Source organism: Vidua macroura, chromosome 1, assembly GCF_024509145.1.
Source record: "Vidua macroura isolate BioBank_ID:100142 chromosome 1, ASM2450914v1, whole genome shotgun sequence".
NCBI classification, from domain to species: Eukaryota; Metazoa; Chordata; class Aves; order Passeriformes; family Viduidae; genus Vidua; species Vidua macroura.
The window spans coordinates 97,963,536-98,024,483 of NC_071571.1; the positions used below are offsets into that span (position 1 = coordinate 97,963,536).

At 37.7% G+C, this 60,948-nt stretch overlaps 1 protein-coding gene across 12 annotated transcripts; it reads right to left on the reverse strand.

Annotated features, from left to right (window-relative positions):
• Window positions 1-32,880: 32,880 nt before the first annotated feature.
• Window positions 32,881-60,365, reverse strand: SOCS6 (suppressor of cytokine signaling 6). 12 transcript variants are annotated; one of them, XM_053982451.1, is made up of 6 exons: window positions 60,277-60,339; window positions 58,096-58,175; window positions 47,770-47,845; window positions 39,168-39,284; window positions 38,947-39,067; window positions 32,881-38,178 (listed from the first exon to the last, which is right to left on the reverse strand). In XM_053982451.1, the coding sequence occupies exon 6, from the start codon at window positions 38,051-38,053 to the stop codon at window positions 36,449-36,451; it is 1,605 nt and encodes a 534-aa protein (XP_053838426.1). In that variant the 5' UTR covers window positions 38,054-38,178; window positions 38,947-39,067; window positions 39,168-39,284; window positions 47,770-47,845; window positions 58,096-58,175; window positions 60,277-60,339; the 3' UTR covers window positions 32,881-36,448. The 12 variants fall into 12 exon arrangements, with proteins under 12 accessions (XP_053838426.1, XP_053838360.1, XP_053838404.1 ...); XM_053982385.1 differs by lacking the exon at window positions 38,947-39,067; XM_053982429.1 differs by lacking the exons at window positions 38,947-39,067; window positions 60,277-60,339 and adding an exon at window positions 59,551-59,611.
• Between the last annotated feature and the right edge of the window lie 583 nt (window positions 60,366-60,948).

Consider the following 60,948-nt stretch of genomic DNA (forward strand, 5'->3'; position numbering starts at 1 on the left):
GGTAGATAATGGTGATTCTTTGGAGCTTTTTTCAGAGAGAAGCTTTAAAACCTTCTCTGCCATTTGCTATCTATGTAAGCAAGGGTTTTAATGCTCTGTATTTTTACCTCTCTGCATCGTATCTGAGACCATGCTGAAGTAAATTCCTCAGACATAAAGGCAGCAAAATAAAATTCTTAGATTAGCATGGAATATTTTGCATGAAATAAATACAAGGGCTTTTTTTTCAGGAAGATAAAGAAATTTTAAATCCAGTTCAAAGTAAACTAATCTAAGCCAGTGTTTGTTTTGCTTTATTTCCTGATTGGCAACCAGATGGAGAGATGTGTTTTCACACAGGACAATCTGGTGACAGTAGCTCTCCATAGTCACATTGAAACAAAATCCTAATTAAAAATCCATTTCTATTCTAGGATGTCCACAATTATTCTTTACATAGCAGTGCATGAAGTAGTCCAGCTATGCAGTACAGCATGGGAAAATGAAGGTAGCTGTGATGGGGAGTAAGGCAGATCTTGTTTCCTTTTTCACAGTTGCCTGAGAATGATCAGCTGAGAAGTCTAGCTGTCACCTGGCTATGGCAAAGAGTCAAACACCAGATAACACCTAGATGTGAGATATATCCCTTCACCATACCACTAGTTAAATTTGCAGCAATTTCCATTTTCCTGATTTCAGGTGTTTTGGAAAAGGAATCCAGAAACAACTTCCTTCTTTTTGTTTTTTGGAGTTTTTTTGTTTGTTTGTTTGTTTGTTTTTATATTTTAACTTTAGGCTTGCATTTTATCTCTTCTGCCATGTTTTATAGCTTTTTTAATTCTTTTTCTGCCTGAGTATCAGATGCTTCTACATAGCTAGACAAAATTTAGAATCTTGTAGGTAATTTCAATTCAAAAGAGAAATTGATGTTAGATACAGAAAGCAACATTTAGATTTCCTCCTTCCACACCTCAGAAAATTACAATAGCCTGACATCTGAAATATGGCAGACATCACTGCAGTGTTTTCTTGCTGAGAGCTATGAGCTTCTTTTAGTCACTGTCAATCAAAAGTAATCAAGAATGATAACTGACATATTTTGGGATGCCCTTCTGTCTTAGTGTTTTCATATGCTGCTTTTCCCAACTTGGCCCACTCTTCTCTAGCAGCATCTGTCAAAGTCACCCTGTCAAGGGTTCTCTATTCCTGAATAAATTGATATTTCTCCTTCATTTTTTGGAAGATAAGAAGAGAGTACTCCATGGACTATTACAGCTAAGGTGAGTGAAGATTGGTACATAATTTCTCAAGCTCTGCACTGGTAAACAGTGGGAGAAATTGGGATTTCTCTGTCTCTCTGGGATAACAGTTCCCTTATTGATCACACAGTTTGGGTGCACTGCCCCAGCACATCTGATCCCATTTCCCATGAGAAATTGATACTTACTACCTAGGGAGGAGTTCAGGCAGAACCTGAAATACCAGGGACATTTCAAATGTTTGTGTTGGCTGCCTCATGCCAATACTACTCCAGGTATCCAGAGAAGGGTGAAAGCAGTCATTGCACCACCACGCCTACACAGAGCAACTGGACTGCACTGGTGGCCCAGTGAATTCTTCTGGAAAGGAAAGTACACTCAGCACTGGTAGAATAAACTATCCATCTAAACTATCCATAGACAAACTATGAAATAAATCCCCAGACAAAATACAGCCACCAAAACAGCACCCCATGATAGACTCACATAATAACCAAAAGTGCACCCATTGCACTGACAGTTCCTGCAGACTCCAAAGGGGACAGAGGCTGTGGAAAGCAACATTGCAGAGGCCCCTCATTCACTGCATAGCCAAACTGAGTGGAAGAGAAGTGGCCAGCCACTTTGCAGAAGCCAGAGCTACGCAGGTAGTATTAGAGTGGGATTTAGGGGAAAAGTGGCCTACAGGCCATAACTAAAACTATTCCTGGATGGCAACCACAAAACTGTGTGGGAATGAATAAAATAATGGAAAACAGCAAAGGGTGGAAGCATTAGGATAAACACATCAGGCCAGCCAAAGTGTGTCAATGGGTAGGTCATCAGAGACATTGAAGACAAATGTGAGTTCAACATGTCAGTGCACCCATTCCAAACAAAAAAACTGCAGGAGAAAAGAAGAACAGAGGTATATTGTGTCTGACTGAGGTAGAGTTAATTTTTTCCCTTAGCAGCCCTCACAGTGCTGTGCTTTACATTGGTAGCTGGCAGGGGGTTGATAACACCACAGTGCTTTGGCTACTGCTGAGCAGCGCTGTCCCTCTAACATTCTGTACTCCAATCAAAGGGCTGAGAGTGGGCAAGATCCTGGCAGGGCACACAGCCAAGCCAGCTGACCTAAATTAGCCAGAGGGACATTCCATGCCATGTGATGTCAGCTCAGATATAACAGCTAAGGGAGGGAGGAAGAATGGGGGTGCATTTATTATTCCTCAATGTTTGCCTTCCAGAACAACCACTACGCATGCTGAGGCCCCGCTTCCCTGGAAGTGTCCAAACATTGCCCACTGGTAAGAAGTAGAGATTCACTTTTTCTTTCACTTATGCCTGCACAAACTTTTGCTTGTTTCTTTCTTTCACTTTAATAAACCGCCTCATCTCAACACACTGGTTGCTTTCCATCTTATTTTCTCCCCTGTCCCACTGGGAAGGGGAGTGATAAGGCAGCTTAGAAGGCACCTGGCAGCCAGCCAAGTTGAAACCACTGCAATGGGGCCAGTCAGTGCTCCCAGTGGAACAGTGCAGTCAGTATGGACTTACTGCAGGGAAGCACTGGCTTCTTGGCCTTCTGGAGTTCTCTGAGTGTCTCAAGTAGATGTGGATAAAAGAAATCAAGAAGATTCCTTCTAAGTGATTTTTAAAAATACTTCTATTATTAAATAAAATAGTTGCCACAGAACTGGAGGGGGGAAAGATATTTCACAGCTTAATATGAATCAAAAGACAAGGCTTAATGAACGCTTTTCGGGATCAAGAGGAGTCAGCTGTCAAGTTCCCCAGGGAATTATGCTGGTTACAGCTTCATTCAGCTTCTTTATCAATTAGCTGAAGAAACAACTGCACTGTGAATCCTGCAAGCCTGAAGCCAATTCCACTCTTCAAGGTGACCCAAGGCCAAGTCATTGGCCCAGAATGCCAAAAAATTCTTGACAAACTTACCCTTTTCTCAGTGGGTAAAAAGGTGGCAGATGAGTTAACAGAAAAAGGTGCAGTAAGGAAAAACTACCCTAAATCTTGCATCACCGTGCTGCATTCATAAAAACTCACTTGTAATTTAGGAGAATTTTATTCATTTCTTGCAGTTCTCCGAAATCATTTTACAGCAATAACCTGAAAAAGCTAATAAATATTGGACATCAACAGAAAGGTGTTCAGAGCAGGACATCACTGTGTCCTTTTAAGAAATGTTGGCTATGGTTTCTGCAGCTGAGGAAGGAGATGGAGCTAGAGAAGGGCAGCTGGACAGTCAAGGGGGCAGAGAGCTGCCTTTTGAGAAGAGATGTGGGAGTCTGTGAGTCTTCAGTATGCAACTAAAGAGGTCTTAAGGAATCATGAAGGCAATAGAAGGTCTGAAGATAAAACTGTTATTCACAAAATCCTTCAATTAGAGAGCTAGGAAGTGCTTGTTGAAACACTAGTAGAAAGCTTACTGAAGACAAGTAAAATACTTCTTCACCCAATGGACATTATTAAACTTCTGGAAGACAGGAAGACATGGTAAGGAAATTATATTATCACACACACAAAAAAGAGATAGACTGATTCATGGACCACAATACCAGACGAAACTAAGATAGGTTAAGGATGTAGCATCTAACATTTCTAATAAAATGATTGTGAGTTCTGGGCGAGTAAAACAGGAGTGAATGCTAAACATGACAAACTGAGTCTGCCTTGTGCTGCCCAAAGTAGAAGAAATATGAGATATAGCCAATCTATTAGTGTCTTAAAGGTAGATTACGCAATATTAATCAACCAACAGATGAGATACGTGTCAAAAGTTGTAATACAAATTCCTCCTCCCCATGTCATTCCTTTTCTTCATTAACTCTTTAGTGACATCTGCCGCCTTTTTCACACTGGTTATACATGTTCTGAAATGCCTTCTTGACTACTTTAGGGCTGGTAGATTTTGATCTACTACTAATAAAAAAGGAAATAAAAACATCTTTAAAATATATTTTAAAAATTATAATAGCACTAAGTAAGGTTGTCAATCTGTCTTAACCCAGAAATAGATGTTAGTAGAAGGGGTTGGCAATTTCTCAACTCCAGATTATCAGGAAATGTTTAGCTGTGCCACACCATACTGAAGCTGACAAAATTTGAAGATTTCATTCCCAGAGGAGATGTCAGCAAAGAGGAAAGGAACAGGAGCTGTTCAGAATCCTAAATACAGAACCAGAGTACAGAACCTAAATACAGCATTTGCAAATTCAATCTCTTCTACACTAGTCTGAAACCTCTTATATATATCATTTCAACTCTGCCCATTGCTCTGGCAATGTTTAAAATAGTTTTCTTATAGTAAGTAGAGAAGGGAAACACATGGAATGAGGTGAGAAATGGAGAACTTTGAGACTATAATGAGACTACAGGGTACACCCTTGCTGACATTTGACTGCTCTTTTGAGATTTACCATGTCATATATGAGACTTCAGAGGACACCAAAACCTATGGGTAGTTTTTACACATATATGGCCCTAATTCTCTGTGGAAAGTCTACAAAACCATCACATACATGAAGATTGGATGTGTCAGGGAACACATCCAACACAGGTACTCTGGTGGCCACCAAAACCACTGCACACAACCGCAGGTCTTTTAGTGGAGAGAAACAGAGAAATGGTAGGTTGTATACACTCTTCCAAACCATAACATGACATACACTGTAGCAACAGAAACTTAAGTGCTGTAACCCTGTTTTCATTTCCCCTAACTAATAGAATTATCTTGCTTTTGACATCGTCACTTTATCAGAGTAAAGAAACAGAGATTCATACTCAATGGTTGTGATTTTGGACTGCCTAAATGATATTGCAGCTTTAAGCATGTACTGTCTGCTTTCAATATACAAATCTATTCTGATTAAAAGTAACTAAATTCAGCAGAGAAGCCTGAGTATCAGTGAAAAATGGTGGAATTCAGCCTCTTGTATCAAGCAAGTCTGCTTTTTTAAGTGCTTTTATGTGTTGTCTAACAAGATTTAATTATCAGTTGTGTTAGACATAATGTTTAATTATTCTAAAATTTAAATGAAGTAAAACATAAATGGATAGCAGCACAATCTCAACATACTTTTAAAAAAGATCACACTCAACACAGATTTTCAGTTTAAGCCCTTTTTTTGTATGTAACTCCCAGCTTCAATGCCAGGAAGAAAAAAATAATAAAAAGGGCTTCATGTCAGAGAATAAAAAACTGTTTTAAACTTCTCTTCTTTATATTTTAATTTTACTACAGCCATTCTTGATTCAAGAAATGGGGGGGGGGGGGGGGGGGGTTTGTTCCTCCTCTCGTCTTTTTCATACCAAAATTATTGTTTTTAATTTAGCAGACAGGGCCTGTAAATATTTTTTCCACAAATTGTAGATGTTATAACGCATTACTAGAATTTTGATCTTCTAATCCGTGTGAGCAAATCTGTCAAATTACTTCTGATAAGAAAATAATCAATTTCACCGCGAGAGGGTGCTGATGGCAAACCAACAGAATTGTTCTGCCTGATACCAGTGTCCTTACCTGATTTTCTGTGTGAAAACTTCAGGTTCAGAGTAGAATTTCATCCCAATACACAACAGGCTGGACATGTTTGGTCAAATTTGGTCAGCGAAATCCTGAATTAAAAAAAAAAAAAAAATTGAAATATTCTATACATTTACATTTAAGAGAACAAGGATGCTGTGTAAATAATGGCCCAGAAGTTTCTCAAGTGCTGGTATATTGTAATGCATTTAGCACTGTTTCTCATAAATACAAATTTACATTTATGTAGTCAAATTTAAAAAATAAAAAAAGGTCTTTTATGAGTTCTAGGCTCTTAGTGAGTAGGATGTACAGAGGAAGGAAAAAAATGCAGAAAGAGTTCGGGGTGGGGGGGGAATTAAAATAGAGCTTTATTTCTCCCAGCAATTTTAGTTTTGGAAGCTCTTTAATACTAAAATTAAGTGAAAGCCTAAACTGATGTAACTGAAGGACACAAAGTTAAGATACTGTTTTACTGTTAACATAAAAACTCATTCACAAGAATCAAATGGTAAAATGATTATCAAATGTCTAAATAATTCCTGTCTAATCACCAATGTCAAATTATAGATTGCACATTAGTGAGGAGTTCAGAAAAAATAAATATTTCAAAACACAATTTCTTGTGAAAGAGGCCAATATGGTTTTTTTTTCTGGTGGGTTTGTTTTGTTTTGTTTTGTTTTGTTTTTGTTTTGTTTGTTTTTTTTTAATGGTAATACTAAGATCTTTTTCTTGGCATTAAAAAAAATCATCTATGTCTTAATTATCTTAGAGTCACTTATCTTTGTTGCTACAATACTCTTTTCACTTGGAGTTTATAGTCTTTGGAGCCACTGACTTGACCCTGGAACTAGCAAGTCCTCATGATTTGGCCACTTTACATGGCTTCTTAAAAAGAGGAGATAAAAATAAACTTCTAACTGTAAACTAGTGCTTTCACCCAGCAAACATGGAAACTGTCCATTGAAACTGAATGGGCACCACATGGTACTGTGAATGCAGGGCTCACAGCTGAGCTGTGGAGTTGCTCTCTGGCCTGGTGCTGGAGCAGAGAAAGAAGCAAAAATGAGATTATTAATAGACAAAGCTGTTTCAAACCAATGCAAGAACCACCAGCTGGCCAAAATTTGGGTCATATACAAGCCCCTTCAGAGACAGGTAAAGACAGCACCATAGTGGTTTAGGATTTACCACTTTGTCATCAACCTGTTCCACTTGGCACACCTGCTGAAATGGGAGCAATGCTTTCCTGGGGAAAGGAGAGAGATAGGTAGGATTTACTAATAATTGGCATGAGGGTTGTATGAATATGTATGATCTGAATTCTCTGGGTGTGTGGAAGCAGACTGCTTTGACTGTTCTGGCCATTTTTATCATGATTTGATAGCAGCAGATGGAATTCACTAAGAAGCCTTTTTAAAATATTGAAGTCATTTCTCTTCCTTGCTGCAATAAAGTTTGGAAGTGACATTTATAGTCTATAGGTCAGATCCTGAGGGGTACAGTCACACACTTGCAAGAATATCTGGTCAATTCACTGTATGAAGAAAGAGTCCAGTTCCATAAGTCTTGTGGAACTAAAGTCCCTGTCGGGAGTTCCTTGACAGTTGCTTTTAAGAATAAAAGGCATTCAAGTTAGATTGGACTAGTCTTCTGTAGGTTCGTAACTTCCTGTGAAAAGAGAACTTAGGTCTCTAAAGCTTTATCTAAAATATTCTGCATTTCTAAAGCTACCATTACTGGTGTTTGTATCATATTCTTATGTGCATGTCAAATCCACATAGATTTGTATCAGACTGGTTTTCTCATTTAAAGTCAATCAAACTGATTGAAGCCCTGAGAGACCAGCAATGGCTGGAAAGTTGCTATTCACAACTCAGTCATCATTTCAGTCTGCTCAAAACAAAGTCACAAAATTTTGGTGTCACCAAGCTGGACAGGAACAAGTAATGAAATCTGATATTTCTCATATGCAGAAGGATGCAGGATATATGAACACTCTGTGCTTCAAAACTAAGCATAGTTTGCAATTAAGATGTATTTATGGGCAAAAACTCACCTATTTCTCATAATATTGATAACAGAAAAGTATAATGATACTTTCCTTATCTTTTCACAGCTGATGTTTGTGAGAACATAGGTCTTTCACATTTCTTCCTTTCCTCTTCCAATCTACCCTTCCCATTCTGCCCCCATTAGCCAGGACTTAAAAGAGACAAATTTTCTCCTTTACTGTTTAAAGTTTTTGGGACCTCTTACCCTGTCACAGTCCTTTCTATTGCCCAGTCCCACAACAGGATTTTCAGGCTTCCAATAGCTGCACATGTGCTGTAGTTCTGCTCCACCCTTAGGTTTTCTTAGGAAGGTGTAGGAGTGGGATAACCAAGGAGGGGACAAATACAATTCCGTCCTCCAAGCTGCTACTCCAGCAGCAATTGATAGAGGAGAAAAGGGAAGAAGGGGATGCTGCACAGAAGCAAAAGCATTTGGGGTTTGCAGTGCTGTGTTGAGTAGTAGTGGTAACATCAACATTAATAATGCTGGCACCTCCTCAATATAATCTGCATTCGGAACAGTGAAAATATATGAGCATCAACAGAATAATGTAGTTGTATACATCCACACATGAGGAGATCCAGAAATTTGAATCACCCTTTTTTCTCATTCCAATACATTTCCATGGATAAAATGTAAGCTCTGTGCACTTCTGTAGCACTCTTGAGAAGGTGAAGGGGAAAACTGTAAAACTGAAAGAGAATGAACTCTCCATATGTAGTAGGCCTGACTGTAACCACCATTTCTTTTGCTCCATGTCATAAACAAGTGGGATTCCAAAGAGATCCCTTTATCCCATTCCTGTTTGTCAATATATACATAAGCCTGCTAAAGAAGGATGCAATACACCATCTCTTTAGGCTGCTTGCCTTAGCAGTTACCTTACCAGTTTTTCCCACCTGTATCTCAGTTCAATCTCAAACAGTTAAGTTGCAATTTATTCAATATTCTGTTCATTCTTTGATTTTTTTTTAAGTTTGTGGGGTGAAATAAAAGCATAAGTGATATTATTCCTATAATTCAGTTGAAAGTAAAATAAATCAGAGCTTTTTTATCCCAGATGCAAACAGTTTATTATACGGGTCTATTAAATTAAATAGTAAATTACATAATTTTGTTTCCAGGATGCATATCCATATGTATTTATCTGATTATTTCTTCCAGGGCTGGATATATGCATAAGAGTGATATGCAAGTGACAGAGCAACAATGATAATTGTCCTTACCTGCTTAGTAACACATCCAGTTCTGGCCATGCTAAGCAAAATAATTACATGGACTTCATCCAGTTTGTTAAAACCTTTTATCTCTAAAGCAGGGTGAAAGCAGCAAGACCCATTAATTTTATCCTGCTTTTTAAACTAAAATCTGGCCAGAAATTATCTGCTGGATCTCCACCAAAAAACTCTGTCACAGGTGCAGCCAGATCACTGAAAATACTTACAAACCACAGGATCATCCTGATCCAGCCCACATGAGTTACTCATGGCTGCCTTAGAGAAAAATTAGAGAGAGATACCTCGAGAAAACTAAGTCAGTTAACCTGAAACAGAAACTTCTATTAAAAAGACCCCAAAACCACCAAACCCCCAAAAAACAGCCAACCAAACAGAAATGCACCCACCCCATTCCCCAAAAATAACTTCAACAATAAAACCAGCCCAAGACAATCTTGACTGGGACCTCAGTTGTGAGCAGTGTGGCATAAGTGGCTACATTTGGCCAGTCATACACATTCCTCCAGTCATGCCCGTGCACTACAGACCCCTCCAGATTCTGAAACCTAATTCATTCTCATAAAAACAAGGAGTCAATATGTCTGTGTAGCTCCAGTCTCAGAAGTACTTTTAGATCCTTCTGATTAGAACCAGGTTTGGTAGTCAGTCTTAATGACTGGGGAGCATAATCCTTGACTGTCTGCCAGAACAAAAAAAAAAGACATATCGTGAGAAGTTTGCAATTGAAATTATTAATGTGAACCTCATTAAATAATTAGGGAACATTTTGGATTTTCAAAACAAAAGATGAAAAAGAATTAAAGAGGGAAAGATCACATATGTGAAACCTAAGGACCCTAACAGAAATGAAGAGAAAACTAAACAATGGGAAAACCTTTACCAGTAATAGCTGCCAGACCTTGCAGAAAACACAGGATTCCACAAGAAGATCAGTACATTTTACCTAGAAGGTAGCCTCTTTCGCTTGAACTACTGTTCACACGTGATGGTCTTGTAAGGAGTGTTGTTTGATTTTTGAATCAAAGAACTCTTGCTTCGACTGTCTGACAGCTTCAGGATACTACGCCTAAATTATACCTATTCCAGTGCAACTTTCATCCTCCTCCAACTTGCTAAATGTACCCCAATTCAGGCATCTTATTAGACCATCACATCTGGAGATTTAAGAGAATAAAAACCACTTGCAATATGTGAACAGTTTTATTCCTTGAAGCTCTACCTTGCCAGAGGCAGCAAGGCACAGTTACATAAAGAGTGTTCTCAAGTGTGAAACAATGTCCTCAGCCACCAGTTCAGACTGCATCTCAGCAGCAGGGGCTCCCACAGCTTTAGTACCGTGGATAAACTGGTGAAAACAGACGACATGTTCACCCAGAAAGAGACATGTTGAAACTGAAAATTAAGAAAAATTGCAACTGAGGATAAAAAAGGCATAAATTGCTCCCTGATTAAATGCTCTTGAAATTAATGGAGAACTTTTCCCAGCAGTCAAGGACTGGAAGTACCATCTTAAATCCTTTTTTTTTTTTTGGTCCTTATTGTGCTAGCTTTTCACAGAGAGTAACAAGAAAATATAGAAGTATTTCCAATAATGAATTTAACCTGCTTTTTTCAATAGTTTCTATAAGCAGTTAATATCCTTGAACATACTCATTTAATTAAATGTATTTATTACTTTAATTTGCTCAACAGAAGCTGGCAAGAATTATTTCATTTAATCTCTAGGCTGTACACCCACACACACTTTCCTGCAAGAATTTTAGATTTCATGTCAGAAACCTGAGATCTTTTTACTTGCAGAGGGTCATGAATATTGTTTATCCCTTTTAACTGGCTCCAGTCATCAGTGTTGAGGGAAGCAGCTGGGACTGGGAATCTCTCAGGAATAGAAAAGCAGTACTAGGGAATGGTAGTAAATTTACATCTCTGAGTGATTTGAGGGTAATAAAGACCCTCCTAGGAAACAGAATCCATTTTAAGATGACATGCATATATAGCTGCATCCAGAACTTAATTTCTGAAATGGATTTTTTCATGTAACAATCATGAAAATTTTTTACTTCTACTGTTTAAAGGCTCTAGCACAGAACACTTTTTTGGTGTTTTCATCATTCCTTGCACAGATACTGTAGTGTCTATCATTCACTAAAACAAGAATTTTCTTTGTGTTCCTGAATGCTGTCTTTAATCGCTTAAAAAGTGAATCAATCAATGCTGTTACATTTCACAGTTACATTTTGAGAGTATTTTTAACATTAGTAGAACTTTCTACATTGCAAGTGGTTTTGTTAATTTATTAATGAATTAGCCGCTGCCCATGCCATGGCATTTTAACAGCCTGTTCTGCAAAGCTGTGATATTAGATTATTGGATGGTATTTCTAGCAGTTGTAGAAAACTCACATGCATTTTCAGTTAATTTTTGAATACATTTGCTAAAAGCCTTGATTTGCTTGTAATTTAGAAGACTGATTTGCAGCTGACAACACGACAGATCAGGTACCTGCAAAAGCCTAATAAATATCCTCATGTCTCCCAGAAGGAAGATCCATTATCAACGAACCTTAAAAAGGAACATTCGAAGGGCTCTTTTGGTGACCTAGGGTGCATCTCACCAGGCTGAAGTGTGGGAACAGACCTGCTCCTGGGAGGATGTGGGGAAACCTTGACAGAAGTAAAAATATAAGCAGCAATTTCTCTTCTGCCGTGGTTAGTAGCTATGGCCTATCAGATCAAAGTGAGTCCATAGGACTGCTGCTTCTTATGTGATGGACACAGGCAATGAAGGGGTTACCATGTCATATTTTTTCCCAATTGCTGTAAACGTGGCTGGCTAAGGATTCAGGAAATATTTGCTATAGTTCTATGCCAGCACCTGATTGTGAAAGTCTGATTAGATTGAATTACTGAATGTATTGTCTGGTTTGCATAATAGAACAAAGAAAGGACACACCCTTCTCCTAATCCTATACACAGTCCTGGTGCTGTATTTCCATACTGAACAGATTTGCAGGTTTTCTACATTCATTTACTACCCTTATTGGGTGAAAATATAGGTTGTACTTAGAAAGTGTGTCACCACACTGAATATGACTCTAGCTTTAGAGCTATTTTCTTCTAGCCAGTCCTAAGGTTATCTACCCCCAAGCTATCACGTTGTTACACATCAATGCACCATTTACCAACCACAGTGTAAAACACTGTTCTCCCTGCCTAGACAAACTCACAGCAGTCGTCCAAGAACACCTAACTAGACCTGAGCCTGGCTTTATTTTACTGTGAAAATATTAAATGTAGCTCAAGAAAAAAATTTAATTTTGCCAACTACAGAGAAGTCAAAACTAAACTGTGAAACATTCAAAAGACTTTACTTTCCCACTGGTTGCTTTCAGCCTCTCATTCTCTGTGGCATGAGCGCAGTTGGAACATGTTTTTGCAGAGGAGTGTTCTGTTTGGACTTAGATAGACGTGAATTAATTGTGCCAGTTCTTGCAGACACATCTCCCATGCACTGGGGAGTTGGGCATAAACCTATCAGCTATTTGATGAATATACCGAGCCTGGTAGTCCATCTTGTCATTTCTGCTGCAAAGTGCCCTGCTGCCTCAGTGGAGCTGCTACTTTTGTCCCTCTCATTTGTTTAATATTTCTTGCTTCCTGTCTTGTAAAGGCAGAGCTGTGTCTGCTGTGATAACACAGATCAAACATTTTTGAAACAATGAAGAAACCCAAATGTGCAAGGATTTATTTTCAATATATGTGATTCACAATCAGAGAACTAGGAAGTGGCAGGTACAAGTGTTAAACTGTAAAATTTGAAGTGTAGCCTGCTTTATATATCTTGAACGCAAATGACAAATGAAGCTGGGAAGCTGCAGCATCCTGGAGTGAGTACCACAAAGCCAGTCATTTATAGAAGACAGCCACAAAACCATGAATGGGTGGAGACAGGAAGAAAATCCACTGATGTGAAAAGAAGAATGATGTGCTTTGGGGCACTGAGGTCATTTCATCAGTTCAAGAGGACAGAATCAAACGAGCATGAGAAACCTTGCAGGAAAGTCGTCATAACTGTAAAAATAGGAACTCCTGTAATGAAAACTGATATAGTCCAAATGACATCAGGGCGGGAGGAAAGTAAATGGGATTGGTGTCATCTGCCATCAGTCAGCTCTACAGTATAATCAATAATTTGTTTTTCCAATTTTTTTTCCTAACAGACTGCAATTTAAAATAACCACAGAAGGTCTGACAGCCTCACAGAAAATAGAGCTGTACTCTGTGGTCATAATTGCTCAGTTACCATATAACTCTCATTTTCAAGGTTCAAACCAATAACTTATGGGATAAGCAGCTTCCTACATACTGTGGTAAACCTTGTAATGGTACAGTGGTGTTCATCAGACATCAGACTACACAAACCTAGAAAGATTCACAGAATCATTCAGTCTGGAAAGGACCTCTCAAAGTCATCTAGTTCAGCTTCTTGCTCTAAAAAAGTCTGCTTCAAGTAGGTCACTCATGTTCTTGTCTAGCTGAATCAATCTCTGAAATAATGGAAATCCCAAAGATGCTTTGGGCAACTTATTCCAGTGTCTGACTGTCCTCAAGATTAAAAATAAATATCTATTTCTTACATAGAATTATATCTGACAATCATCACATTTAGAAGAAAATTCTCACTTACCAACACATATCTCTCATCTCAAAATCATGTGTCTCCAAGAGGAGTCTCACTCCATGTTCTACACAGTCTCCCACTAGGCAGCTCTGGACAGCAATAACAATATTCTGTCTCAGTGTTTTCTTCTCAGAGCTTTCAGCTAGATTTGTTCAAGCCAAATCCTCTCAGCTTTACCTCATACACTTTGTGCTCCAGACCCTTGAGCATCTCACTGCTGAGTCCAAAATGGGATGCAGTACTTCAGAATTGATTTCACAAGCACCCTACAGAGGGGAAGAGACACGTCCCTTTGTTTGCTGGCTACAGTCATGCTAATACAGCCCAGGGTGCGACCAGCCTTCTTCAGTATAAAGAAACAGTGCTGGCTGATTGTCAGTTTGTTGTTCACCATGATTCCCAGGGCTTTTCCTCTGAAGCTGGATTCCAACTAGTCATCTGCAAACTGTATCTGTGCACAGGGTTACTCCATCTCACATGCAGGACTGTACCTGGCCATGTTTGACTTCTCGCAGTGCCTGCATTTTCCCAGACCACAAAGATCATTCCAAAGAGAGGCCTTGACACTATCATCTGCTGAGAGCACAGTGAATATCTTCTCTGCCTCATCATTCAGTTCATTAAGATCATATTACACAGAATCAGCCTCAGAATTGACCCCCAAAGGACACGACCAGTAAAACAGCTGTCAGATTTTGTCCCATTGATCCCTCTGAGACCAGAATGACATGCCCAAATGAAAAAAGGGGGAATAATGGCTCTTCCCCTGCCTGTGACTGGTTGAGAGCATATGATTGCATTGGCACAGGCTGTCCCAGGGCAGGAGCTGCTGGACTGTCCAATTCCCCAGCTGTGTGAGGGAATGAATCACCCAAAAATAACAAGACCCACGCTAATCATTCATGTAATGCCACACTATTCGTTCTACAAAACTAGACACAGCTGAAGCAGTGAAGCTTTCTGCAAGCTCTTATCATGTCCCTTGTAGTCAAAAGCGTGGCACCTTTGATCTGGATTCTGTTCCCAGTTTTGCAGTAGATTTCCTATAAAATATTAACCAGGGCTCTCTTGAGCCATTTACTTGGTTAAAATCTATGCAAAGATGCTATCACAACTTCATTGAGAAATCCAGAAAGTGACTTAATAATAGAAAATAGGAGTATTTTTTCAATGCATGTTCCACTTTTATTAAATGCTATTTATTCTTACTAGTGAACATTTGAGTCTAATGGTATTTGCAAATGGTTTGAGACATTTGGTGGAAAATGTAAAGTGGTACCATTGTTTCTTAATCAAGTACTTGACAATTATTTCATGGGGTATTTAGATCAAGGCATTGACAAATCTCCAAACCAACTTCCTCCACACCCCAGCTCTTCCCCTGATGATGCAGGGCTTGCAGTGCTCCCATCAGCTAGGCGGGTCCCCTCAGCAATAATATGAGTGAAGCCATCCAGCATTTCACTTTAAAAAAGGAAATGCATTTTCCTGAATATGTGCCAGTTTCTACTCCACCCCTAACTCTCTGCACTGCTCAGTTACACACAATTTAATGGCATGAAAGCTACAGAATTAGTGATCCATTACTACTCTATCACTGCATTTTCAGTGACAATGACTGACTTTATTGCATTATAAATAGAAGTATGAGAATAGGTGTAGCAGTGAACCATGTAGATAAATGAGCCCCTGAATCCTAGAAGATTCTAAAACTTTCTTTTGCACCTGAAAAATAAAGAACCAATTGTTGAAGAGAGGTAGGACATGTTCTAAATATCAAGTATTCAAAATAATGTGTGAAGAACTACAGAAAACATACTCTGTATATATGACTATTAAAAGAGAGATAGGTTATCTATGATAACAGTTTTGTACGCTCTACAACACTTGATTAGTAGATACAGCATTTAATATGAAAACCATTATATCCAAGGTAGACCTTGTAAAGGCATACAGCAACGAGTATTTATAAATATCCATGACAAAAAGCAGTAAATATGAGAGACATAGCTACATCAGTTATAATTCTTCTGTGTTAGTAACCTTCAAAACAGAACTCAATAATTCTGGAGGGGTCATCCAATAAAATTAGAAGAAGAGGTAGCAAAGGAAGTTACCTCTGTCTCTGGATTCTACTCTTAATTACCAAACAACTTAGCCAGAAGTTTTCTGAAAATACCAATTACTTACACAGCAAGAGTAATCATTATTCATCAATAATGAATATTATTGATGACTCCATTTCATTTCACATCAATCCAAAGCACCTGTTCATCCTTATTACTTCAGCATGATGGAAAACAATAATAGTTCCCTAAACATTTCATCAAATGTGCCATTCACCCTATTTTCAAAACAGCACCCAACTAAGTTTCAAAGACAGTGAAAAATTTCATTTGGAGAAGAATGACATAAAATATTTTTATGTTCTGAATTTCTTCCCCTCTGCTACACTGTTTTTCTACATACCAGATTCAAAATTCCTGAAAATATTACAAGAACTCTTGTACCATCTGTTTTTTGCCCCTCTGCTGAGGCAACATCCTTTCTGCAAATTTATGTCAGCAAAGATTATATTAAGACATATGCTGAAAAATATAACTGCTAATTTTTCAGAGAGGCTAATCTTTAAAAGACTTATTTATAAGAGAAAAAATTAAGTTATGAGGGGTAGGTTGAATTTGAGTCGAATTTGAAGTCTCCATACAAATATAAAAGGACTTGTATGGCAATATCCATCTGACTAGGTGTTAGGTATATCATTTTCTGAACTGTGTATTTCTTTCTATAAATAAGGTTTCTAAAGAATAATTGCAGGAGAGGAAAAAAAAACAGAGGATAAAAATATTTTTTAGTAAAACAACCTTTAGCTAAGTACATACAAAAAAGTTAACTGTGTTTTTGCCTTAGATATATTTTACATTAAAAAATAAACTCTAGGTTTCTATACCAATTGCTCATGAATTCAGAAAAATGGCTATTACTGAAAATTATTCTCTCTAGGCCTTCTCACCAGATGCATAAGTATTTTTTGTCTTAAGGCTCCATGATTCAATGTGAACTGTGTGTAACATGCTTCACAGAAGTAATTAATAGGTGATTTATTTTTTAATTCAAGATTTAGGCTCAGTAATCCATAACACAATGGGATCACAAAGAAGGCACTTGAAATTGAATTTCTGCTTGGAGGACACCAGAAAGTATCACCCTGTTCAGCACCATTTTTTGAATGAAAGATTATGAGGTTTCACTTGAATTTTACTGAGCACTTAGCTGTTAATTTTCATGCGTGGACATTTTGCTCATAAGTTTAAGACTCAAAAAGTGTAATAAGTATGGGAATAGAGCTTTCAAGTGGCTTAACTTCCTTAAACCATCTGGACAAGATCCTGCTTTCAATTATGAGGCCATATTTACAATGAAATTTCATTATTTTCTCTTTAATTCAGAAGATACAAGGCAACTTCTACCCATCTGCTTTCCTCGGATGTGTCCTCTCCTTTTTCCATGTGGGATTTGAGGACTCTGGACACTTACAGTATTTTTATTAGCATCCAGGAATGCCATCATATCACACGTTTGAGAAATCTTAGAATGCCTCTCAGATCCACCTTGCTGCAGTGGAAACCTGCCCATGTTTATATCTCTGGAAGCAGACATTCTCAGTGATTCAGGTTAAATTTAACACAAATCATCTCAGGACTGAAAGCAGTAACATTTTATGTACAAGGCAGTGGGATGCATGGGCTTTGCACAGATCCTCTATTTCTAGACTTCATTTACATAGATTTGTATTATCTATGTTTTTCTCTTGGGCACCAAAATCCTCCATTACCCAGAAAACTGAGTGTTAATTACAGTTGGTTCTCAAAGGAGATTTGGTTTTCAAACTCACAGGCATAGGAATGGCAGAGCACTGCCTTCATCTCCCAGAGCCTTCATCTCCTCCGACCTTTGTATCCCAGGGACGCAAACTGAGCAACAACATTTTCATCCAAAAGCAAATTATTAATTTGATCTCAATGCTGCAAATTCTGACACATTTAAATAATTTCACAGCTCTGATTATTTTTGAGGAAATTCATAGCTGTGGTGCATCATGCCCCTAGAAGCACAGACAAGGCCTGAGTGACCCCAAGATCTGGATACCTTTTGTTTGAGGCAACTCTGAAAGTAACTGAAAGAAATAAGTCATTTTGCAGAGTACTGAATATCACTGCAGTTACTAATAGAAAGATAAAGCATAAAAAATATGCTTTCTATTAAAAAGATACCAAGACTCCTGCCACATAGAGACGTTCTCTGTTCTCATGTCACCAATAACAGAAGACAGGTTTATGACAGCACTTGCTACTTGTTGAAGGGACAGGTAAGGAGGTAATGGGAAGAAAGAGCAAAAATGCAGCTATGGAAACAATATTCAAAAGAGATGGAACTGAAACACTCTTCTTTCTTGGAATTTAACTTCTTTGCTTAGGAAAAGAGTAGCAGCAGCAAACAAAGCTAAAGTAATTAATAGTAACTACTTTTCTTCTAGTTTTGCAGTTCTCTGACCTTTCCATACTCCCTGTGAATAAAGCCTATATAAGGCCCCTAAGAAACACCAACCACAGTCTCTGATGAGTGCAGTTATGAATTATAATGAATAATTATGAAGCAGTCTAGATTTGAAGATTTTATGTACACAATCACTTCAGTCTACCAACAAGGTCATTACTAAGAACCTATGTAATTTGATGTTTTTATTAAGGACTTCAGAGGAAGAGAGCAAACCACATAAATTCAGGGTTAGCTAAAGGCCCACTTGTGAAAACATCTGGAAAAAGTGATCCAAACAGTAAAAATTACATTTCTTAAGTGAGAATCAATTCTTCTGAGCAAATATAAGAGTTACCAAAACCTCCTATGCCCCTTTCCTGATTTGAACCTTAGCAAGTCAAACAGCTACTGTCCTAACTTCATACTCCTCCTTAAAAGACCATACCAAAGTTCCTACTTTCTTTCTGTTTGTTTCTCCTAGATTTTGATATTTGCATATCGTCACATTTTTCACTAAAATTTATGTGGAAAATATAAGAATACACAGAAGTTTATGCTATGTCTTTGACAAACCTTTTCCATATGATGCCAATAAATAGTCAGAAAAGTGCCATACTTCACCCATAGCAGGAACTGGAACCAATTACCCTTTGCAATTATTTAAGTGTGTCCCTTAAGCCTGTTACTCTGCTTTTGTGCACAGGGTATGAAGAACTGACACATGTCATTAAAAATTCAACAAATTCTTCTTTGCTGTCATTTCAACCAACTTCCTGCCTGATGATACTTCTCTTCCTTCCACAGCCCATGCCAGTGGAGTACCAAAACTATGCTTTTTCAGTTATGTTTGTGTACTTTCAAAAGGGAAAAAAAAATTCCCCAGAGAGCACTACTTGTGTTATTGCTGCATCAGCAGGTTCTTGCTTGCTTCCTGTGATCACTAGGCAAGAAGCAGTGGCCACAGGCAGAGTAGCTCCCAAAATCAACAAACAGCCAAGCTGATGGGTAGGCTCTGGTTTTAAACTGAGAGCAAAGAACTGAGCTGTGATTTAAATCAGAACTAGAAATAAAAAAATGTGGAAGATGAAAGGGGAATGGGAATAGACTCAAATATCTGGGGACTGCTATAATAGCTCTCATTCTACTGTGTATTGAAAAGTATCAGGTCAGCTGATAACAAGAAAATATATTCTAATCTCATTATTGCTGCTGAATATTGAAGTAGGAATAAACTAGGTAAAAGCCTGTCTCAACCTTCCCATTTTGTGTCATCTTAATATGTCAAAGACAGAAGAATTAAAGGCTTGTCCTTGAATAAATTACCTCTTCTACACATACCGAAATGCTGTATAGGTTACTGTCTCCCTCATTTTCTCTTCCAACCGTTCTTCATCACAATCACAAATCTACGGCTAATTGTCAAATGGCACCCTCCATGACTAATTAACTATCAGGGAAGCTAACATTACCAGGAATAAAGTGCTTCATGGGGTGTTTCCCTCTATTTCACATTCAAAGAGCCTGTTATAAATTGATGATACCACAGCTGACTTTTCTTTCAAATGCCAAAGCCTTTCCTATGTAATAGAATGTGAATTTAAAGTAGAAAGGCATTATCCTTTATGAACCATATCACTGCAACACCATAAATCACTTTTCTAAATGATTTCTCCATGTTACATGAATAAAATGCTGAACCTATCAATCCCTCTTGCTTTATGAGTCTTGGGACAGCACAAAGGCGTGAAAGCTGGAGTATATATTAATCCTTCTGAAAACTCACGACTCAGCTAATGTAAAGAAGTGAGCAGGCCTGACACTGCTCATTTGAAAGCTACAAAATGAATAACTCAAATGAGGAAGGTAGTGCTATCACATTCTTACAAGGAGACATAACAAATGGCAATCTACTGAGCATATATCAACAAAATCTGATCACGCTACTAAAAACATCTATCGTGGAGCTGTCAGCACGACAAAGACAGTGGGTTCAGAGGAGTCCACAAAATTCATCAGAGGGCTGCTACACCTCTCCTGTGAAGACAGGCTTAGAGAGCTGGGGTTACAGCTTACAGCACCTTCCCCAGTACCTTAAGGGGGAGTGTTAGAAAGACAAACCTTTCAGCAGGGCCTCTTGTGATAGCACACGGGGTAATGGTTTTAAATGGAAGGAATGTCAGTTTAGATTAGATACAATAAAGATTTCTTTTTTTACACTGAGGGTAGTGAAACAGTGTAGCAGGTTTCCAGGAGAGAATTCCTCATCCTTGGAAACAGTCACGGTCAGGTTGGAAAAGGCTCTGAGAAGCCTAATCTAGTTAAAGATGTTCCTGGTCATTGCAGGGGCATTGGACTAGATGGTCTTTAAAGGTGCCTTCCAACCCAAATTATCCTATTATCCTGTGATCTTCCTTTATATATTTAACTGGATACTCTTGTTTTGCCCTTTCTACAGGTAATTGTACACTGCTGTCAGGCTCTATAATATTTGAAAAAGCTTATTACATCAAGATTTTTAAATTGCTAACATTTTAACAGTATTACTAAAATTGAAGTGGTTATCTGATAAATTCCTTTTTATAGTGAAATGATGGTTATACAAATATTCCTCCCCCTGACAATTACCATCCACAGTGACCAGCTTCAAGGCTTTGGGTCACCTCTTTCATGCAGAGGTGAATGAAGGAGACAGACACTGCACAGCACCTTTGTCTTGCTGGAGAAACCTGCTCAACCTTCTTCTTGAGAACTCAGAGATACCCCTTGGATATTAGTTACACCAAATCCAAGTGTCAGTAGCAAAATCCAGACTCCTCAGCCAGCAGCTGTTAATGGTTAGCATACTTTAAAAATTTAAGTACATCCCTAACTTCCTCCAAAGAGCAGTCAAGGTTGAGGGAAAGGTTTTTCTTTTAAAATATATTATCTTTAGCATCCTAACCTGTGGAATCAGTACTTGGCCAACTGTTTGATGGCTTCACAAAGCAGGCCCACTAGTGTGTATCTTCTCCTAGGATTGAAAGAATCTTGTATCACTTTCATCAAAGAGCTAGAAGACAGAGCTGTAATTTTTGATTGTGTTTCTTTAATAAAATTAATATCTAGATATATAAATAAAGCAATGGCATGCTGTTGAACAGAGATTTCTCTTGGTACATTATGAAGGCTGTATAGATCACTCCACAGACACGTAAATTACTGACATCCATTGGAGGGCATTATGTATGAATAGTTTAGTTTCAAATTCAAAGCATGATTCCATGTATCTACTGATCAATAGTGATTTGATAATCTTTCCAAGTACCTGCCCATAGATACTGCCTCTTTGCAAACATATTCCAGCTGCTAAACTACATAAAACATAAAATAGACTGTACTGTGAAATTTGAAAAAATTCTCAGTGATATTCTAACACCTCTGAAGGCAACATGCTTTTGATTTCAATTGCTTTCCAAAAACATACAAAAGTTATGACTTGGTGAAGTAATGAATTCAGCTACAAATCTCTAAACTATTTCTCCTTTACTAACTGTACCATCAGAAACTTTGAAAGCTCTAATTAGGGACAAGGCTGTCTCATACTTTTATGGGGTTTGGCCACTTTTAATTTCTTCTGTTCAGCAATCCGGAAAAGCTAAAATTGTAAGACATAAATTTCATACTTTAAAATATACAAGTGAGCATGTGTATTGCTTTTCTTTTCACCTCCACAACATCACTAAAATAATTATCAATGTCCTTAGAGAAATCACAGTTGACAGAACCTAAGAGACACTAAGACAGCTGAGCAATATAAAGGGTAATTTAATATTTGAAGTTCTTAGCAAATTCAGGTCTCATAGAACAAGTCTATTGGAATTGGAATTTTGTTTAAAAAAAAAAACCCTCACTACACTGACACAAGTAGTTTCTCATACTGTCTGACAAATTAACACTTCTGTTAAGTTGGCACAAACATTTGGCTTGAATAATTTCCTACAAGTATATCCATTGCATCAGCTATTGTGGCTGAACAAATTTCTCTCTTGAATAGAACAGAGATGAGTTACTATTGACACCCACAGAAATGTAATTGCCCCCAAAATCCTGACTAACAACAGCCTCTGAACTCTGCAACTCTGCAGTTCCCCATCAATGTTTGTCAGCTTACACTGGCTTTAAAGCAATTTGTAATTTGTCATAAGAACATTTGTCATTATATGAATTGTTCCTGATTTTCTAGCCAGAAAGATCAATTGGAACTACTTGTCTATATTTTTTTGGTTCAAATTTGTTATAATTGTGTTTACAGAATGAAAAAAAATAAGAGTATGCCTCAGTCACCAGTCATTAATACATTTTTTTCTTAAGTCACAATAAGAAACACAGGCTCAGAAGATACTTATTCAGTAATTTAGTTTACAAGGAAAGCCAAAAGAAGTTTACTAGTTTCCAGAGTTCTAGGAGTCATCTTTTAAGCAATATGCATTTCATATCATTTAGTCAAAACTTTTTCAACTTTAGTAGTAAGCTACCCTCCTTCCTTCTCCAGATGCAGTTTCTTACCTGGAGTCTACTTAACACAAGAGAGATCCTTTGCAGCTTAGAAAAAGACCAAACCAAATTAAAAAAAAAAAAAACAAAAAAACAAAAAAAAAAAACCAAACAAACAAACAAACACACACACACTAAACTAAACCAAAACAAAAAAACTAAACAAAAACAAACAAACAAACAAAAAACAACAAAATAAAAAACACAAGGAAATCCCCACAAGGTACACGCAATGCAGAAATGTACTTTATTTTAAAGGTATCTTTTTATGCTTTCAAGCTATTTGTGCACACAGGCGATTACAGAATTCTTCACGCAAAGTAAACATTTGTCTGCATGTTATCATGTTGTTTATGATGGCATGAGAGCAATTCACAACTGTAGTCACAAGGTCTGAAATGCTCCTTTGACCTGTCTGAATTTCTCCAGCATCCCCTCCCACACAGACATGAATGTGCACAACTATACATGCACAAAAATGGATGGACAGATTGCACTTCATATCAAAAACTCAGTGGGATTATTCCTTTGAGTACATTGACTTACCTGGATAGTTTAGGTGATCTCTTCAGAGTCTCATCCAGCCCATTGCTTGCTTCACATCCTCCCCTCAAATAACCCATCTGAAAACATAGTGCTTTGTGTAAAATTTATTTTCCTTTTCCATCTGTGTTATCCAGTGGTTTTATGTTCTTATCTGGTTGTTCTGCCAAGCTTTCTGAGGCTCAGGCAAATTAAACAACTGGTGCAGGGTCACATATGTGTCAGCTCAGCCAAAATTAGCATTGAGTTTTAAAAACAGACATATAATTGCATACAAAATAGGAAGAAAAATGTGAAACCTTGTCACTTTGAGGGCTGTTGAGTTTGGTTTGTTTTTTTTTTTTTCAGATAAGCTTAGGCAAATTGTCATCCTATGAAGAAGAAGTTGTCTTCTCCCCTTTCTCCTGGTAGAACCTTGATTGTGCCATAGAACCATCTTCTTTCTCAGAAGCAGCAAAGTTCGTAACAGTTTTCCTCTTCTTGTACCACCTCAGAAGGACAAGTTGTAGAAATGAACAGTGCTGTATCCAATTTTTAAAAAATTAAAAAAAAAATTGTGGTTGTTGGTGCCTATATTAAACTCTCTGCTAGACAATAGAGACCCACTATTTGTTGTAACCTTTCTTGGAAGTTAAGTGAAAAACAGTACAGTAGTTCACTAACATTAACATCTTTTTCTGTCCTGATTTTTAAACCTTCCTGCTTTAGGCCTGTAAATAATTGCATTTAAGAGAACTGTGAGATGTATAATAAAAAGAAAAAAGATTTTATGAGGTAATAAAATATTTTCTGTATTAATATTATTGTGTGCCAAAGAAAAGAAGTAGTAGATTTGAAAAAGAAATTCAAGTAGGATCTGTGTGAGGCATGAACAGACTTCAGTTTGGCTCAAAAGTTGTTCAGATAGAGTTCCACAATAAAGCATGCATTGCTATTAAGAATAGATGAGGATATAATATTATACTATCTTACTACTAAGGATAGATGAGATTTTAATAATATATCGCCTCTCTATATTCTATATTTTACTTCCTGACATCTTCCCAAGAAGATGTCAGGAAGCAAAACATAGAATATAGAGAGGTATTATATTGTCATGCCAACTGACTCATGATTATTTAATGCATGTTTGTAAGTCTAAGATTTGAAACTTGTAAAAGGTCTTCTGAGGAGAAAAAAATTGTGCTCATCCATAATTTCTGTTGTAATTCCATAGTTCTGCAAAGTAATTTGTGTTTAAAATCAAACACTGACTATCACCTTCTAGCAAAACCTAAAACCTTCTCTCATAAGGTTTTCTGGTCCCAACAGATTCCTAGAGAAAGGCAAGAATTTCAGTTAATTGCCAGATTGTCACAATATCCACCCTCTCAAATTAGAATTTAAGATTAGAAAAAAAAAGTTAACAAAAATTACTTCTTTTACTATATAAAAGATTTTTTTTTACTTTATAAAACATGAATTATTTTCTTGCAGTACTATTGACTAGCTCAGTTCCTAATATGGAACATTTTCATTTTCCTTGACCTTGAAATTGAACAGGTGATGCATAGGCATTTATGGTTCTGTATGCATGAGGCTCCAGATTTTCTTATACGTCCCAGTGCTTCAGATTTTTCTAATACCCTTTTAGAATTTGGAAATCACTCATTATGTGGTTACTATTTTTAATTACTTCCCACTATTTAAAAAAAAAAAAAATCTTTGGTCAAAATCCTTGGTGATTTTCAGTTCTCTCCTCAAGAAAAAAAAAACAAAACAAAACAAAACAAAACAAAAAAAAAACCAAAAAAACCCCACACCCTACAGTATTTGATATGCCCATCAGCATTAGTACTTTGGGAATAAAATACATCTTCCCTTTGTTCTTTATCAAAATCTATTTATATATTTCCATTGGGAAATATCTGAGACTTATAAAGCAACGAGAAAAAGCACTAATCCATTCATTAGCTGAGCATTTGATCTTTTCCAAGACTATTCAGGACAAAAAAATTAGGCTTCACTATTTTTCTTTTACAGCAATATAATCTTTAATGAAAATAATCAAAACCACAAAGCTGTTTTCTGATAGGTCTTTGAAAACAAAATCTCTGAAACTTTCTGAAAGCATGCTGCAAAATGCCTTTGTGATGAAATATATACAGGTGCCAAATTATGAAGCTCAGACACTATACAGGAGTAGCATGACCAAACTCAGCCACACACACACACTGAAAAAAAAAAATACTAAAACCCTGTAATGTAGTGTTAAACTTTACTCAAGATGTCCCCTACCCCTCTAGTAGTATTTATTCTCTTTTTTAATAAAAATAGAAGGAGGAAAGATACTTTCCTCATTCACCTCCTCCTTGTTTTTGTTTTTTTTTTTTTTTATTTCCCCCTATCTATTTCATTACCTCAGCAGCTTAAAACAAACCAACCTCCAATGTAAGAAACAAAATACAACATAAAATAACTATGTCATTAGGTTTCAAATCAATTTTAAGGATAAGCAGGTAAGATTTTCTTCTGATACTAACAGATACACAGAGATTTCTACCATTTTCTGTGCAGTTAAATATGCTTATGCTTTGTCAAACACAGGACGAAGAACATTATTACAGATTTGCTCTTGATCATCTTATGTGCTGAAATATTTATACTACACAGATTCTCTGTTGGTTAAAAAAAAATGTCTCTCTCCGATATGATACTTTTCAAAGCTTGTGCTAGAATGAATCTGAAGCAGATTCTGAATTAATTTTAACACTGGCTTTGGATTAAAAAAAATACAGAAGAGCTTTATGAAAAATCTGTTAGATATGCCAGTAGGGGACAATCCTTTACCTTGCAAAGGCCAAATTATTTGCTATTCTGTTTAATGTTTCCTTAAAATAAAATAAAAGGTAACACTTTTCACAATGATCAAGAAAGTACTCATCCTTAAAATTCCCTCTAACCCCAAAACATAGAAACAAGAATTCTTAGATAATATTTCAAGATTTAAAATTTCTCACCCAATGTAAAAAACATAAGTTCAGGTGTAGAGTCAGACTACAGACCCTCACAGATCAGCATTATATTTGTCCAGTTAGAAGCCAGTTCTGGAAAAGATGACCAGCACAGGAAGTAAAAGTAAATAAAAGCAAATAATAAAGAGAAGAAATACTACTAGAGGGGCTGGAGACATCTTGGGTAAAGATTAACACTAAATTACAGGGATTTAGTCTTGCCTTGCATAAACAATCTGCCCTTCAGATGCCCTCCTAGCCATCCTGTGCCATTACTGCGTTTAGCAAAAAAACAAAAGTATTTCTAACATACGAACTTACTATGTACTTGCCCACAGACATTCTTAGCACCTAAAAAGGCCAATGAAAAGGAGCTTCATACCTCAAGACCAGATGTATGAAGCCCATACTCCTTTCTTTTGAACCTCTTCCTCCTACTTTTCCTTTTTCCCCTTTAGATCTTGTTTTGGGAAAGGCAATGAATCATTGGTCACAGTTCACACACAGCTCATTAGCCACCTGAAATAATTCCTTTATTGTTGGCCAGCAACCTGTACATTACATCCACAGTGGGCTGGTTGTGGTGACCCTGAGTATCTGCAGGTCATAACTCAGGGCAGGGAAATTGTGATTAGCAGCACCGGTGCTAGATGGAAGCTCACTTCTCTTATATATTATTCTTGTTATGACAACCCTTGAAAATGCTTGTCTTAGACTGCTAAAAGCCTTAAGCATTAATTGTTTTCTATAGAGACTTCTAAGGTAATAGGTAATCTGTTCTAACTAGGATGACTTCCTAGGTTGTTATCCTGAAGCACCAACCATTACCACGTTGCTGGAACCAGACAAAGATTTAAGCCAGCGGCCTCGCCTGGAGCCCCTTCCCAGGGCTGCACAGACCCTGGAGCGGCTGACAGCACGGACAACGCCAGGCAAATGGATGATGTTTGTGTTGTGCTTCTTCCTCTCTGCCATATGAAGGGACAGAGGTTATCTTTAAGTCACACTGCAAGTTTGAATAGGAATATCCCACACAGCGAGCACGGCAGAGACGCCGCAAGGGGGAAATTGGCACCAAAACAAGTGATAGAAGCTACAGGAGAGATTGAGCTGTGAGTGATCAGGCGGGGTAAATTGTGGGGAGGAGAACTGAGCCACAGTAATAAAGAGAACTGCTGTCGCTACACACTGGTATCCCCTAAGGTGCATCGATATGTGTGAATGTGAAGAAGTATCATCATTTTTAAAACATTAATTAATGTTAATCTTCAAGTAGATTTCCTTAAAACCTGTATTTTATGACGGAAAACAAAAATACATACACTACAACACTAAAATCTCAGTTTTAAAAGTAAACTATAAAAACTTTTCTTCAAATTTTTGTTCTAGGAGCTCAAAGCTATTATTTTTATAACTGTTTTGTTCCCTTGCATTTCACTGTACATCACATATTCTATACTATAAAAGATTGACAATTTTACAAGGACAATAACCTTCCAATGGCTGAACACATTACCTAAATTTTAAGAAAAGCTAATCTCTACGAGACTAAGCAGTTCCCTATCTCAACTTGTGCAAAATATATCTTCAATCTTTCTGAAACTGCAGAGCTGACAACACTGGAAAAAACTTTACCTCTACCACTACAGAAAACCCTCTTAGGTACCATCACAAGTTTAATTCTGATATAAATACATTTATGTAAAGTAACCAAGTAATTTGGGTATTACCTAGGAGGCATGATATCTAAAAGTCTCTGTTGAATAAAATTGAAACTCATACTTCGAGGAACAACTAATTCACTGAAAGTTACTTGAAACAAATTTTTGTGTGTGTGTTGTATGCTTTTCTCAGGGTCTTTAAAATTGTTTCTATTTTTAAAATATCTTTTAAGTGACACCATCATTTGTATATTTAACAACTACACCCTAAGACTTCTCTTGAGCACTGATCTATTTGTATGTAGTATATGCCACTGAACTAAATGAGCTATATATGAACAAATCTCAAGGGTTTATTATTTTGTTGTTCTTTCACAATCCTGTTTCATTCACAGTTGTGCACAGTGGTAATGTATAAAATAAATTGGGATTTTGGGGTGTCTTGCAGCAGGGATTGCTTCATTCTCTTGAGACAGATGTGTTTTTGCCATTGAACAAAGAGGTTAGCTGATCTTAGGAATGTTACCAGATCATCTCAGCAGTACAGTAGGGTAATATCAGTTAAAGTAATATTTAGTTCTTTCTTGTATGTATTACAGTTGGAAGTCCTTTTATTATATTAGAATAATATTTTAAATTCATACATTACCGGATGTTGAGACAATTAGTCTTTAATGATTACAACAGCAATTACTGTTTCTGAAACCACTCTTTCAGGCTAACATTCTGCTTCTTGGCTAGTCACAGAAAACTGTTCTAGGATTCAATTCAAAATTAATTAAACTTGAAAATTTGTTGAGGTCAATGTTAATTTGAAGATCTGACAGTGCCAATTTTTTTTTTTTTTTTTAACATGTAAGGATTTTTTTTCCCCTAAATACCACTGCTGGAGAAAAGGTAATAATCTAATTATGAGAGGCTATGGCTTTCAATCTAGCAATAAATTATCTTCATAAGAAACCTAGATATACAGTAAATTAGGTACCAAAAGATGACAGTGAGGTTATCTTCACTTTCAGTATTATATTAACCGACATGAGTGCACATTTCTTTGATGAACACATCCTAATAGTTAACTGGTATGAAGATGTTAACAATGTCAATATTGAAGTTTATGTAACAGCCTGTAATCAGAGAAAAAAATCTCCCTGAAAATACAGCAATAGTAACAATTTCCATCATTGTGTAATTTTTTAATTTGGATTTATCCACTGAAACTAAAAATATACGTGAAGAGGGAGAAAACATAAGGTGAAGTTAGAAAACTTTAAATTGATTGATTGTCAGAGATGAGTGACAAAAAGGAGCAAGTCTCCCGTGGACCTGCACTTTGCTATTCCCTACCTTCACTGTTGCCCAGAGAGACCGAAGTTTCTCAGAACATTACATTTCTGAACTTCATGCTCATAAGAACTATGGAGTATCTTTGAATTTGTTGCACAATGAAGTCTTGAAACTGAGACTTTTAGAGACTTCAGCATCATCAGTCTGACAGAAAACACTGCTTGACTAAAACAGTTCAGGTAACTTTTCCATTAGCTCAAAGGAGGACTTTTCAAAGAACTTTGCTTCAGAAAAGATCATGTTTGAGGAAGGCTCGAATACTCACAGACTTATTTTCTTCTCGGAGTGATACAGGGCAGATAGCCAAGGAAGAAAGGTGCTCTGGAAAAAAGTAAATTATGCTTTTCAGGGGAAACATTAGTGGGCACAGAAAACCATTTGACAAACAAAAATTCCAACCAGAAACTGAACAAGACAGCTGCTGTCTCCTGATGGAAGCAGAGAGCTGGGGCAGAAGAAGGAAGATATTTTATTGGGAAGCAGCACTGCCAAAAATCTCTTCAGCCCAGACAGCCCCTTGGTTCCTGTGGTGTGGTGAAACACAGAAGCACCCAGTAACAGTTTAAGAAATTCAAGCTGTTTTCCTTTCTTCCTTAGTTGAAAGGTGTATAACTGGAAAGCCATGTGAATTAAAGCATAGATACATTGATGATCACATGATAATAGATGCCCTATATATTTTTCAAAGGGCTGCAGCATCTCTCCTATGAGGAAAGAATAAGAGAATTGGGATTGGTCAGCCTGGAGAAGACAAAACTGACCTAATTTTGGCCTTCCAGTACCTGAAGAGAGCCTAAGAGAAATGCGGGAGACTTTTTACCAGGGTGTGTAGTGACAGGATGAAAAGGAATGACTTTAAACTGAAGGAAAGTAGGTTTAGATTAGCTATTAGGAAGAATTTTTTTTTCCTTTGAGGATGGCAAGGCACTGAAAGGTTGCTCAGAGAAGCTGTGGATGTCCCATCCCTAAGTGTTTAAGGCCAGGTTGGATGGGGCTCTAAGCAAACTGGTCTAGTAGAAGGTGTGGCAGGGGTGTTGAACTAGACAATCTTTTAAGTCTCTTCCAACTCCAAGCCATTCTATGAAGCTGAACTAAGAATCTGCCCTGAGGCAGAACAACTCTTATTTCCAAGTCATTCCTCAAAGCCTAAGAAATAGCCATTGGTCTCCACTCCCTACAATATCCTATTCCTACTTCACATGACATTGACAGGAACCAATAGTTATTACATTATCAGAAAAAAAAAAAAAATCAAAGTGTATACTAATGGTGCAAAAATTGCCAAAATTGGCTGAACCTTAGCCTTTGAAAAGGAAAGACAAAAAAAAAAAAAAACAAAAAAAAACCAAAAAAACAAAAAAAAAAAACAAAAAAAAAAAAAAAAAAACAAAAAAAAAAAAAAAAAAAAAAAAAAAACAAAAAAAACCAAAAACAAAACAAAAAGATGGACTGCAAGCAAATTGCATGGGGCAAAATAACAGAATATTGGAATATTGTTTCCTAAATATCAAGAACTTCCACTAGACCTTACAGCTTTGTAAGTTTTGAGGTCTTAATTGCAGAAGGTGACTTAATTCAGGCCCCAGCTGCCAAGCTGTGCTTTGCTCCCAGGGTTGCATTATCAGACATACAGCAAGATTTTGGCATCAGGCAGTATCTCATTCCTTCTCTTCTACCACAACCATGAAGATTGAATCTGGGGTAGAAATAGTACTGTAGGCATAAAATCAGATCCAGCTCTGATCCAGAGCCAGCTCTGTCTAGATCATGTGAATTTTACAGGTGGCTGAAAAATACTTCTTACTCACCTTTCACTACTTACCATGGAAATGTTTGAGGGTAAATTTATTTTTCATAGAATTTCTGGAGTGAATAGAACAAACATAAAGAAGACTATCATGCAGACCTAGTAACAAAAACCCCTACAAGATTCCCCAGGGGAACAATCCCCAAGGGGAGCAACCACACAATGTACTAAGCATAAAGCAGTACCAGCCCCAGCAGTACGAAATAAAAGAATGTGCTTTTCTCTTAAACAGCAAAAGCTATGAATCCTTCCTGGTTACTGTTTGAGGATTTATATTACAGAATAAACAGAAAAGTACGTATCACTGGACAATACGAGCACTAATTACTTGCTACCAAGGCTGGACTTTGTTTGCTTAAAAAAAAAAACCCAAACCAAACAAACACACCACCACCACCACACCTGGTTATCAACTAAGACCTAAGGAGCTGCTGGCACTCACTTGAATTTGAGGAGCGAATCCAAGTCCAAACTGCATGAAAACATGTGAACAATTGTGCATATCTTCTGCAACACAGACACTGTTTATCTTTGATCTTCTGCTTTATTTGCGTGACTTCCCAGCATCACGTGAATATATGATGAACAACATAATACTTATATTTTTATGAACAATATAATACTTACATTTTTATTTTGGAGCTACATATGAAATATCTGGTTGCTTGAAAGGCAAGAGGCAATAATATTACCTTTGAGGTACATCTGGATGAAATGGAGACTTTTGTTACGAATTCTGTAAATTTTTAATGGAAAAAACCCAACTAAAATGAAGTCTTAAAAAAAGTTAACTTAACAAATTTCCTAGTTATATCCTGGAAATTTGTTTTTTGTTTTGTAAACTAAAAACTAAAATAATTGGTATACAGAAATATTTTGAAAGTCAACTAGCAAGGGTTAAAAAATACAGAATAGTTAAAGTAGTAACCATTAAAATTTAAAAGTTAGTCAGATACCCAAATTTTACTGTCTCTCTCAGGATTTTGTGTTCTGTTCTAGAATGTCATTAATGTATAGAAGACTCCATAAACCTTTTTGTGAATGAAATTTTTATTTACACACTGTATCCAGAAGCAGATACATAAATCCTTATACAATTATTTTTCAAAAATGTGCAAGAAATTACTATAATTTTGTTTACAAACCAAAACACATTAAAATCAATGGACTTTGGATAATTCACTCTGTGGCGTGCTTAGTACAAATAGTGCACACCAGGTCTGAAACAGAGAAAAGTGTAAACCACAGCAATCTGGATTGCAAGTATTAACTTCATGGCACTCCATCATCACTATAAAAATTCTTTAACCCAACAGGTATTCATAAAAAATTCGTTTAGAATTTTTCATTATCTGTGTAGAATGTAGATCACTTTCCAGATACAACAATGCCATATTTTTCACATTATGAACTACCATCTAGGCCATTTTTTATTTATAAAGAATGACTGTAATTTTTCTTCTTTGCAGTCATAGAAAGAGTTAAAGAAATTAAATTGGCAATCATTAATTCGTCTATAGCTTAGCTCAGAATTTGAAATTTTAATAACAGAGAAATACTTCTCATCATAGCCCATATATTGCTGGTATGCTGTTTTAAATTTATAATTCCAGTATTCACACAGATGAAATGCATCAAAACAAAAACTGCAGATTTTACTTAGCCCAGTAGTCAATATTCACAGAAAGAAATTGGCTGTAACAAAATGCAAAGTCAGCTCATCTGAAAACAAAAAGTTTAATTAATAATTGCATTTCTGATCCTTCTGACAGAATTACATTTTGATAAAAGATGGCATTCACTATGTCAACAGCAGGATAAGTGCTATATCCTTCAAACAGATCAAAGAATATATATCACTTTCAGTTGTTTCTAGCACTGGCTTACAAAACAAAACTTAAAAAAAACCAGAGGAAATTGTGCAAATTTATTATTTCCAAATACAAGGTGTTGTTTTATTCTTCAAATTGGTAAAGCAAAGTTATCAGCAATGTCCATCATTTTAGACACTAAAAGGAGTTTTATTTTAAAGGTTCATTTTCAAAACTACTTTTCCTCAATTGCATAAAAAGCATACCTTTTGAACCCTTAAACTGTTGTGCTGAATAAACAGCCATATTTCTACTCTATAAGGGCCATAGTCTGTTAGCTTTTGTTCCTAGTGTATTTACTTCCAAAGGTCCCCAAAATATCCTCCATCATCTTTCTTTTATTTGTCAAGGACACTTTGTTCCTCTAATTTTTACAAAGCAAAAGTCAACACAAATTTCGTGGTTATTCTGAGTGCTTCTAAATTGACTTATAACTAAATGCTAATGTGTTTCTTTTATATTAATCTTTATAATAAGAAATTTTAAGTATCTTTAATATTTTCAAAGTATTTTTTCTAAGTTCATTCTCCTGGCTGGCCAGACACCTCAGTATGAAAAAGTACTGTGAGGTTCTGATTAAAGAAACCTGTAAAAATAAGTATCTGTGTCCACTTACTACCGATTTAAACTATTTGGAGCTTAGTAGAAATATCACCACCAGTTTCTATTCGGAAGCAAAGTGCTCTATGGTTCTTACATCCTAGACCTCAACCACTTTTACGTGTTCCTTTTGTGTTAGCTTTATGGCAGGGGAAATGACAAAGTTAATTTGACCTGATTAAGTTCACAAATGAACAACACAGCAAGGAAGGCAATTCAAAAACTGGATAGCTGCTTTAAAACAGTTTGTTTGTTGTTTTTTTTTTTTTTTTTTTTAAAGCATCATTTATGAGTGAACAACTGAAATTTATAAAGGTATGGGCAAGAATTTTAGCATGTGTGTTCTTGCACGTTTTTCAATTCCACAATGAGACCAGGATATTATAGCTTCAAATATTTAGGTTTCAATGCAATGACTGCTAAATTAATGCATGTGGCATAGTATAAACATATGTTTAATGTATTCAATAGTGGTATTAAATGGCAATGAAAATATTTTATATACTATAATCTTTCAAAGATTCTGTAGAATGCATAGGCCCTCTAGTATGGGGAAAGAATTTTTAAAGTGAAGAAAATGCCAGAGGTTTTCTTCCAAAAGTATGCATCTGAAATCCATAAAAATGGTTTTCTTTTTCCTCTCCACAGACAGAATCAGAACACTGTACCATACAATAGGTTATTGTGCCTTTTTGAATAAAGTTAGTGATCCTGATTCAGGGGAGGGGGAATGGGACATGACTGGGTAGGGGGAGAAGTCAGTAGAGAAAAAAAAAGAAAACAGAATCCTCCCTTTCATACATATATCTCCATGGCAGAGCCAACAAATCACATGTATAGACTGCTCTAGATTATTTTTCTTTTTTAAGTTTAAAACTTTATCAGACTAAAGAGGAAATCCTTATTCTCCCTCCCTTAAAAACAAAGGCAGTCTTTATCTACCTTTGATTTTCTTTTTTTATTTTTTAGTTAAACATTATGGTCAAAAAATAAATTAAAAAAATATAAATTTTGTCTATCAATTCAGGCAACCCAAGATGTAGTGCTACTGCACCACCTTGCAGCAATACTGTATTCACTTCTAAAGACTCATTTTAGGGGACAGAAATACTAGATTATATAAGAAGAAAATTACCAAAACAAGAAAGATGTATCAAAGATGGATTGTTTTCCTAAGGTGATCTTTACTCATTAGCCACTTCTACCAGAGATGGGGAATATGACATTTTGAAACACAAAACAGGGGGGCAGAGGCATGCAAAGCAAGGCCTCTCAGCAAGACAGAGGTAGGCCTCCCTCCCAAGCCAGCTATAAACCCTTTAGCAAGTAACTCATAAAAGTGATAAAAGCATGGGATAAAAGAAAACCAAACTAAAATAAAACAGGAAAATGCCATGGATTAACCTTGCATGATGAAAATATTACAGTGTAGAACCTGTACTCCCCACTGAAAGTCTTTTTTTCCCTACAGAAGGTTAGAATAACTGTAAGCTTTCCAAATGCCAGAATCTTTGACAGATATCATAAATACTTACTTAATTGATTCAGTGTTTCATATGTCAAAACATATTCTGCGGTCACTGTATATCCAAACATATCTTCTCAATAATTTTAAAGGCTAGGAGAATAGCATTTTAGAGATGCATTTAAACATCTTCCATATAAAATGTTATCAGTCCTGTTCCTTCCTCCTCAAAGGATATAGAAAAAGGGGGACAATGATCCAAAAGACATTAGTGTATTACTGTACTTTCTGAAGTGAAAGAAAAAGGTAGAAAAATGGAAATGATAAAATTTCAAGTAGCTTGAACATAAATATAGTAGAAATCATCCTATTAGAAGTTCTATCCCATCCCCAAAATGGCTTATAAATTTATGTTCCCATGATAACAATTCCTAGAGTCTTCCCACAATCCAGGAAACTTCCTTCCCTTACTCTGCAAGAGTAGGCAGGAGGGAAAAGGAAAGAGCGGACCTGGTAGATGTTAATTTATTAACTGATGGCATGATTATAAAAGGTAATATTTTACAAGACCCCAATACCACAATTTTCTTTTAGGTACTACACATTGACTTTCATAGACTGCTTTTTAAAGGCCATTTTTAGAGGACAAAACACTGAGACAAGAAGAAGGTTGAACCAACCTTCTCAAACACAAGAGTGTATAGACAGTACAAGGCTTAGGAGGAAGGCTTTTGTTTTCCCAAAGATATGCCACATAACCATGTTCTTATCACACAGTTCTGTCTATACATTGGGGCATATCTCTACAGAAATGTCTAATTACGACACTAGGAAACAGTTTTTAACTTAGATGTAAAATCAGCAATTTAGAATACCAATATGTTATTTATCCATGATCATTTTTTTCCAGAGGTTGTTTTAAAGGAAAAAAAAATCCATTCAACAAGTTTAATTTGACTTTTACTTATCGTTGAATACACATGAAATGTGCTTTCAATTCATAAAAATCACAGTGGATAGCAGCAAAGGACTTGGGGGAAATTAAGGAGAATTTGATCATTCACATTGTGATTAATCTGCACATTGATGAAAGATAGCTATTTCACACTTCTAAAAATAAACTTGAGATCATTCTTTCCAACAAAACAAAACAAGAAAAAAAAGCCTCCCAAAATACACAAAACCCCCCAAAACAAACATAAATCCAAATGCATTACTTTTCTTTTACAGACAAAAATGAAACATTTTTATGGCAGCAAAAGATTTTGATAATAATGAAAGTCTGTAAACTGTAATTCAATCTCTTTTTGTTGTTGTTGTTCCCAAAGTGCAAGATGCAAGATTCCCGTAAGCTTTCAGTAGTGCTTTTCCTGTAAATAATCCTTCATTTTGTTTGGCAAAGGCAGTTTTTGAATCAGGTCTATTCTGGTGTACTGACGTATTACAAAACGACACAGGTACTGTAAAGAGCGCACCTGCATAAACCGGGACACTGGATTTGTCAGTCTCACTGGGTAAGTTGCAGATCCTGGCAGCCGGGATCTCGAATAGCAGAAAGCTCCATTTTCAGAGTCCCTGATTGAATGTTCAATTAAATCAACTATAGATGTATGTCCCTCCACATCTGGCTGTTCATAAAAACTAAACCTACCATTTGAGTGTTCAATTCTAGTGTGAAGAGTTTTTCCATGGGAACGAAAACTCAAACTTAAAAGATAACGATCATCAGAACTATCTCGAACGAGAAACGAGCCATCAGGCACATTAGCTAATTTTCCCTCTGCCTCCCAGCGTGTAATGGGGCCCCAGTACCATCCTTGTTTTGCAAGTTTTTTCAGTTCTTCTGTGAGGCTTGTCACAACCATAGGACCACTGTTCTGTACAGAGTCATAAACTCTTCCAACTCCTGGGGCAGTGTTAGGATCAAAATTCAAATGGCAGCGCATACTTTCAGCCACATGGGCATCTGTGCCATTTAATCCATTGAAGTTCCTTTGGATTTGATTATTCTGCATTGGAGGTAGCAAAGGTGAGAGTGGAGGGACATCGCTATGATTAACTCTTGGGCTTTGCAACATGACTCCTGTGGTACCAATCAACAAACCATTCACCGTCTGGTCCACAAAGATATCCGGTGCAACGACTACGTCCTGATCCACTTGGCTCTCATCTTCGTGGAAAGCATTTCCCCCCACTTGAGAAGAAACAGTTGAAACTTCCATGGGTGAGGAACTATCCAGACAGTAACTACGTGATCCTTCCAAAGGATACATTCCCTCATCTAAAGGCACAGTATACTGAATGTAGTCCTGAGGCATTAATCCAATAACTACAGGCACATGTTCATCAATATGAAGATGCAAGTCCCCATTCTGAGATTCCGTATTTTTTAATGCATTGGTTTGTTCCTGGAACACATTTTCTGACTGCAAGTCATGGAAGTCCTTTCGAACACCATTCAGTGCTGGGCTTGGATTAGAGGAATGGACCAAGGCCTTGACTTTCACTTCCATTTTGATGCAAGTCTCTTCTGAATTTGTAGGTCGAAGTGGCCACGGAGTTGGGCTGTAATGGTGATTACGGAGGGAAGTGGATCTCAGAGGTCTTTGAGCTCGCACATCTTTGAAGGTTATTGGAGCAGATGAGGAAGAAAATGTGTCATCATCTGCAGAGCTTACAGATGGTGTGCTGCCTTTGCCTTTCTGTTTTTGTTTTGCTGAAAGCCTCCTTTTTAACGTACCCATTAAACTTTCACTTTTTGATCTATTTTTGCCTCCTTTTTCATCTTCACTATTGACTTCACAGCTAGCCAAATCTTTACCATAGCAGCTGCCAAACAAGGAGTCATCTTTTCCAAATTCACTTAATGAAGGCTGCTGAACCACTACAAAGTCACTTTCATCTTTACTTTTATTTAAGTTAAAGGACTTGCGAATTGTTTTGAGACTAATTTTCTTCATTATGACAAGTTACCAAATCTGGCTGATCAGCAGTGCTTGTGATGATATAGCCCTAACACACGAAGAGCAGTTTCTGCTTCATTTATGTGTTCTATCCAGCCTCATTTAACTTCAAGAGCCATTTCCTGCAAAGAAATAAAAAACAATTACATTCACAAAAGAATTATTTCAAAAATTATCTATAAGGGTTTCCCCATCTCCAAGCAAAACGGAAATTTCAGTACTTTAACAATGAGTATCACATAAAAGTAAAAATAGGGAGCTGACTTCGAAACAATCAGGCTCAAAAAATGAAACTCCTACATTGGCCTTGGAGATTTCCACAACTTCATTCTGCTTTCAGCATGGTAATTTTTGAAACATCCACACACCTTTTAATACACTCACAGGCATATATATTTAATGCATTTATATATAATTTTCAAACACGTAAATACTCCTCTCTTTCCAAAGGCTCCTAAAAAATCCCCACACAAGTAACTACAGAAGATAAAACTACAGAAAACATTCTCATCAACAAAATTCCTACATGCAGGTTAAACTGTGATTGTTCCTAAAAACATGGTCTTATGTTTATATATACTTTCTCTACACAAGAAAGTTGAATAATATTTAGAAGGTAACATATTTATAGAAAAACTAAGTGTAGTGAAAATACAGATTTTCCTTAACAGCAAAGTAACATATATTTACAGCAAGTCCTCTCCTGAACTCCTGTGAAAGAAAGGATTTCCAATCTATTTTAGCCACAGAAAACCAAGTCACAGGCTCTTACTGCCTAAAATTATTAGAACTTTTCTTTCTCCAGTATTTCTGCCAAGACCTAGTGGACACAGCTGCTCAAGTTCCAGACAACTGCTCCCACCTGGCATCTTGCAGAATCAGGTACTCACAAATTTGATCTTTCAGATTGGTTTTTTTCTTGATTGAGGTTCGACTGTGTTTTGGGGGGGCTTTGGATGGGCATGGTTTGTTTCATTTTACTTTTAGCTAGACCTTCCAAAATAAACAGCTCTGCAAAGAGAAGGACAACGCATGGGAAAGAGAAGAGAGGGAAGTTGCTACTTGCACAGAAGTAGGTGCTACAATTAGTAGTAAATGTTATTCCACGTACCTCCAAATACGTGTGATGTTAGCAGCACAACCTGTAGCAGCAAGCCTGGCTCCAGGCTAAGCATGGCAAGCTGAAGGAGTCTAAGAATCTTTCAAGAAATCTTCCAACCTTGGTGGACTGAGGGGAAAGTAAAATAACCCTTATATACGCACTTCCCACTTCTCTCCCAGAGTATCACAATATAAGCAAACCAAGAAAAACAGTGCAACAGACTGAATAAAGTTTTATCAACTAAACAATACTGTTTTCTTAAATAAGCGTTCAAAAACTGTATAAAAGCATAGAAGGACAATGATTACTATAACCAAAAAGCAGTCCACTCCCTCTTGCTATTGCCCAGCCTAACTTCTGTGGTCCTCAAGTACACAAAAGCTAAGGATCATATCTAAAGCAAGCTAAAAGGCAATGTGAAATATCTACAGATTCTTAACTTCATAACACGTTGAAAAATTTTAAGTAAAACCCTGCTGCTGGAGGGATGGACACTGCTCCATAAAAAGCAGAAGTAGTAAAGACTGACTTACTTGGATTGTACCCTAGTCCTATCTGTATCAACCGACTTCAAAGACTGGTTCTGTGTCCTTGTCATAACCTCTGATATTTCCCAAGTCCATCTTTAGAGCACTTTCAGATTTTTCTATTTCATTTTCTTAATTACTAAACTAAATAACACTTTCCTTTCTTTCATGGGGATAAACTAAAAGGTTTTTCCAGTCTCTAAACTGATTCACTTTCTACCAGGAAAGAACAAACATGACCAAAACACTTCCTAGACAAAAGCCTAAGAATCAATTACTTGCTATAAATGAATATTAAGACTTAAAAAACCAGAACTAGCATTTTATGATATGTTCACTAGTTTTTTTCCACTTTTAACATGATACCTGTTGTATCAGGAGTCATGAAATCCTAAAACACCATCCTCCAGTTACACAATGTGAACACAATCCTCAGTATGAATTTTCAAAGGTTAAAACACTATGTTTACTTTCCTACAAGTGCAGATAAAGGGAGACACATATCAATTAAAAGGAGACTCAAAATGTCATTGACTTTCTAATCCTAAACCATTTGGATTTTACCACCTTTCCAATTTGCAGAACTTTTTGTCATATGTAACTAAATTAACCTAAAAAATAAGTGAAAATTACAACTTCAGGATTGCATGCTTCTCCTAAACAATGTCAGCGTATTGATTCATTTGATAAAATTAACTCTGCTTTTGTGTATGGAGTACCACAAGCCTGGGAACTATCACATTAGCTCCACCTGCGAAATCCACAGTGTTCTCCAACTGCTTCTGACATCCACAAGCTGATATTATTTCCACTTTTCCAGAAATGTTCCCCCCCTCCTTATGGAAAGTACTGTCTGCAGCACTCTCATCACTCTTATGTCCAGTACCAGGACTCAAGGAAACAGCATGAAGCTGAATCAGGGGATATTTAGGTTGGATACCAGGAAAAGGTTTTTCACATTGAGCTGGGTACTAGAACAGGCTCTCCAAAGAAGTGGTCAGAGCACAAAGCCTGACAGAGTTCAAGAAGTGTCTGGACAATGCTCTTAAGCACATGATGTGATTCTTGGGGTGTCCTGCACAGAGCCAGGAGCTGGACTCAATTACCTTGATGGTTCCCTTCCAAGTCAGTATATTCTGGATTCTATAAAATGGTTAGTTTATTAATTGTATTCTCGCAAAAATTCACATCAAGATATAAGAAAGGTTTAAAAATCAACTGTAAAGCGCATAAACAACATGCATCTATCCAGAAGCCCAGTTCATTCATGCATGAGAAGACGATAAAAATCTAGCAACAGTCCAGGTCGAAGCTCTTCAAAGTAAACCAAACACACTAATATCATGAGAGCAAGTCTCTGAACAAGTCATCCATATGAGACCCACCCTATAATACCTCCTATACATATTTTATCCAGGACAGGAGAAAACAAATACACCCTGAATTCAAATACCCAAATTGATCCCAATACTCCTCTTTCTTTGCACATACTTAAAGAGTACCAGCTAATTCTGCATTGCATATCAATATGTTTAGAAATGCTGTATAAACAGCTCTCAATATATGATACACTTGTATGCTTGCAAGTATAGAATTCATTGCAGTCTTCATCTAACAGAGCTGGAGCAGAAGAGGCCAGGCATACACCCATTCCTGGAATACATTAAAATGAATTATGCAACTTCTTCACAACCCTCAGCACAGCAACAGCTTCGCTAGTATTTTGCACGAATTACGGTGTGACTGAAGTCTCCCATTGATATGCTCTTCCAGTGCCATCTGCTGTACAGTGAACTAGACAGCCTAGTAAGAGACAACTCTAGAAATTCTTCTGGCAAATATTTGCAACTATAAACAGATTTGAATTCTACCAATGTATTCCCAAAGCCTGGTGACTATATGTGCAGAAACACAGTCAGTCTGGAACACACAGACTGAAAATGAGATTAATCAAATCCAGAAAGATAATGAGATCTTAATGTACAGAATAATGTGAATGAATGAAATTCAAACTACGAACTTTCATCACAAATTCTGCATCTCAGAACCTTTAATATTATGCAAGTTAACAAAATACAGGCCAGGTCTCTGGATGAAAACTACCAGATTACTACCCAGCAAAAACCATATCCTCTTTTGCACATAAAAATATGTGCAATGAAATGCAAAAAATATGTGTAATGAAAACTGAATTTGCACACATCACTTGGAGGAAGAGTAACATTCATCAATCACATACAAATGTGAAATTACTAGTGAAGATAATTAGAGCTAAAAGTTCACTTTACCGGCTGCTTCTTGAAAACCTGAAAAGCAGGCCATGCAATGGTAATTATTATTACCATTATTAATTATTATGGTGGCCAGCACTGATGGATGAAAAATTATGTAAGTTTTAAATATATATCAGTTTCTGCAAAGTCAGTTTGAATATTCCAACATTTCAGAGTAGTTTCAGTTTGATGGCACAAAATTATTTCAGTAGATTGGAATCACATAACTACCTCGAAGCAGTGTTTGCAAAAGTACACCAACAAAAAAGATTGATTACACTGTCTTTATTAATGTCTGATCTTTTTCACACTTTTATGCTAGGCATACTCATTTGCCAAGACAAATACTATAAACAATGCTGCTGAAATGCACTACAGTAGAAACAAACCAGGAATAACTTTAAGGAGTTAGGATAGAAAACACCATGCTGGAAACATACAGCAAAATACAACTCATGTTTGAACAAAGAATTGTCCTTAAAAATTTAAATGAAAAAATCATCACAAAAATTACTTCAAATTATTAGTAAATGCTACTTCAGATAACTTTTTTTAAATAAATGTTAATCTGCTTATTTATTTCCATAAAGTGAAACAGTTGAGCATCAAACTCAATTTTTTTTAAACCCACATCATCCTGCATCATTCCTGAAAAGTCTGTCTTTCACTTAGAAATATATAATCTTCATTCTTATACTGGATCATCATAAGACTTACATCATTTACAATTTCAATTTATCATATTTTTAACAAAATTATTTATATTAGGAAAATAACTAAAAATATCTCAAAAGTGAAGAGTTTCTGCATTCCTGGGCATGACAAGCATTAGGTTCTCATTACTGTCAGATAATGAAGCTTATTCTAATCTGCAGAAGTAGAAGGTCCCATTCCCCTGCTTTCCCCAAATTCTCACTGAAATATATTCATGCATTCTTTGGAAGACCATGTCAAAAACAGCATCTTAAGGTAATGCAGATTTCAAGACCTGCATTTTGGAAATTCTTAAGTGTCTACATTTTCTCCGAAGTTACTAAATCTATTAATATGAATTATTAAGAAGTTGCTCTCCATACCCATTCCCATCAACTTTACTTCAATACTGAAGTCAGTATCACTGGAAGTTTTTCTTCAAACCAGTATACAAAATACTGACTCGAGGTATTTCCTGCTATGTACTTAGGGTCCCAGGCTATATGAGCACAAAAACTACATACAAAATACTCATTAAGTAAAGAGAGATTCAGTATCTACTTCAAACACCATCTGTTTCTAAAAGTACACACACATTACAAGGCAACTTTTGGCTTTTTCTCTATACATGCCACAAGCACACTGAAGATGGTGAGGTTTTTCCCTTCACTGATCTTCAAGTAAATTCCTACATTATACTCCTTTTCAGTAAGAAGAGCCTTTAAATGAAGTAATCTAAATTCCATTGCATACTCTTATACCTTGAAAACAACAAAAAAAGGTAAATTGTTTTAGTAGTGGCTTCCTTGCTAATGGATGAACACTCCCCTAATATGATCACAAATTTTATAAAAGTCCTTCTGACTTGCATACCTGCTTTTCTAGTGAGCTTAAGGCTCAGATGTACAACTTCACATAAAATTGGAACAAGGAAAAAACAGATGAAAAGCTCATCTGACAGTATAGTACACTTACAACATATCAAGAGTACTTAAAGCCTCCTGTTTTTAAGCTAACTAATCAAAGACCTGAACCATGAGTTATTCACCAGAAAATTTAGATTTCTACCCTCAATGATTGGAGCAGCTGAGGAAAGTATGGTGAAACTCTCTACAGGACAATACAATTGAACAGGTTTTATACGGATTACAATTTAAAACAAACTAACCAACCAACAGTAAGTCATGTCATTTAGTCATATCATCTCTCCTATTTTTTTCCCCCCTTTTTATGAAACTTAAAACAGTCCATGGGCACTACTGTTCCAACACAGAATACAGTAACCCTAGTCACTACCAACCTTTAGCAGAGAATAACCAAGGTACACCTTTGGTAATACGTAGAAAAGTAGGGTAAATTAATAATTTAGTTTTTTAATTAAAAACTTGACACAGTAGAATTTTTCTTTAGCACTTCTGATTATGGGAATTAAAAGTATGCAAAACCAGGAACACAGCCACTGGAAAGGTCCAAATACCTTGAATGCTTTTCCCTAGCCTGCTGTTGAAAAAGAATGCCCTTTAACATTTAGATTTCCTTTTTTTTTAGTTTTTTTCTTTTTTTTGGGTTTTTTTTTTTTGTTTTGTTTTGTTTTGGGGTTTTTTTTTGTTTTTTTTGTTTTTTCTTTGAACACTATTTAATCCATGAGTGCTTGCAGTAAGTCCTATTCTTTCCCATATTTGGTTGCAGAATGGAATATTTCTATCTGATTGGTGATTTTCCTCTGGGGAATAACTTAAGGGTGTTAAATGGCATCTCTATTATGGTTCGTATGTGTATATACAGACTTGTAACTATAATAATTTCATCACTACAATAGCCAAACCCAGTTACTAATATTAACAGTCCTCAGCCAAGGTTACATCTGTTACCCAAGGATGGCCGGCTGGGATCCCTATCTGCTCCTGAGCTACCATGGGCACACTAATGTGAGGGTGTTAAACTGAAGTTGGCACCAGTTGGTATTGGCTCAAGAACACACACAACATGATACCAGAGCTGCTGTTGGAGGATGAAACTCCAGGGAAGCTGGGCGGATGACAGCCAGTAACCATTTGAGCCATTCCTGCTAGATCTCTAACAAACTGAGAATCAACACCCGAACAGGGAAATGCAGACTGTACTTTTCATACATTTACTAAAAGACACACACAGGTACCACCTTTCATCACCTTCTTTTAAGCAAACATACGACAATAAAGCATACTGCTAACAAATTGTTTCAAGCATGTGGAAAAATTACCAGAAAAATGAAACTACAATTTGGCTCTAAGACCCTGATCAACAGCAAGGGAAAAAGGAGCAAACAAAAATAACCCAGCAGTTCTATGTATGCCAAGGCACTGAAAAAGAGAAAAGAACATTTTTGATGAATCAAATGGGAGAAGTCACTAAAGAAACCTGATGTGTTCATGTGTTTCAATGCAGGAAATCCCATCCATTGACTGCAAATAAACCTTTGCTTTTAGTTTTCACATAGCTGTGCAGAAGCAGATGAAAAGTGAGAATAATGCTCAGTCAGGCTCTGTTTTCATTTCTTACTATTTTACAAGAGTGCAGCAGCCAGCCTTGCAGCAGACTGTCAGCAAAAATTAAGTAGGTTCATAAGCAAAGGTTAGACTTCCTGGGAGAAAATGCATGAGAATTCCTTTCTAACTAAGGGTCCATCCCTCACTCCATCCTGACAGAAGATTACACCAAGATGTTTCCCCTCCATTGTAAGGTATGGGGTAGCCTCAGCTTGATAATGAGGATTTATGCTTATTCAAGATATTTATGCAATCCTCTTAAACCATATCACAGTTATGTTAGGAGTCTAAAAAGCTGTAAAACTACAATGCTCTACAAACCAGCATTTAATTTTACAATACAGACCAACATCACATTCTGTAAAAGGAATCAATTTTGAAACATTTTTGCTCTAAGATGGCAAGGAACAGATTCTGTGCCTACATATTTGAGAACAACATAAGTGTTTGAAATTAATATCATGAAAATGAAAGGAAGAACAGAAAAAACACAGTAAAAACAAAATAAAACTGCACTTCTGCACTTATTTTCATTGAGAAGTATGCATAAATGTCTAAATGCTGGAATGTGTGTTGAAAAGAATATAATATATGTAATTGTATGGATGCAGGTACTAAAACCCTGTAGTTTGGTTTCTGAATCCTCAGTTATGCATTTCCAAACATAATTTTAGAAATGCTATCCATCTATTCAAAGCATATGCCAGAAAGACAGAAATAATAAAGCAGACCAATCTCTCAAAGTGGTTTTTTTTTGTGGTCAGCAACAATCTGACCACTCTTCATGTTAGTGACAAAATAATATAATTGTGAGAAACACTTTTCCAGCCCTTCCCAAAAAAGGAAAGAAAACACTCAGCAGACATGCAACAGCTGAATAGTACCACTTCACGTTGACTTATATTGATTTTTGTTTCACTTTCAAAGTTCAGGCTGGTGTTTCTACAGCAAGCAAAGAAACACTGTGTACAGCTTCCAAAGCATGAACCAAGACAGCTGAAAAGGGCCTGTTGCAAAAAAAAAAAAAAAAAAAAAAATTGACAAGGAGACATTAAACAGGTACCATGAATGATCTTTTCCTACTGTGCTATCAGAACAGACACTCAACTTCTCAGGCCAAAAATCTGTCACCAGTGAACCTCACTGTACAAGGGGCACATACCAAATGGGCAATACAGAAATACACCACTCAGTTAACACTTAATGTTACATTACATGTTTGTTTCCTTCTTCCAGGGGAAAAAAAATCACTAGGAAAAAAAAAAAAAGGAAGATGTGAGGAGAAAGAAGAAAATACAGGAAAAGTAATAGAAAGAGAAACCTCATACCTATATGGTATCATTACAGAGATGATCATTCTGGGAGATATTGAAAAACACCTGGAGGACAACTCAGTCATTGGTCACAGCCAGAACATTGTGTCGAGAGGAAAGTCCTGCTTGTCAAACCTGATTTCCCTTTATGACAAGGTAACCCACCTAGGCGATCAAAGGAAGCAAACTGAAGTTGTCTTTTTGGATTTCAGTACTTTTTTGTACTGTCTGTCACAGGATCCATCTGAACAAAACGTCCAGCGCACAGCTGGATAAACACAGATTGGGATTGGTGAGCAACTGGCTCACAGGTCAGGCACAAAGGGATATAGTGAATAGGGTGACATCAGACGGGCGACCTCTCACTAGTGGGGCTCTGCAGGGCTCCATCCTCAGCCCCATGCTTCTTTCAACATCTTTATAAATGACTTGGACACAGAACTGGAAGAGATACTCAGCAAGTGTGCAGATGACACAAAACTGGGAGGAGCACAGAGGTCCTGCAGAGAGACCTTGACAAGTTAGAGGGCTGGGCAATCACGAACCATACAAGTTTAATAAGGGCAAGCGCCCGATTCTGCACCCGGGATGGGGCAACTCTGCATATACAGACTGGGGAATGAGATGCTAGAAAGCAGTGCCACAGTCCTGAGTCAGCAGTGCCCTGGCAGCCAGGAGGGCCAAGCGTGTCCTGGGGGACATCAGGCACAGCATCACCAACCAGGCAAGGGAGGGAATTGTCCTGCTCTGCTCTGCACTGGGAGCAGCCTCACTCCACCTCCCTTCCAACTGAGAATATTCTGTGATTCACATTTCTGTTGAAAATTATAAGGGTTTGTACAGCATCACTACATATGTAACTATACTACAAATTTTTAAATATTGCCATTCTCCCTAAATTACGAGTTGCTGATTTGTTATAGTCATCTTTTTTTGCTTCTGCCTGTCCCAGTCACCTGATATGAAAAAAAAAGACAGAGGAAGCAGTTTTAAATTACTATAGCACCAAGGAACCATGACTGATAATTCTGATTTTTTTAAGGTGCAATGTAGGATACTCTCTTCTTCAGGAGCAAAAATGAGAAAACAACATATCAGGAAAGCTATGAAGTCACACGCACAAGGGAAAAAATAAACCCAAAACAAACAAACCCCAAAACAAAGTTAAACCTAACTTTTAAACACCTCACTTGCCACACAATCTAGCCAACAGGTGGCTTCATAGCCCATGTTTGTAAAACAAGTATCTTCACCAGTAAGTGAAGATTTCCACTTACATTTGTCATTTATGCTTATCTGATAGACAACCAGGACCGTATGCAATTGGCCTTTATTCCTACAAATAACATCCACCTGGTAAAGATATTTAAAAAAAAAAAAAAAGTATGTCAAAACCATAGTAATTAAATTCTTCAAGCAATAATTCAAATTTAGTTATCTAATGTATTCCAGCAGGAACAAAAGAAACGTTGTTAAACTCTAAAAGATAAATATATTTTACAGCGATCTGTCTACCAAATACACGAACTGAAACAAGGGCACCTGAAACAAGTTTTCAAGATAGCAACTGGCTTTATCATTCACTACAGAGAAAAAGAGGATTCCATTTTTCTGTCATATACAGTACAGTCATGTTCTGCAGCTGGAGAACATGTAATTGCAGGAAGACTCATTTTCCGATTTTTCAGCTCTTCTAGAAGGTCTGAACAACCAGCAATATGCTGCAGCCTTACACTGTCTTGTACCATTCTGCCTTGGATTTCATGACTGAGGCTGACTCCAAATTAACCTCCCCAGTACAGTTTTTCATTGAGACTGAATGACCCTTTGAACTTGTATGACCAGGTAGAATCTCCAATGTTTTTACTTCTATCACTCCCACCTGCTTCCATCAGGTCATTTTTTTATAAGAATAAAAGCCTTCTTTCCTTAGAAGATAACACTATCCTCTCAATTCAAGCTAAGATGCAGCAATTCTTTATGAGACAGTTAACCCCCTACATAAATGGAAGGATTAAATGAACTCATTTATAGTCTGAAGGGAAAATACACAGTGCCTTGATTAAAGAGAAATAAAAGTGGAAAGATCTTCCACAACATCTGTAGAGTTCACAAATGCAGAGAAATCTCCAAGCATGCTGAGGAGGAAGCAGTTAATAAGCACAATCCCCAGAATCACAGGGAAAAAAAGGACTGACCTCTGTTTTGGGACTTCCCTCACTAAATTATCAGAGAAATACAATGTATTTGCTACACAGATGGCACAAAGGTCCCACCATTCCCCTCCAGACCACATAAAAATCTTTACTGTCAATACTACATACTCCTTGCCTTGTATCAAGGCATTTGGTTGCCATACAACTCAGATTTAATAAGTTTTCAACCTGCAGACTCCTACCTCTATGGCTTTCCTTTTTTATGCACATTAGATCAGTTCACATCTTTAAGCTTTAACAATGGGAAATTCTAACAGAATACAAATACCAACAACTGATATTATTCATGCATGTATTGTGAAAGAAAAGTATTTTTGTGAAATTATTATAGATTTAATTCATTTTTTTAAACTAAAGACAGCAATGTTTTTCCAAAGAAATAACCAACTGTGTTACTACAATGCATACATAATATATACATAATTTGAAAGTGTATGCATCCTTTCAGTAAAATTCATTGAAAAGAGAAATAGATATTCAGTGAACTATGAAAGACCTAGGATGAAAAGGCATTGCCTACATTTAAACAATAATTATATTTAGTCAATCAAGGTCATTCTAATCCCTGCAATAACAACAAATACATAAAATACTGCAATAGAGTGTCTCACATAGAGTAAGAGGCTTCTATTCAAGAAACCAAGTTCCCTAATCACTTCTCAAAAGTTCAAGAAAAAAGAAGTTCAAGAGTTAAACTGACATTCAGAGACTACTGTTGGTTTTAGCATTACTTCCCATTAAAAGAAAACTCAACCATGCAAGGCTTCTGTGTGTGTATGCCCCGCAGCCCCTCAAGGGCTGCCCAACCAAGTTTTATCAAATAAGCAGATAGGCAGTGTCCCAGCTGAGAGAGCAGCCATAGCAAAAATTCATATATTCTTACATATACAGAAATCCAAGGGCATTTCTAAATACAATAAAAGCTTTCTTTGGAACACAAAAGTATTTTGAAAACCAAGGAAAAAAGTGACTTGAAAGAACTCCATTTCTCAGAGAGATGATGTTCACAAAAACTGTTTCATTGTAACATAAAAATGTTTACCTCTGACCTTAAAGATACCATCCACGTTCACTAGAAGTAAAAGTGTTTTGTTACTGTGACCTGTTTTTCAATTCTGATCAACTATTAAAAAGCAAAAGGAGATGCTTTTTATATCACTACATTAAGAAAACAGTAGTACAAAATATTAAACTTTTAAAAAATGATCTCTAACTTCCACTGACAATTTTACTTTCTTGAAAATTTAAAACATCACTAAAATAATCAGTCATCTTCTCTCAGCAAGTAAAATCCTCTGTGTTTTTCCCCTTGAAAAGCATAGTAAGAAAAGTCATTTTATATCCTTTATCTGAACCATTTATATAAGAAACAGAGTAAACAATTTCATTAAGGTTCTAAGTACAAGAACCCAGAAGTTGAGAAAAGCCAGAAGAGTTTCCTAACTCAAAGCCAGAAGAGTTTCTTTTTCTTCTTTCACATGTGGGACAAAAATGTTTACATTAATGCTGCCCTCTGACATCCTTTAAAATGTATAGTCCTATCATTTACTTACAGGACACCCAATAAACTCAAAATTCCAGACAGAATTATTGGCTTCATTGAGGACGTTTTTGCTGTATCTATGTCCAATATTTAAATGTTAGTGCACAGGCTCTATTCAACATTTCATGAGTCAGAACATAGAGAGCTTAATTTCAACTTTTTTTTAAATGGATTCATAAACTGAACAATATACACCATCAGGCAAAACTGAGGTAATTTAATTCTGAAACCTAAATTTTGAATTCACATAATGTGGATTTATGGGGGAAAGGGGTAAGAGCTGTTGGGGTTTTGAGAAAACACCTACCCTACCTAAAGCTGAACTTTCCCTCACCTGTCTAAGATGGCAGCAAACAAGTGCAGCGCCAGGAGTTGACTGCAACAGCAAATTGTCCTGTGCTCCAAGAGAGCACTTAAAGCTTGTGGTCCCTTTCAGGAGTTTGCTGACAATGGAGGAGTAAGTCAAACACACAAGCTTGGGTTTCATCATTTATTTGAGATAAACCAAATCTTTCAGTAAACTTTCTATCGCTGTCCTCTAGTCATGATTTAACTTCCTGACTTCCTTTAAAACTTTACAATTCAGCAGATATTTTACAAAGTCCTTTCAGTCCAGTTTTATTTATCAAAGCAGTAAGCAAAAGAATAGCCCATGTTACAGTTCCAAGATGTATCAGGTAGCAGGATGAGGAGCAGAGGATCCATCAGTGGTATGTAGCTAAAGATGTTAAAAAGATGCAGAAAAAAATAAAAGCAAACCACCAAAGTTACGGAGAATGGTAACAAAAAAAAAAAAAACAAAAAAACAAAAAAAAAAACACAAAAAACAAAAAAAACACAAACAAACACCAAACAAACAAAAAAAAATACAAATGGCCTTCTTCCCTAAAAAAAAAAAAAAAGAAAAGAAAAGAAAAAGCACAGCAAAACCCAAACACCTTTCAAGGTTAGTTCTAAACCATTAATTAAAGTGACTGAAGTACAACCCACAAAGAAAGCGAACTGAGACTAACAAATAGGCCAAGGCCCAGAGTATAAGTTTTGCATGATACAAGCTCTGACTTGGCTAAACTGGTGTCACTAGCATGGCACAAAGCATTCTCACAACCCCCACTCCATTCTGCTTGTAACAACAGATCTGACTGAGGTTGATGGCCTGCTTTCCAAAAATACAATTGAAAGCAAAGTACATTTTGGCAAACTGCAAAGGTCAGAACTGCAACTACTCTTACCTAAAATAAAGAAATCTGGCTTTTGTCCAAGTTAGGATTATTTTCTTTCAGTATCTAAGCAAAAGCAGTCCCTCTAAAAATCTACAGGAGCTCCAAGTACTTAGGGCATACTACAACAATCAGGTTCCTTAAAACTTTCACAGACATGCGGACCTCTGTTGTTCTTGAAAATCCTTCACATACGGGCAACAGCTTAACCGAGGAAGTATCAGAATTTCAGAGATTTTTTTTTCTCTTAACTAAAAGCTCCTCAGTAGCCTTTAGTCTTATTTTTTGTATATAAAATACAAGTACTTAGTGTTGAAAGAACAGTATCAGTGGCTACCCTGTGGTTAACACCTTTATCTACATGTTTAATACTGTCTATCATCACACAGAATCACGCCACATAAAATTCAGTGGCAACCACTTCTTTTTATGGACATCATGAGAAGTGGAAGCATGATCATAGAATCCCTTCGGATCACATAAGGAGCTTGCACAAATGGAAATCAAACTACAAAGTCCAATTACCTGGGCAGTGGTCCTAGACACCATGAAAGGAGATTCTCACTTAATATATCCTACTGTGCAGTAACAGTTTCAGATGCAGGATGAACCGGGAGACACAGTCAGATGAACTTTTCTCTCCAGATCAGTTGCTTACTCCACCAGGATGAGAAAAAGCACACTACCTAGATCATTTTCAGCTCTGTTAATCTTCTTCAGAACGGCTTTAGAAGAAGGAATAGAAATCTTTTCACACTACAGGGCAGCCAAAAGGCTGGTGTTCAGGGTAGTCCTCATACAGAAAGGACAGGAGTGGAAAATTACTGTGGCTATCTTACATTCTGAATGAGGGCTCTACCTAGCAAGCTGTTATATCCTGTATTTTTACATCACTGGGAAATACAGCCTGTACTGCTTGCAGTCTGTGAAACCTATACATGCAAATGACAAGGAAATTTTTAACTACATACCTTTGTATTTAATTTCATATTTCACTGCAGATACATTTTGCCCTTCATATAGATGACAGGCCCAATATCCACCTATCATCTATGGTCCTAAATAAATAAGTGACAACAATCCACTCACACACACTTGGGAATCCATTTTAAAGGCAAAGGAGCATTTAGTACATCAAGCATAATGAACCTACTCTTACATAGTTGCACCTCAATTCTATTCTATAACACACATACTATTTAATGAGATACAGTTCGACTGAGATTGTCAAACAGTATCAGCTACAGAACGATCAGTCTTTCACTGCCAGGAAAAGAGATCCAAGCAGCGAAACAGAAAGTAAGGTTTATTTTACAGACAAGCCAGCACAACACATCAAACCAGAAGGCAGGGGGTGAAGGGGCAGGAACAGAACTTCCTTCTCCTTGTTTAAAGACTGGGGGAACTTGAGTCAGGTGGTGCCCAAAGGGCAATCATCCTGACTACCTCTAATTAAGCAGTCTCTACTGGAACACACTCCAGTAACAGAATCTGTATCAGTCGTGCACCATGTGCCCGCTGATCCCCCATGCGTTTGGCCCGGCTGCCCCTCCAAGGCCTTAGGCCTGCAGAGAGTAATCCAAGCTCTGCATTTCAGAAAATGAGAATGCAAAACACAGCTTATTTAAAATATTTCCCTTCCCAATTTCCCTGGCAGGAGGCCCAATAAGAACAGAGTAAATGAATTATCTTCTTTATGGTTTAGAGTCTGTCCACACATGGGAAATAGGAGACATGGCTGTGCTTAAAGTACTGTCAAATACACCAGGAAAACACACCTGACAAGAGAGTATAATCTACAGCTAATCTCACAAAATTACTTTAACACTTTGTTTCCCCTACAAAAGAAGGTGAAACATTAAATACATTTCTAAATTCACCCTTTTAAGTCCAAGGGTGCTTTTAAGAAGGCACATACTGTAACAGTGCACAACTTGCACACTGACCAGAATAGGAACAGAGTTTTGACTGCACAGGCAAAGCTGTTTAGCCATCTTTTTCATAAAGTCCTGACTTGTCAGAGTAAAACCTTTTTACAGGACTAGACCAGTTCTGACAAAACTTATTCTATATGCAAAATTTCTCAATTTGGGTCAAAACGAGAGAGACTTAATTATTCATGATTAAGATCAGGAAATTCTTTTTTTCTCCTACACCTACACTCTCATCACCTGCAGACAGAAATGGCTCACTACCCCAACCAACAAATCTGATGGCAAATATATGAATGGTGGTTTTTAGACAGACACTGTTTTGCCCTGATGCACACTGGAAGATGGTTGGTTTGGGATTGTCATGTTTGTTTTTTTTTTTTTAATAATATAGCCAGTAGCAGAAAATAATTTTACACTTAGCCCTAAACTATCTGATTCTGCTAATATTCTGTCCTAACCCAACAAAGATTGATTAACTGTGAACAGACATTTAACTCAATGGGACTCCTCACTGTACACTGTATTCAGCTTGCACATGAAAAAATTGGGCCTTACACTGAGCAACTTCACATCAGTGTATAAATTGTTATAAACAGACAAGATCAAAGATAAAATTTTCACTGTCTGTATGACAAACTCAAAGCCCTTAAGATAGCTATCTCCGGAGCAAGGTCAAATTTCTGCAGAGCCAGGAGTATCGAAGCCTGGCTGCAAAAGCTAGCTAAGCTTCGAAGTTCAACCACGAATATAAGAGTCGTGTACATGCACACTGACTTTCTTTTCTCCCGTTCAGACATTAAATTTAAAGACATGCTATAAATAAAGTGAAGGAAAAAAAAAGTATTAGCCCAATTAAAAAAAAAAATAACAATCAAGGGGATACATACTTTTCAATGCTGATACATAGAACTTAAGTTCTTATTTTTTCCCCCTGTCAAACAACATTTAAAACACTGTAGATTCCAAAAGCATTTATTTTTGTAATACACAGGACATACGAGTCAGTACTGATATAACAACTTTTATTCACTGTCTTCTTCTGATCATCACTGGATTAGACAACAGCTCAGATAAGTGCTGTTGGGGAACAGAGACTTTTATCCTTGCAGTAAGGGACCACAGAATATTTACATTAAAAGCAAATATCTTCCCAAATAACTCTATTTTTTTTCCACAAAATAATGCCAAAGGCTAATGGCTAGTATTTTATTACTTCTCAGCCTTACTTACTACTGACCAACAGCTCTTTTTCTTTCAAAAGCCAAAAAGAGGAAGAATGTCAGTGTTTCAGCATGCATTGATCAGCACTGGTTCTGCCTCTTTCCTTCTGGAGAGAGAACAGGGAGGGGAAGGAATAAAAAAAGCCACCAGGCACCTACCTTACACAGACTGAGACTTAAGCTCTTACACATAACTTAGTGACTCCTACCTCTGAATGCACAAACCAACTATTCTAGACTCAGTCTCCTCAGGCTGACCAAAATTCCAGCTTGGAAAACTCCTCCAGCACATGTTTCACCGAAACCAGTATCCCTGCACAAACAGCTTCTATTAATGAATCTGGCAAGAATTCCTTACTCACTCAGTTCCCACCAGCTCCTGAAAGAATATCCATCTGAAAAGCTGCCTACCCTGTTTTTAGAGTACAGCTTCCACACAGCTCATCCTAGAAGGCACACCTTCTGTAATCAAAAACCTTTGCCCTGCTGACACTTGTCTCTGTTTCTCTATTTTATTAGAACTCCTAATCTGATACCTGATTACTAACCCAAAGGGATTCCAAGGGTATTAAAACCCATTACTGATGTCAAAACCAGTCAAAATTACAGCTTGTAACTGCCCAGTATCTCAGCACTTACTGAGGTAAAGCCAGGAGAGACAGAACTCCCTATATCAGAAGGAACAAAAAAAGAAGGCAAGCTTGACCAATGTATTGGAGACATCATGGGACCAAACATGCTTCAGAAACATTTGGAGTAGCCTACTATGTTCTCAACCTATTTGAGGAATGCAGACTGCTTTGGAGAAGGAAAAACAATCACCTACTCAAGACTCCTACAAGCTACTGTTTTAGCACATTTACCAGAAAATGTCAAGATTAATTAAGAATTAAACTACTCAAGAAAAAACAAGAGATCACACACTGTAAAACCAAGTCTGACTGGAATCTCATTTCCAACAATGTTTTCAAAAGTAGCACTCTATGTACTGTTTTAAGCAATACAAAATATCCTTGAGGGAAAATTGCAGATTTAATAGCTCTGGTAATCTAAAATTAGTCATTTTATCTGCTAGTTGTAGATAAAATGACTAATTCATTCACCACATGGACCCAAGACCATCAAAACCTAACACAACTGCTCTTACAGGTCAGTATCATGTATATCCAAGATAAATTACACAAGTACAGCTGCTGATTATACAGTGCACTTCTTAGTGCACTAAGAAGCAAAGAACAATACCATATATTGGTGTGATTTACTTAACAATATGCACAGGTTCATTTTCATGGTTTAAATTTTTAACTTCAGACCACTTAAACTCTCAAAAAAAATTACTAATATCTACTATCTATACCTTCACTGCCAGAGAAAATGGCTCTCATCCAAAACTATTTTATAGCAGTTTACAGCAAGATTATTTGGTGTTTACAACAAAAACCCACACACTTTACAAACCTAAGATTTTTTTAAATTGCCAACCTATTGCACGTAGCAAATTACAAAAAGATTGTTACACAGAAGACAGAGCATGAGAGGCTATGTGGCCTATATATACACAAAAGGAAGCAGCGTTAAGGGAGCAGCACCTGGACAGAAATGTTTATATACAGCATTCTATCCTTGGCTTTACCTGCAAGAAAGATTTTTTCATATTCTTTCAATGGAGTTTAAAGTCAGAGGCAGAACAAGTCAGCCACTCTACTGACATCCACGCTAAACAAACATTTATGTTTAACTTGCATAATTTTCTTGGTGATGCAGCAACCAAGAAAGAATGTTTTAGGTAACATGTGGCTTACATCCCTGTCATAAACAAGGCCAACTGAGTTCCTCAGAGTCCAAAGTGTTATGTGAATGGCTAAGGAGACAGAAAAGGACCAACGGTTTCCAAAGTATTTTATCTTAATATTTTCCAGGAAAAAAATTCATGAGAGATAACAGTTTAATTAATCTTTTAAAAATTAAAAATATGTAAAGGTAGGTTCTCAAATCCACATTACAGACTAATAAAGAGTAGCTAGATTTGTGAAGCCATACACCTCAAAGCCCTCTGAAATTATCTGGAGTTCCAGACACTTATTGTTTGCATGCCTGTACATGACAAAAGAAGACCACAAAAACTACCATTGTGTGTATCCAGAGCAACTATAACCAGAGCAACTTATATTTAAGTGAGCTTAAGGACTTGAAGAGCTAAATTTCTAATGCTTTGATCTGAAAAATGTAATTTTCACAATAAGTACACTAAGCCAGATTTTGCTTCACGTTGCCTTTTCAAATTCAGTATGTGTAGACTCCAGTAAAGTTTGTGTACCCTTTTTCCTAACCTTGATGTATCAGTCAACACTTCACACACAGTCAGCTTTCCATTTTCATCCAGGACAATAATTATAGGCCAGTTTGCTTTCAGTTTGGTTTTATTTACCAGGAGAGGCTGAAGCAGGCAATAGGTTTTTGTTTCAATAGCTTTTTTAATTCAGCTACAGGGGAAAAACCTTCTGCAACAAAAAACCCCAAAGCTATGAGTTTCTAAATGTTTCTTTCAAAAGTAATGTAACTATTTTTAACACAGAAATTTATTCAACTTGCATAGTACAGTTTTAATTCAGAAATAAATCTTTTTTAAAGGATATTTCCTTCTCTACTACTACAAATTTATTGGGAGGGACCAGGACAGAGGTGGCAAGAACTTAGGACCTTTGTTTTTTGAAAACTGATAAGTGTGCAACAAAACAGAATGCAAACAAATATTGGAATAAACATAAGGACAAGGAACACTACAGATGTAATTATTTCTCTTCTGAAAAATAAAAAAACATAAAAAAGGATAAACTCAAAGTTCTGTATTTGCTCTCAGTTTAATACTTTACAGTACAAAATATACAGCTACATGGCATAGGATATCTCTATTCTGTTTTTCATCTTATCCAGTTTATATTCAAGCCATTTTAGCATCTGCATTATATTCCCTTTTTTGCTATTTGTATCTTATTTTCTTCCTTGGAGCATCAGAACTGCTTGAGCTACCTTCTCTAATTTGTTGCTAACACACATTAAAGCCCTATCAACAAAACACTGAGGCACACACCAGCTGAGAACAGTCTCCTTCCTATCTATTTTATGTTATTGCATTGTACTACCCAAACACTATCAAACTAGTGCTGTGTAGGCCCAAGAGAGCCATAAAGAAAGAGGAAAAAAAGGCACTTAAACTAGGGATTACCCTGGACTATGGCCCCAGTTTTGCCAACAATAGCATAGCAAGTATGTAGTGAACTCAGGGCAGCCCTACCAAATGAAGTCCTGCAACTCTTCATGTTCAACCTACTGTAAGACTATAAAAAAATTCCTAAGAAAGAGCAGAAATAATTAACTTGCTATGTATGAACAGATTTTTGTTAGGAGCTCACTCTCTCACTCCACCAATTCACTCTGCCAAGGAGAGTCAGAAGTCATAATCTACTCACAGAACAATAAGAACCAGCGACCATTTCTTCAAACCATCCCTCTCCAAGAGTAACCCAAGGTTACCGAACAACTTCACAATCTAGGATCAAAGAAGTTAACAGCCTATTATAAATTAATACACAACTGTTTTTTAGATTTCCGTACATCAAGGTTTTATGAAGCTTAGAATTATCCACCAAGTCTTCTGAATCTATGCAAACACTGTGATGCTGAAATACATGCAGTGCATTAAAGTGATGCTCATGAAACCCCTGGAAACAACACAGAGCTTCTCCCTAAATACTCCATACCTTTGCAGCTAATCCAGGAAGTTAGCTAATACGGGTATGTCTGCATAACAATACACTGTTATCACTTATACTTTTAAGTATTAAAGCTTAATTTCATTTAATTTTATCTTTAAAAAAAATCTACTTAAGTCTCAAAACTTGGGATATAGGGAATACATCCCTGATTAAGTATACAAGAGGTGAACCTGGTTTCAAATAAAAGCTCAGTTCCAAACACAGTGCAATGCCACAAACCCAAGAAATATCCAATAGGAAGTGAAAAATCCCATCAAGTACTGTTTAACACATGAAAAAAACTATGCATTTTGAAAAAGCTGAAATTGTCTTAAGTTATACATAAAACTGAGTTGTGACTACTATCTTATTGCAGAAGACTCAAAAAATACCTACACATTCTCTACCTGTTTAGAGTCCCAGCCAAGCTAAGTAATTTATTTCATAATTGCATTAAAGCTTCCCTATTTTCTGCAATCCAAAGACGTATCTATTAGCAAAAACAAAAACTAGAAACAGAACCAGTTCTATTTTATTCCACCCATAGAAGAAATTCAGATGCATTATTCCTCAAGTACATGTGCAAACAGCAACTCTCCAAGACAGGAGGCCTGCAGCAGGCATTTTTTAACTACAGGTGTATTGAGAGGATGGACATGGCATAAACATTCCTGGCCTGTAGGAAAGAGTGGTTGGGACCTCACAGTGAAAGGGCACAAGAATTTTTTAAGGGGAAGTCAGTTTCCCTGACTAAAGCATATTCTACGACCAACTTCTTTAATGCAGTGACCTACTCCACACAAAAAAACGCCACTGTGTTCCAAACCAAGATGATTTCGAAAACATATGAAGACAAAAATAAAGAGGACAGAAAGACGCAGCCAAAGTACCCTCACATCACAGAAGAATCATCCTCTGCATTTCTCAAAACCCCGTTGTTTTGCAAAGGCCTTTTTCATAAGCAAACGGGTTGGCATGGGCTAGTTGTTTTCTGAGAGAAGTGGCATTATTACAGAAAGAGAGTGCAAAAAGCAGCTCGAAGAACAATGAAAGCGAATAAACTTTGCTTATCTGGTAATGCTTTTGTTGAAGTCAAGTTCTTAAGTGCTGCCTGTCATAAAAAGGAGCCTCTCTCGCTCGCCCCTTCGGGAGCTCTTGGCGCACCCTCACCTCGCAACAACCCGGGGCTCCTCCACCGCACAAATCCCGACAGCGGCTGCCCAAATCGCCACCTCCGGACACCCGCCTTGCCGGAGACGGGGACACACAAGCCTCAGCTGAAGGCGGGTTTCACGGCGGGGTAAAGGAAAATAGCCCAATTCCGCCGCCCCCCACAATAGCACCAGTAGGTGCGGGGTGCATTCGGGCAGCGGCCCGGGGTAGGAGCACGGGAGCCCGGCGGGCCCCGCTGCCGCGACTGGCGGAGACGAGAGGCTGGCCTGGACCCCTCCTGTCACTGCAGGGGCTGGGCAGCGCCTCGCCGGCCCGGGCCCGGCACTGCTTCTCTCCTGCTCTCCCAGCCGTCTCGCAGGCCGCGCCGCGGCCCCGGTGCCTCCGCAGGGCCTGGCACCGCCGCGGGCTCGGGGAGCCCAGCAAACAAAGGGAGCGGAGGCCGGGGCCGCGGCCCGGGAAGAGGGCGGCGGGCAAGTGGCGAACCGCACCGGTGCGATCCACCGGCTCCCCCTCCGCGCACCAGCTCTCCGCGCCCAGCGTTGAAGGGAGGGGGGAGCCGGGCCGCGGTGCGCCCGTTGCCCCGGGGACGCTCACCCAGCGGAGGCCGCGGTGTCCCGCTCCCGGCGCGGGCCTCTTCCCGGGGACTCAGCGGTGCGGCCCGGCCTGCGCCGGCTCCCGGGCTCGGCGGGGAGCAACCTCCGGGGGTGGCGGAGCGGCACTCACCGAGGAGGAGGAGAAGGAGGAGCTGGCTCTGCTGTTGCTTTCGCGGGGCCCGGCCCGGCTTCGGCTCTGGCTCCCTCCCTCGCCGTGCCGCCACCTCCCTGTTCCTGGCGCCGCCGCCGCTTCCTCCGCCTCCTTTGCCCCCACCCCTCTGTCCTCGGAGGGGCGCACGGGGGTGGCGAGCCCGCGATGGCCGCCGCCTGCCACACGCACGGTTACGGCTGCGGCGCCCGCGCACAGCCCGGCGGCGGCAGGAGGGCCGCGGGCATCCCCGCTCCGTCCTCCGCCTGCCCGGCCGCCCCTGCCGCCCGGCGGACTCCACCAGCCCTCTGCGGCTCGTCTACCCCGCAAAAAACCGGGCCCCTTCCCTAACTCGGGTCCGGGCGCCTCGCCCCGGGCTCGTTCCCGCTTGGCGGCCGCGGGAAAGCCGCGGGGGGCGGCCGGGAGCCGCGCTGGAATGGCAGCAGGGAGGCGGTCTGGCTTTGTTAGCCCCGGCCCTTTCCTCTCTCCCCCACGCGCTCCGGTGTGTGACCGCTCCGCTGGGCTACAGGAGCTCATCAACGAAGTTCACAGGGCGCTAGCTCCCCTCTTCGTTCTGCGGGGACAGCCCCTCGCTGGTAGCGCCCGGCCGGAGGGGTCCCTCAGCCGCCCCCCGCTGCCCCGCCGCGAGGCGCC

Excerpts from the sequence above, each read along its gene's own strand:
- SOCS6 (XM_053982444.1), bottom strand. The coding sequence starts at position 38,053 with ATGAAGAAAATTAGTCTCAAAACAATTCGCAAGTCCTTTAACTTAAAT.